Here is a 72,089-nt window from a genome sequence, read left to right on the forward strand (position 1 = left end):
CCCTGCGAGGAGAATCTTATTCCTGTTAATAAATTCCCCTCAACAGTTGGTCTGTCTGTTCCGTGGTGACATACTCAACCCTGCACTCTATTACATAAGCAAGGGTCAGAATCAATAAATGGAAATGTAAAGAACTATTCGGAGTGTCTGAGTGTGGGATCACTTGTCTCCTGGGTTTCACCATGGTAGGTGGAAGTAGGATCAGGCTGAGGGTTATGTGATCCAAACTCTTGACTGATGTGACTGGACCATGTGGAAGACAGGATGGTTGCTGGGAAACATACTGCAAGCAGTGTCGGACTGGGTTGACAAGGGCCCACCAATAACATTGACTTTGGGGGGGCCCACTTTTCACCTGCATGCAAATATTATACTACCTTCGTTCACAAATTTACCTATATCTCTACATAATAATAAACTGGGTAGCGTGGTTACTAAATGATGAGATGCTGCTTTTTTCTGTACAGAGTGAATCAAGTGAATTATGCCAAGTATTGCCCATACAGTGGGGTTGGGGGTTCAGATCTACACAGGGGCCCACCGGGGGATTCCCCTGTTACCCTGTGGGCCAGTCCGAGCCTGCAGTCTGCAAGCATTATCTGCCATCCAACTGACCACCTGTTTGCAGAGTTAACTGTATCGGTGTGCTGCACACGCTGATGCAGTTAAAAGTAGAGCTGCTCCAGTGGGCTCCTCAGAGACCAGGGCCCGGGACAACCGCACCCTCTGACCCTCCCTCTGGTAGCTACGCTACTGGCCTGCTGTAATCTACGCTCTCCCTCCTAGATCAACTCTCCCTGAACTGCTTCCAGAGGAGAGTGTGCTGAACAGCCGCAAACATGGGAGTGGAGACTCAAGCATGGCACCTGGGCACCCATGATACTCGATCGAGTAACATTCATACCCAAGAACCCTGATGCTTGATCGAGTATTGAGCAGTGGCGAGCACGCTCACTCATCACTAATATTAACCAATTCCTCACCTTGCTAGTCACGTTGGTTCTCCACCCCCACCTCTCCTAATGTCAACAACTATTGCATCCCCATGCTACTTTGGTTCCCAGGTTCCCAGACTTGGAGAACAGTTGAAACTGCACATTTAATGAGATGAATCAGAATTATGAACAGAATTATAAACATTTAGTTAACTGAGATAAAAAAAAGTTGTAAAATAAAGAAAACATTATTTGAAGAAAAACAGCGTTCCATACTATCTTTAAAATATTTTGTTATTCATCATATAATTATAATACCTTTGCTCCTGAGCATTTCCTTTCACTTTAAACCCCTTTGTCACTTGTGACACAGCCTGTTTCGTAGCAACCATTCTGGAGAGGTGCAGGAGGAGGGCGCAGGCTGTCAGGGAGAAGTAAAAGAGCTGCTACTTTCACACAGCTGATCACTTAGTGCCCCAAGGAGGACCAAGCACCAAGACGCAAGGCTAAACGCTGAGGAGAATAAATAAGGTGACGTGCTCTTCTGTTTTCCTTGCTTCTCTATTGCAATGATTTTTATTATCTTCACCTTTTTTGTATGAACTCATAGATCTGAACCAAAATAATTGTATATACGTTCCATGTTTAATAAATGTATTACACTTCTGTTTTTCTGTGCTTAATACAAGTAAGGTGCAATTGCTTTCCTTTTTTAAAAGAGTTTTCCATGAAAACAATAGGATAGGTGATAACTAGTGATGAGCGAATATACTCGGTACTCGAGATTTCCCGAGCACGCTCGGGGGTCCTCTGAGTATTTTTTAGTGCTCGGAGATTTAGTTTTTATTGCTGCAGCTGAATGATTTACATCTCTTAGCCAGCTTGATTACATGTGGGGATTTCCTAGCAACTAGGCAACCCCCACATGTACTTATGCTGGCTAACAGATGTAAATCATTCAGCTGCGGCACAGAAAACTAAATCTCCGAGCACTAAAAAATACTCGGAGGACCCCCGAGCGTGCTCGGGAAATCTCGAGTACCAAGTATACTCGCTCATCACTAGTGGTAACTTATTGATTGGTGGAGGTCTAACCACATGAATCAGCAGAATGGGGCACTTTTAGCCGTACTAGAATAGATTGGCAATGTTTATAATCGACTTCACTCCATGAATTCCCTATGGGGCTGCCAAGTGCTGCGCTTGACTTTTTCTGGTAGCCTCATCCAACCTGCCATTGTATTTCGTAATGGGAATAAAAGTGTCTAAATGGGGAGGAAAAATTACCCATCCTGCCAATCGGTGGAGATTCCCGCAGTCGGACCCCCCAACCAGTACCGTAAGTTATGTATTCTGCAGAAAGTTTGATAGTATAGTGCAGCAATGGAAATATCTTTATGCTGAGATCTATAGCAGCTGGTGACAGCAGCATACAGTAATTATCTTGATACCCCAAGTTTCCACGAATGCACCGACCTTTCCTTTCTACCAGACAATAGAAGTCACTGTGCTCTGACGTAGATATGCATGACTAAGCGAGACACTTCTTTTTAAATTCCAGTAACATTTATAAGGGTAAAAGGCACCGCTCTTGAGTGTTATCGAAGGAGGTACCTGCGTATTCTAGTTATGGCTCAAAGCAGTTTACCTAACAGAACTTATACTGGAAAGTCAACACACAGGTCTTATTAGAGAGAAGGGCCATTCATTGCTAGGAGTACACTGTTTATAGACATCAAACAACAATTGTTATAAGTAGTCTGCTAGGTACTGTACAGTGCCAAAGCGCCAGGTTTTACCAGAAAGAACTAGCTGCACAATTCTCTACTACATGTTATGGAAGTTTACCAGCCTTGGCTGAACATGAAAATCACACTGGCTTAAAGAGGAATTCTCAAGTTCGGACGTTATTCCCTATATACTAGATACTTCCAAATTGCTAAAGATCTGACTGATGGGACCCCCCACGGATCCTAAGAATGATGTGAATGGAGCAGTGATCAATTATGCACACTGACGCTAAATCCATTCTTAGTGGGACTGCCAGAGATAGCCGAGCACTGGGTTCAGCTGGTCTTCGGCAGTGCCATAAGAATGAATGGAGTGACAATGTGCATGATCAACCACTGCCATTCACACAGGGCTTTTAAAAGTCTTTGTTCTTGGGATTGGTGTCCCAGCAGTTAGACCCCAATCATGGGAGAGTCATCCCCTATTCCTCAGGACAACAGACTTGAGAATACCTCTTTAAGTATTTTAGCCTTACAAGACTATTGCAAGAAATCCTGTCACTTCTATAGTCAAACATTTTCAAACTTTGGGCAGGGCTAGAATATGACAACTACAGTATTGTCATGTGTAGTCTGAGATAGTTTGTCATCACTGTCGTCATTGGGGTTTACAATCTAAATTCCCTATCAGTATGTCTTGAGTGTGTGGGAGAAAACCAGAGAACCCAGGAGGAAACCCATGTAAGAATAGGAAAAACATACAAGCTCCTTGCAGATGCAGTCCTTGGTGAGATATGAATCCAGGTCACAGAGCTTCAAAGCAACATTGCTAATCACTGAGCCACAAAGCTGCATGGTGGCTGTTCAGCATCCAGTAGAGGAAGCAGTTCCTATTCAGATTTCCCTTTTAACCCCTTTACCCCCAAGGGTGGTTTGCATGTTAATGACCGGGCCAATTTTTACAATTCTGACCACTGTCCCTTTATGAGGTTATAACTCTGGAACGCTTCAACTGATCCCAATGATTCTGACATTGTTTTCTCATGACATATTGTACTTCATGAGAGTGGTAAAATTTCTTTTATATTATCTGCGTTTATTTGTGAAAAAAACAGAAATTTGGCGAAAAGTTTGAAGATTTCGCAATTTTCCAACTTTGAATTTTTTTTGCCCTTAAATCACAGAGTTATGTCATACAAAATACTTTACATCAGCAAAATTTTGGAGCCACATTTTTTTTTGTTAGGGAGTTAAAAGGGTTAAAACTTGACCAGCAATTTCTAATTGTTACAACACCATTTTTTTTTAGGGACCACATCTCATTTGAAGTCATTTTGAGGGGTCTATATGATAGAAAATACCCAAGTGTGACACCATTCTAAAAACTGCACCCCTCAAGGTGCTCAAAACCACATTCAAGAAGTTTATTAACCCTTCAAGTATTTCACAGGAATTTTTGGAATGTTTAAAAAGAATGAACATTTAACTTTTTTTCACAAACATTTTTACTTTAGCTCCAATTTGTTTTATTTTACCAAGGGCAACAGGAAAAATTGGACCCTAAAAGTTGTTGCACAATTTGTTCTGAGTATGCTGATACCTCATATGTGGGGGTAAACCACTGTTTGGGCACATTGCAGAGATCAGAAGGGAAGGAGCGCCATTTGACTTTTCAATGCAAAATTCACTGGAATTGAGATAGGACGCCATGTCGCTTTTGGAGAGCCCCTGATGTGCCTAACCATTGAAACCCCCCACAAGAGACACCATTTTGGAAAGTAGACCCCCTAAGGAACTTATCTAGATGTGTGGTGAGCACTGTGACCCACCAAGTGCTTCACAGAAGTTTATAATGTAGAGCTGTAAAAATAAAAAAATCATATTTTTTCACAAAAATTATTTTTTAGCCCCCAGTTTTGTATTTTCCCAAGGGTAACAGGAGCAATTGGACCCCAAAAGTTGTTGTCCAATTTGTCCTGAGTACGCTGATACCCGATATGTGGGGGAAACTACCGTTTGGGCGCATGCAGAGCTCGGAAGGGAAGGAGCGCTGTTTGGAATGCAGACTTAGATGGAATGGTCTGCAGGCGTCACATTGTGTTTGCAGAGCCCCTGATGTACCTAAACAGTAGAAACCCCCACAAGAGACACCATTTTGGAAAGTAGACCCCCTAAGGAACTTATCTAGATGTGTTGTGAGCACTTTGACCCACCAAGTTTATAATGTAGAGCTGTAAAAATAAAAAATCATATTTTTTCACAAAAATTATATTTTTGTCCCCAATTTTTTATTTTCCCAAGGGTAACAGAAGAAATTGGACCCCAAAAGTTGTTGTGGAATTTGTCCTGAGTAGGCTGATACCCCATATGTGGTGGTAAACCACTGTTTGGGTGCATGGCAGAGCTCAGAAGGGAAGGAGAACCGCTTGACTTTTCAATGCAAAATTGAGTGGAATTGAGATATGCTACCATGTCGCTTTTGGAGAGCCCCTGATGTGCCTAAACATTGAAACCCCCACATGTGACACCATTTTGGAAAATAGACCCCCTAAGGAACTTATCTAGATGTGTGGTGAGCACTTTGAACCCCCAAGTGTTTCACTACAGTTTATAACGCAGAGACGTGAAAATAAAAATTATTATTTTTTCCATAAAAATTGTTTTTTAGCCCCCAGTTTTGCATTTTCCCAAGGGTAACAGGAGCAATTGGACCCAAAAAGTTGTTGTCCAATTTGTCCTGAGTACGCTGATACCCCATATGTGGGGGAAACCACCGTTTGGGCGCATTGCAGAGCTCGGAAGGGAAGGAGCGCTGTTTGGAATGCAGACTTAGATGGTATGGTCTGCAGGCGTCACATTGTGTTTGCAGAGCCCCTGATGTACCTAAATAGTAAAAAAAAAACACAAGTGACCCCATATTGGAAACTAGACCCCCAAGGAACTTATCTAGATGTGTTGTGAGAACTTTGAACCGCCACGTGTTTCACTACAGTTTATAACGCAGAACCGTGAAAATAAAAAATCACTTTTTTTCCCACAAAAAAGATTTTTTAGCCCCCAAAATTTTTATTTTCCCAAGGGTAGCCAGACAAATTGAACCCAAAAAGTTGTTGTCCAATTTATCCTGAGTATGCTGATACCCCATATGTTGGGGTAAACCCGCTTTGGCGCACGGGAGAGCTCGGAAGGGAAGGAGCACTGTTTTACTTTTTCAAAACAGAATTGGCTGGAATTGAGATCGGACGCCATGTCACGATTGGAGAGCCTCTGATGTGCCTAAACAGTGGAAACCCCCCAATTCTAACTGAAACCCTAACCCAAACACACCCCTAACCCTAATCCCAACCATAACCCTAACCACACCCCTAACCCAAACATGCCCCTAACTCTAATCACAACCACACCCCTAATCCAACACACCCCTAACCCTACTCCCAACCCTAACCACACCCCTAACTCCAACACACCCCTAATACCAACCATAACCCTAACCATACCCCTACCCTTGACACACCCCTAACCCTAATCCCAACCCTAATCCCAACCGTAAATGTAATCCAAACCCTAACTTTAGCCTCAACCCTAACCCTAATGGGAAAATGGAAATAAATAATTTTTTTAAATCTACTATATAATTGTCTAAGGGTCACTTCCGTCTTTCTGTATGTCTTTCTGTCCATCTTTCTGTCTGTCTGTCTGTCACGGAAATCCCAAGACGCTGATTGGTCGCGGTCAAACGGCCACGACCAATCAGCGATGGGCACAGTGCGGCTGCGAAATGGCTGCTCCCTACTCCCCTGCTGTCAGTGCCCGCTCCATACTCCCCTCCAGTCAGCACTCACACAGGGTTAATGGCAGCGTTAATGGACCGTGTTATGCCGCGGTGTAACGCCCTCCGTTAATGCTGCTATTAACCCTGTGTGACAGGGATATGGTGCCCACATTGCTATATACTACGTGGGCTGTGTTAGATACTACGTGGGCTGTGTTATATACTAAATCTCTGTGCTATATACTATGTGGGCTGTGCTATATACTACGTGGCTGTGGTATATATTACGTGGCTGGGTAAAATACTACATTGCTGTGCTCTATACTACGTGGCCTGGGTTATATACTGCATGGGCAGTGTTATATAATACGTCTCTGTGCTATATACTACGTGGCTGTGCTATATACTACGTGGCTGTGCAATATATTATGTGGCTGGGCAATATACTACGTGGCTGGGCAATATACTACGTGGCTGGGCAATATACTACGTGGCTGGGCAATGTACTACATGTCTGTGCTATATACTACGTGTCTGTGCTATATACTACGTGTCTGTGCTATATACTACATGGCTGGGCAATATACTACGTGGCTGGGCCATATACTACGTGGCTGGTCAATATACTACGTGTCTGTGCTATTTACTACGTGGGCTGTGCTATATACTACGTGGCTGTGCTATATACTACGTGGGCTGTGTTATATACTACGTGGGCTGTGTTATGCGCTACGTGGGCTGTGCTATATTTTTCTGCTGTATCTGTGCATCACGAATCGTGTTAAAGAGGGGGGCCCACTGAGACTCTTACGCCAGGGGCCCTCAAAAAACTGGAGCCGGCCCTGGCTTCACTGATTGGTCACACCCGGCCGCGAACAATCAGCAACAGTCGCAGTCCACCCGCGAATTGGCGCGGAATTTGAACCACGCTTCGCTAATTGGTCGCAGACGGCCAGACGGCCGGCCGAATCCTTTAAATTGCATTATTCTGAAAACTTCATAAATAAACTACATACATATTCTAGAATACCTGATGCGTTAGAATCGGGCCACCATCTACTTTTATCATCTTTCCGTAACTAAGGTGATGAAGGGGGTTTGATTTACTTTTATAGCGGGTTTTTTAGCAGATTTTTATGATTGGCAGCTGTCACACACTAAAAGACGCTTTTTATTGCAAAAAATAGTTTTTGTGTCTCCACATTTTGAGAGCTATAATTTTTCCATATTTTGGTCCACGGAGTCATGTGAGGTCTTGTTTTTTGCGGAACGAGTTGACATTTTTATTGGTACCATTATCGGGCACATGACATTTTTTGATCGCTTTTTATTCCAATTTTTGTGAGTCAGAATGAACAAAAACCAGCAATTTGTAAATTTCTTCTGGGGGGGCGTTTACACTGTGTTCCAAATTATTATGCAAATAATATTTCCTCATATTTTCTCTAAATTACCTATCTGAACTGCAGTCATTGTTATTTTCCAGTCATCTACTATTCTAGTATAATTGCAATGTTTTGAAAAAAACTGCCTATGAAAACAGTATCTTTAAAAAAAAAAATAAACACTCAAAATGCATGTTCCAAATTATTATGCACAGCAGAGTTTTCAACCTTTTTTTTATTTTGAACAAAAAAATGGTCAATTCTGAAGTTATAAGCATTATCAGCTTATTACAAAATGAAATCAAACAGTTTTCAAGTGAAAACTTTATTCTAGGTGATGTTACATTTGCACGTAGGACCCCTTGTTCAAAAGAAGCTTCTAAACTCTCTGGTCCATTGAATTTGTCAGTTTTTGGATGGTTTCTGCTTCAATTGTTTTGCATGTGCACAGAATACCCTCCCAGAGCTGTTGCTTAGATGTGAACTGCCTCCCGCCATCATAGACACTCCTTTTGATGATGCTCCAGAGGTTCTCAATGGGGTTGAGGTCAGAGGAAGATGGTGGCCACACCATAAGTTTGTCCTCTTTTATGCCCATAGCAGCCAGAGATGCAGATGTGTTTTTTGCAGCATGAGATGGTGCATTATCATGCATGAAAATGATCTTGCTGCGGAAAGCACGGTTCTTCCTCTTGAACCATGGCAGGAAGTGTTGTTTTAGAAACTTCACATAGATTATGGAGTTCATCTTTACCCCTTCAGGGATCATAAAGGGGCCGACAATCTCTCTCCCCATGATAACAGCCCAAAACATTACTCCACCTCCTCCTTGTTGGCGCCTTAGCCGTGTTTTCATGGGGTGTCCATCCTCCACTCCATCCATCTGGACCATCGAGCGTTGCATGGCACTCATCGGTGAACAAAACAGTTTGGAAGTCAGTCTTCATGTATCGTTTGGCCCACTGGAGCCGTTTCTGCTTGTTGCAGCGGATAGAGGTGGTTGACAGGATGGCTTACGCACAGCTGCAAACCTCTGAAGGACCCTGCATCTTGTTGTTCTGGGGTCCTCAATTTTTCCTTATCAGCACGCACACGTGTGTGCTGGGAATCAGCTACATACTTCTTGATTGTGCGATGATCACGATGAAGTGTCTTGGCAATGTTGATTGTAGTCATGCCTTGACCTAAATACTCCACAATTTGTTGCTTCTCAGCAGCCGACACATCCTTTTTCTTTCCCATTTTGGCAAAAAATGTAGGCTGCTTAATAATGTGGAACAGCCTTCTTAAGTAGTCTTGCCTTTATTTGGACACACCTGCCAAACTAATTTGCACAGGTATCGGCTATTGCTTTCAGTGATATAAAGAGCCCTGACACACAATCACCATCAATGAGTTTAAATGACAAACAAAAAATTCTAACCTTATCACTCCTAAACTCTATGTGCATAATAATTTGGAACACAGTGTATACCATTCCATGTTTGAAAAAATTGATAAAGCAGTTTTATTCTTTTGGTCAGTTCGATCACAGTGATACCCCATTTATATCATTTTTTTATGTTTTGGCGCCTTTATATGATAAAATCTATTTTATATAAAAAATAATTATTTTTGCATCACTTTATTCTGAGGACTATAACTTTTTTATTTATTTGCTGTTGATGCTGTGTGGCACCTTGTTTTTTGTGGGACAAGATGACGTTTTCAGCGGTCCCATGGTTATTTATATCCGTCTTTTTGATCGTGTGTTATTCCACTTTTTGTTTAGCGGTATGATAATAAAGCGTTGTTTTTTGCCTTGTCTTTTTTTTTTTTTTTCTTTACGGTGATCACTGAAGGGGTTAACTCGTGGGAAAGTTTTATAGGTCGGGTCGTTACGGACGCGGCGATACTAAATATGTGTACTTTTATTGTTTTTTTTTATTTAGATAAAGAAATGTATTTATTGGAACAATTTTTTTCATTACTTATGAATTTGTTTTTTTTTTACACATGTAAATATATATATTTTTTTACTTTTTTACTTTGTCCCAGGGTGGGACATCACTATATATTGTCAGATCGCTGATCTGACACTTTGCAAAGCACTGAGTCAGATCAGCGATCTGACAGGCAGTGCTCCAAGCTTGCCGACGCCTGCTCTGAGCAGGTGATTGCAAGCCACCTCCCTGCAGGACCCAGAAGGAGCCCCGTGGCCATTTTGGATCCGGGGCCTGCAGGGAGGAGGAGGTAGGAGACCCTCTGAACAACACGATCATATCGCGTTCTTCTGAGAGTCTCAGGGAAGCACGCAGGAAGCCCCCTCCCTGCGCGATGCTTCCCTCTGCTGCCAGAACGCTGTGATCATGTTTGATCGCAGTGTTCCGGGGGTTAATGTGCCGGGAGCAGTCTGTGACCACGCCTGGCACATAGTGCCGGATGTCAGCTGTAATAATCAGCTGACACCCTGCGGCGATCGGCCGCGCTCCCCCCATGAACGCCGCCGATCGCCTATGACGCACTATTCTGTCATGGGAAGTAGGGCCCGGGTCACATGGACGGAATAGTACGTCTAATGGCAGAAAGGGGTTAAACATCGTGCTCAAAATTCATGCACTCATTACAGCTTATCATGTGAAGACAATAAGTCACTAAAATGGCTCACTTTAGTAAGACTTTGAGGAATGTATAACATTGCTGAGAGCACTGACACTCGGATCCCGCTTGTGAGTACTCGGTACCGGGTCCGGTCGTACTTAAAGGGGATGTCACGGTGGCTGCGACCTGCTCCGTGGCCCTGGGCGCCCAATTAAAAGTGGAAAGGTCTTTTAAGGGTTTAATAAAGTTTGTGTTCGTGACGCCACCTGTGGTTCTTGGTCAGAGGGGACCGACGCTGCTTAAAGGGGTCCTGCGGGGCGATGTTACTGCAGCAAAGGTGATGATGACGCTTCCCACAGGTGAAGCGGGTCCTCAGGGCTCCAGGTGTGCTGGGCAGAGATGGTGTATGCCGGCAAATAAATGGAGGACACAAAGTTGTAACGTCTTTACCTGGTTTACTGGTTGTAAGCAGCCGCAGTCCAGGGTACCAGCAACAGGTGGTGACATGGTCCGGCCGTCCTGGAGGCAAAGATGGATCCCACTCCCAGGTGAGGTCCGTAAGCCTTCCTACTCGTGCTCATATGCAAGGTCCTTGCTGCCTGTGGCTTCCGTACAAAGTCCACTCTCTCCTGTCCTGAGACAGTTACCCGTATGGTTGGCAGTGTGAGCCTTTTTATAGGGTCTCTATCATGACCTGGGCTCTTAGTGTACTGCTGCACCTTCAGGTGTGGATGCGGACAAATTACCTAAAGTCTTATCCCCTCCAGTTCTGCCGTGCGACCTGGAGTACAACACAGCCTCGGGCTCCCGGTGCACGGTTCCTGCGCTTCGGCTCAGAGGGTGCCCGGTCACAGTTCCGTTCTAAGCTCTTTCCTGCTCCTGTGCTTCTTTACTCTGATGGTCACTACAATCCAACCCTTCAGGTTATCTTCCTTTCCTGGAGCTGCAGCTCACACATGGCTGCATGGCCCCACTGTCTGCTCTCACTCCTCTCTCTCTTCCACTGTCTCTCTAGACTGAACTAACTCCTCCTCCAGGCCAGAATACTTAAAGCTGGGGAAGCTCCCCTGAATCCAGGTTCAGAGCTCCCCCTTCTGGCCTGGATTCAGAATGTGTTGTATGTAGGTGCGTTACATGGTAAAGGAAATTCTCCTTGCCTACAAGCATGATATCGCCCTCCCCAAAAGGAAGGCAACATCACTGTAACAACCGGTTACCTGGGGTGTTACACGTGCAGCAGAGCTGGAGCCGAGTGTTAGCATATCGCATCCAATGCTCTTGCATCGGATGCTATTTGCAAGCGTGAGTCCAGCCTGATGGTGAGAGTTCTGTAAAGCTGTTCAGCTGGGAGCTTTCTCTAAACATTTACTAAGGATGGACCTACCAACTTAGTTGGGGAATTAGCTATATATTCAGGGATCCAGTACATTAAAGGTTTTGTCCACTTTTGTGGTAATGTGACGCCGGCATCCCTGTTATGACCTGGTGGTTAAGAGGCCACACTGATATGACCTGGTGGCTAAAACGCAACATGGGATGAGCTCTGAGGAGGTGGTATCTCTACTGACCGCAGTCCCTAATCCTAACAACAAAACTAGTAATAGCCATGGGATGTTCCTGACTCTCCCTAGACACCTCTTCACAGCCTAAGAACTAACTACCCCTAAAGTAGGAAATAGAAAGCTATCTTGCCTCAGAGAAAACCCCAAAAGGAAAGACAGCCCCCCACAAATATTGACTGTGAGTGGAGAGGGAAATGACGTACACAGAAATGAAATCAGATTTCAGCAAAGGAGGCCAATACTAAACTTGATAGACAGAGAGAAAAGGATACTGTGCGGTCAGTATAAAAAACTACAAAATCCACGCAGAGTTTACAAAAATGAACTCCACACCGACTCACGGTGAGGAGGGGCAAATCTGCAACCCCAGAGCTTCCAGCTATCCTGAATATGACATAGTGACAAGCTGGACAAAAAGAGACATATTTGCAGAGCAATAGAGTCCAAAACAAATGGACAAACAAGAACTAGCAAAAACTTATCTTTTGCTGACAAGGACAGGCCATGTGAGAAATCCAAGGAGAGAACCAAATCCAACAAAGAACATTGACAGCTGGCATGAACTAAAGCCCAGAGCAGGTTTAAATAACAAACCCAGGCAAGGCGATCAGTGAAGTCAGCTGCTACAGCTACCTAAAGGAGCAGCAGTTCCACTCGAAACCACCAGAGGGAGCCCAAGGGCAGAACTCACAAAAATACCATTAGCAACCACAGGAGGGAGCTCCAGAACGGAATTCACAACAGTACCCCCCCCCCCCTTGAGGAGGGGTCACCGAACCCTCACCAGAGCTCCCAGGCCGATCAGGACGAGCCAAATGGAAAGCACGAACCAAATCGGCAGCATGAACATCGGAGGCAACAACCCAAGAATTATCCTCCTGGCCATAACCCTTCCACTTGACCAGATATTGAAGCTTCCGCCTCGAAAAACGAGAATCCAAAATCTTCTCCACCACATATTCCAATTCCCCCTCAACCAACACCGGAGCAGGAGGATCAACGGAGGGAAGCATAGGTACCACATATCTCCACAACAAGGATCTATGGAACACATTATGAATGGAAAAAGAAGCTGGAAGGGCCAATCGAAAAGACACCGGATTGATAATTTCAGAAAGGCCCAATAAAGCGAGGTTTGAACTTAGGGGAAGAAACCTTCATAGGAACATGACGAGAAGACAACCAGACCAAATCCCCATCACGAAGCCCGGGACCACATGAGTCCAAATTTGCTGCAACCTGTCCACCACAGAATCCACACCAGGACAGTCAGAAGGCTCAAGCTGCCCCGAAGAAAAACGAGGATGAAAACCAAAGTTACAAAAGAAAGGCGAAACCAAGGTAGCCGAACTAGCCCGATTATTAAGGGCAAACTCGGCCAACGGCAAAAAGGTCACCCAATCATCCTGATCAGCAGACACGAAGCATCTCAAATAGGTTTCCAAGGTCTGATTGGTTCGCTCAGTTTGGCCATTTGTCTGAGGATGGAATGCTGAAGAAAAAGACAAATCAATACCCATTCTAGCACAAAAGGACCGCCAAAACCTAGAAACGAACTGGGAACCTCTGTCAGACACAATATTCTCCAGAATACCATGCAAACGAACCACATGCTGAAAAAATAATGGAACCAAATCAGAGGAGGAACGCAACTTAGGCAACGGTACCAAATGGACCATCTTAGAAAACCGGTCACAAACCACCCAGATGACAGACATCTTCTGAGAAACAGGAAGATCAGAAATAAAATCCATGGAAATATGCGTCCAGGGCCTCTCAGGAATAGGCAAAGGCAAAAGCAACCCACTGGCACGGGAACAGCAAGGCTTAGCCCGAGCACAGGTCCCACAGGACTGCAGAAACTAACGCACATCCCGCGACAAGGAAGGCCACCAAAAGGACCTAGCCACCAAATCTCTGGCACCGAAAATCCCAGGGTGACCAGCCAACACTGAACAATGAACCTCAGAAATTACCCTGCTAGTCCATCTATCAGGAACAAACAATTTCCCCACTGGACAGCGGTCAGGTTTATCAGCCTGAAACTCCTGAAGTACCCGCCGCAAATCAGGGGAGATGGCAGAAAGAATCACCCCCTCCTTGAGGATCCCAGCCGGCTCAAGAACTCCTGGAGAATCAGGCAAAAAACTCCTAGAAAGGGCATCAGCCTTCACATTCTTAGATCCCGGAATATATGAGACCACAAAATCAAAACGGGAGAAAAACAGAGACCACCGAGCCTGTCTAGGATTCAACCGCTTAGCAGACTTGAGGTAAATGAGATTCTTATGATCAGTCAAGACCACCACGCGATGCTTGGCTCCCTCAAGCCAATGTCGCCACTCCTCAAATGCCCACTTCATAGCCAACAACTCCCGATTGCCGACATCATAATTACGCTCAGCAGGCAAAAACTTTCTGGAGAAGAAAGCACATGGTTTCATCAAAGAGCCATCAGAATTTCTCTGAGACAAAACGGCCCCTGCCCCAATCTCAGCAGCATCAACGTCAACCTGAAAAGGGAGAGAAACATCTGGCTGACGCAACACAGGGGCAGAAGTAAAACGATGTTTAAGCTCCTGAAAGGCCTCAACAGCCGCAGAGGACCAATTCATCACATCAGCTCCTTTCTTGGTCAAATCGGTCAGAGCCTTCACCACACTAGAAAAATTAGCAATAAAGCGGCAATAAAAATTAGCAAAGCCCAAAAATTTCTGAAGGCTCTTTACCGATGTGGGTTGAGTCCAATCATGAATGGCCTGAACTTTAACAGGGTCCATTTCAATAGCCGAGGGAGAAAAAATGAAACCCAAAAAAGAAACCTTCTGAACTCCAAAGAGGCACTTAGACCCCTTCACAAACAACGCATTAGCACGAAGGACCTGAAATACCATCCTAACCTGCTTCACATGAGACTCCCAATCATCGGAAAAAAACAAAATATCATCCAAATACACAATCATGAATTTATCCAGATAATTCCGGAAGATATCATGCATAAAGGACTGAAATACCGATGGAGCATTAGAGAGCCCGAATGGCATCACAAGATATTCAAAATGGCCTTCGGGCGTATTAAATGCTGTTTTCCATTCATCACCTTGTTTAATACGCACGAGATTATATGCCCCTCGAAGGTCGATTTTAGTAAACCAACTGGCACCCTTAATCCGAGCAAACAAATCAGAAAGTAAAGGTAAAGGGTACTGGAATTTGACCGTGATCTTATTGAGAAGGCCATAATCTATACAGGGTCTCAAGGAGCCATCCTTCTTGGCAACAAAAAAAAAATCCCGCTCCCAACGGTGACGAAGACGGGCGAATATGCCCCTTCTCCAAGGACTCTTTTACATAACTCCGCATAGCGGCATGCTCTGGCACAGACAGATTGAAAAGTCGGCCCTTAGGGAACTTACAGCCAGGAATCAAATAGGGCTCTGCAAAGGCTCCAAGGAAAAACCACAGCGCTTGGCAAATTCTAAGTCCATTAAGTTCAGGGCAGCGCCAGAATCCACAAATGCCATAACAGAAAAAGACGACAATGAGCAAATCAGGGTAACAGACAAGAGAAATTTAGGCTGTACAGTACTAATGGTAACAGACCTAGGGACCCTCTTAGTACGGTTAGGGCAATCAGAAATAGCATGAGCAGAATCACCACAGTAAAAACACAGGCCATTCTGACGTCTGAATTTCTGCCTTTCTGCTCTAGTCAAAATCCTATCACATTGCATAGGCTCAGGACTCTGCTTAGAGGACACTGCCATATGGTGCACCACCTTGCACTCGCGCAGACGCCGATCAATCTGAATGGCCAAAGACATTGACTCATTCAGACCAGCAGGCGTGGGAAACCCCACCATAACATCTTTAAGGGCTTCAGAAAGACCGTTTCTGAAAATCGCTGCCAGGGCATACTCATTCCATTTTGTGAGCACAGACCACTTTCTAAATTTCTGGCAGTATACTTCTGCTGCTTCCTGACCCTGACACAGAGCCAGCAAAGTTTTTCTGATTGATCCAAAGAATTAGGCTCATCATAGAGCAATCCGAGCGCTTGAAAAAATGCGTCAATATTGAGCAATGCAGGATTTCCTGACTCAAGGGAGAATGCCCAGTCCTGTGGGTCGCCACGCAGCAAAGAAATAACAATCTTCACCTGCTGAATGGGGTCACCAGAGGAACGGGGTCTGAGAGCAAAAAACAATCTGCAATTATTTTTAAAGTTCAAAAATTTAGATCTATCCCCAGAAAACAAATCAGGAATAGGAATTCTAGGCTCTAATACTGGAGTCTGGACAACATAATCTTGGATACTCTGTACCCTTGCAGCGAGTTGATCCACACGCAAGGACAGACCCTGAACCTCCATATCAGCACCAAAATCCTAAACCACCCAGAGATTAAGGGGAAAAAAAAGACAAAACAAGCTACAAAGGAAAAAAAAATGACTCAGAGCTTTCTTTTCCCTCTTTTGAGATGCATTTAACACATTGTGGGCCAGCTGTACTGTTATGACCTGGTGGTTAAAACGCAACATGGGACGAGCTCTGAGGAGGTGGTATCTCTACTGACCGCAGTCCCTAATCCTAACAACAACACTAGTGTTGTGTATCCGCTTTTTGGGCTCCCCTGGTGGTTGCTGGTGGTACTGGTGACTTGTTTGCACTTTGCTTCTTCTGTTCACCTGCTTCCATCAGTGTTTGGGAGTTTCCTATTTAGCCTTGCTCTCCAGTCATTTCCTTGCCGGTCATCTTTGTAACCAGAGCCTTCGGTTGCATGTTCCTGCTACTAGTCTGCTGATCAGCTAAGTGGACTTTGTCCTTTTGTTTTGTACCTTTTGTCCAGTTTGCAGTTTTTGTAATTCTCTGTAGCTGGAAGCTCTTGCGGGCTGAAATTGCCACTCCTGTGTCATGAGTTGACACAGGAGTCTTAAAGTAATTTCAGGATGGTTTTTGAAAGGGTTTTCAGTTGACCGTGAAGTCCTCTTTTGTATCCTTCTGCTATCTAGTAAGTGGACCTCTCTTTGCTAAATCTACTTTCATACTGTGTATGTCTTTTCCTCTTAATTCACCGTTATTACATGTGGGGGGCTGCTATCATCTTTTGGGGTATTTCCCTAGAGGTAAGCCAGGTCTGTTTCTTCCTCTACCAGGCGTAGTTAGTCCTCCGGCTGGCGCGTGGCATATAGGAAGCCGTAGGTATGCTCCCTGGCTACTGTTAGTTGTGTGGTAGATTTAGCTCACGGTCAACTCGAGTTTCCATCACCCAAGAGCTCGTTCGTTACTTATATGTTTCTTACGTTCCCTTGCCATTGGGAACCATGACAGTATGACCGGCCATGTGTTAAACTTATTGGCAGAAGAAAGGAGAGAAAAAAGAAGTCTGTAAATGTTTTTTTTTTTTTTTTTTTCCTTTTTCCTCTATGCTTGCTCCATAGTTGGATCTGTTGTATTTCAGCTTTAATTACAGCCTTTGCCTTTCTCTCCTTATAATCCTTGAATGGCTCTGAGCTCACCTGTTTAAAGATGGATCCTCAGAGTTTGGCTGCAGGTTTAAATAATCTTGCTACGAAGGTTCAAAATTTACAAGATTTTGTTATACATGCTCCTATTTCTGAACCTAAAATCCCTACACCAGAGGTGTTTTCCGGAGATAGATCTCGGTGTTTGAATTTCAAATATAATTGTAAATTATTCCTTTCTCTCAGACCTCACTCCTCAGGAGATCCTGTCCAGCAGGTTAAGATTGTAATCTCTTTGCTGCGAGGTGACCCTCAAAATTGGGCATTTTCATTGGCACCAGGGGATCCTGCGTTGCTCAATGTGGATGCGTTTTTCCTGGCGTTAGGGTTGCTTTATGAGGAACCTAATTTGGAGATTCAAGCTGAAAAAGCTTTGATAGCCCTATCTCAAGGGCAAGATGAAGCGGAGATATACTGCCAAAAATTTCGTAGGTGGTCTGTGCTTACTCAGTGGAATGAGTGCGCCTTAGTGGAAAATTTCAGAGAGGGCCTTTCTGATGCCGTTAAAGATGTTATGGTCGGGTTCCCTGCGCCTACAGGTCTGAATGAGTCCATGACAATGGCAATTCAGATTGATCGGCGTTTGCGGGAGCGCAAACCCGTGCACCATTTGGCGGTATCTTCTGAAGAGACGCCAGAGAAAATGCAATGTGACAGAGTTATGTCCAGAAGCGAGCGGCAGAATTATAGGCGTAAAAATGGGTTATGCTTCTATTGTGGTGATTCTGCTCATGTTATATCGGCATGCTCTAAGCGTACTAGGAAGGTTGACAAGTCCATTTCAATTGGCACTTTACAGTCCAAATTTATTTTGTCTGTAACCTTGATTTGTTCATTATCAGTTATTACCGTGGATGCCTATGTGGACTCTGGCGCCGCTCTGAGTCTTATGGACTGGTCCTTTGCCAGGCGCTGTGGGTTTGATTTAGAGCCTCTGGAAGTCCCTATACCTCTGAAGGGTATTGATTCTACACCTTTGGCTTGTAATAAACCACAGTTCTGGACGCAAGTGACTATGCGTATGACTCCAGACCATCAGGAGGTGATTCGCTTCCTTGTGTTGTACAATTTACATGATGTTTTGGTGCTTGGATTACCATGGTTACAGTCACATAACCCAGTCCTTGACTGGAAGGCTATGTCTGTGTTAAGCTGGGGATGTCGGGGGGCTCATGGGGACACTCCTATGGTGTCCATTTCGTCATCTATTCCATCTGAGATTCCGGCATTTTTGTCTGATTATCGTGATATTTTTGAAGAGCCTAAGATTGGTTCACTCCCTCCTCACAGGGATTGTGATTGCGCCATAGATCTGATTCCTGGCAGTAAATTTCCAAAGGGTCGTTTGTTTAACCTATCCGTACCTGAACATGCTGCTATGCGCGAGTATATTAAGGAGTCCCTGGAAAAGGGACATATTCGTCCTTCTTCATCACCTTTAGGAGCCGGTTTTTTCTTTGTCTCTAAAAAGGATGGCTCTCTGAGGCCTTGTATTGATTATCGTCTCCTGAATAAAATTACAGTCAAATATCAGTATCCGTTGCCTTTGCTGACTGATTTGTTTGCTCGCATAAGGGGGGCTAAGTGGTTCTCTGAGATTGATCTTCGTGGGGCGTATAATTTGGTGCGAATTAAGCAGGGGGATGAGTGGAAGACCGCATTTAATACGCCTGAGGGCCATTTTGAGTATTTGGTAATGCCTTTCGGCCTTTCTAATGCACCTTCTGTCTTTCAGTCCTTAATGCATGATATTTTCCGTGAATATTTGGATAAATTTATGATTGTGTACTTGGATGATATTTTGATTTTTTCTGATGACTGGGAGTCTCATGTTCAGCAGGTCAGGAGGGTTTTTCAGGTTTTGCGGGAGAATTCTTTGTGTGTAAAGGGTTCAAAGTGTGTTTTTGGGGTTCAAAAAATTTCATTTTTGGGGTATATTTTTTCCCCTTCTTCTATTGAGATGGACCCTGTCAAGGTTCAGGCTATTTACGACTGGATGCAGCCTACTTCTCTGAAGAGTCTCCAGAAATTCTTGGGCTTTGCTAATTTTTATCGTCGATTTATAGCTGGTTTTTCTGGCGTTGCTAAACCTCTGACGGATTTGACTAAAAAGGGTGCTGATGTTGCCAATTGGTCCCCTGCTGCCGTGGAGGCTTTTCGGGAGCTTAAGCGCCGCTTTTTGTCTGCCCCTGTGTTGCGCCAGCCTGATGTTTCTCTTCCCTTTCAGGTTGAGGTCGATGCTTCCGAGATCGGAGCGGGGGCGGTTTTGTCGCAGAAAAGTTCCGACTGCTCAGTGATGAGACCTTGTGCGTTCTTTTCGCGAAAATTTTCGGCCGCCGAGCGAAACTATGATGTTGGTAATCGGGAGCTTTTGGCCATGAAGTGGGCATTTGAGGAGTGGCGTCATTGGCTTGAGGGTGCCAGACATCAGGTGGTAGTTTTGACTGATCACAAGAATTTAATTTATTTGGAGTCTGCCAGGCGCCTGAATCCTAGACAGGCACGTTGGTCGTTGTTCTTTTCCCGGTTTAATTTTGTGGTCTCGTACTTACCGGGTTCTAGGAATGTGAAAGCAGATGCTCTTTCTAGGAGTTTTGAGCCTGACTCTCCTGGGAATTCTGAACCTGCTGGTGTCCTTAAGGATGGAGTGGTTTTGTCTGCTGTCTCTCCAGATTTGCGACGTGCTTTGCAAGAATTTCAGGCGGATAGACCTGATCGTTGTCCGTCTGGTAGACTGTTTGTTCCTGACGAGTGGACCACTAGAGTCATCTCGGAAGTTCATTCTTCTACTCTGGCAGGTCATCCGGGAATTTTTGGCACCAGAGATTTGGTGGCTAGATCCTTCTGGTGGCCTTCCCTGTCTCGAGATGTGCGTGTTTTTGTGCAGTCTTGCGATGTGTGTGCTCGGGCCAAGCCTTGTTGTTCTAGGGCTAGTGGGTTGTTGTTGCCCTTGCCTATTCCGAAGAGGCCTTGGACGCACATCTCTATGGACTTTATCTCGGATCTCCCTGTTTCTCAGAAGATGTCTGTCATCTGGGTGGTGTGTGACCATTTTTCTAAAATGGTTCATTTGGTGCCATTGCCTAAGTTGCCTTCCTCATCTGAGTTGGTCCCTCTGTTTTTTCAAAATGTGGTTCGCTTGCATGGTATTCCGGAAAACATCGTTTCTGACAGGGGTACCCAGTTCGTGTCTAGATTTTGGCGGGCAGTCTGTGCCAGGTTGGGCATTGATTTGTCCTTTTCGTCTGCATTCCATCCTCAGACCAATGGCCAGACGGAGCGAACTAATCAAACTTTGGAGACTTATTTGAGGTGTTTTGTGTCTGCGGATCAGGATGATTGGGTTGCCTTTCTGCCATTGGCGGAGTTTGCTCTTAATAATCGGGCTAGTTCTGCCACTTTGGTTTCTCCTTTCTTTTGCAATTCAGGGTTTCATCCGCGTTTTTCATCTGGTCAGGTTGAATCTTCGGATTGTCCTGGAGTGGATGCGGTGGTGGATCGGTTGCATCGGATTTGGGGACAAGTGGTGGATAATTTGGAATTGTCCCAGGAGAGGACTCAGCAGTTTGCTAACCGTCGTCGTCGTGTTGGTCCCCACCTTCGCATTGGGGACTTGGTGTGGTTGTCTTCCCGTTTTGTCCCTATGAGGGTTTCTTCTCCCAAATTTAAGCCTCGGTTCATCGGTCCTTATAGGATTTTGGAGATTCTTAACCCTGTTTCCTTTCGTTTGGACCTCCCGGCATCTTTCGCTATCCATAATGTGTTCCATCGGTCGTTGTTGCGGAGATATGAGGTACCGGTGGTTCCTTCTACTGAACCTCCTGCTCCTGTGCTGGTGGAGGGTGAATTGGAGTACGTCGTAGAGAAGATCTTGGACTCCCGTATTTCCAGATGGAGACTTCAATATCTGGTTAAATGGAAAGGCTATGGTCAGGAAGATAATTCTTGGGTAACTGCCTCTGATGTTCATGCCTCGGATTTGGTTCGTGCCTTTCATAGGGCTCATCCAGATCGCCCTGGCGGTTCTTGTGAGGGTTCGGTGCCCCCTCCTTAAGGGGAGGGTACTGTTGTGTATCCGCTTTTTGGGCTCCCCTGGTGGTTGCTGGTGGTACTGGTGACTTGTTTGCACTTTGCTTCTTCTGTTCACCTGCTTCCATCAGTGTTTGGGAGTTTCCTATTTAGCCTTGCTCTCCAGTCATTTCCTTGCCGGTCATCATTGTAACCAGAGCCTTCAGTTGCATGTTCCTGCTACTAGTCTGCTGATCAGCTAAGTGGACTTTGTCCTTTTGTTTTGTACCTTTTGTCCAGTTTGCAGTTTTTGTAATTCTCTGTAGCTGGAAGCTCTTGCAGGCTGAAATTGCCACTCCTGTGTCATGAGTTGACACAGGAGTCTTAAAGTAATTTCAGGATGGTTTTTGAAAGGGTTTTCAGTTGACCGTGAAGTCCTCTTTTGTATCCTTCTGCTATCTAGTAAGTGGACCTCTCTTTGCTAAATCTACTTTCATACTGTGTATGTCTTTTCCTCTTAATTCACCGTTATTACATGTGGGGGGCTGCTATCATCTTTTGGGGTATTTCCCTAGAGGTAAGCCAGGTCTGTTTCTTCCTCTACCAGGCGTAGTTAGTCCTCCGGCTGGCGCGTGGCATATAGGAAGCCGTAGGTATGCTCCCTGGCTACTGTTAGTTGTGTGGTAGATTTAGCTCACGGTCAACTCGAGTTTCCATCACCCGAGAGCTCGTTCGTTACTTATATGTTTCTTACGTTCCCTTGCCATTGGGAACCATGACACACTAATAATAGCCGTGGGATGTTCCTGACTCTCCCTAGACACCTCTTCACAGCCTAAGAACTAACTACCCCTAAAGTAGGAAATAGAAAGCTATCTTGCCTCAGAGAAAACCCCAAAAGGAAAAACAGCCCCCCACAAATATTGACTGTGAGTGGAGAGGGAAATGACGTACACAGAAATGAAATCAGATTTCAGCAAAGGAGGCCAATACTAAACTTGATAGACAGAGAGAAAAGGATACTGTGCGGTCAGTATAAAAAACTACAAAATCCACGCAGAGTTTACAAAAATGAACTCCACACCGACTCACGGTGTGGAGGGGCAAATCTGCAACCCCAGAGCTTCCAGCTATCCTGAATATGACATAGTGACAAGCTGGACAAAAAGAGACATATTTGCAGAGCAATAGAGTCCAAAACAAATGGACAAACAAGAACTAGCAAAAACTTATCTTTTGCTGACAAGGACAGGCCATGTGAGAAATCCAAGGAGAGAACCAAATCCAACAAAGAACATTGACAGCTGGCATGAACTAAAGCCCAGAGCAGGTTTAAATAACAAACCCAGGCAAGGCGATCAGTGAAGTCAGCTGCTACAGCTACCTAAAGGAGCAGCAGTTTCACTCGAAACCACCAGAGGGAGCCCAAGGGCAGAACTCACAAAAATACCATTAGCAACCACAGGAGCGAGCTCCAGAACGGAATTCACAACACATCCCCGCACGTGTCTGCTCCTCCCTCCCTGCAGAGACGCCGACTTACTGCCCTGGCTGTCCTGTCATCTCTACTGCTCTGGCTCTCTCGTCTCAGCTCTAGTGCATGCTCACACTCCCGGTCTCTTCAAGAGACAGCATGCTTAATCCTATGTGTCCCCAGCCAATAGCTGGGAGACACTTAGTATTTAAAGCACCTGTAGGGAGGTGCCTGAGTAACAATTGTAGTTTGTCAGTCTACAAGCTGCTAGCTAGTGATCAGGTCCCTGTACCAGTCCAGTTAAACTTGTATCAGTACCGGTTTTACTTTCCTGTTCCCCTCCTGTCTGAGATGATACCTGAAATCGCTCCAGTTCTACCTCAGCCTGAAACCACTCTGGCAGTAAGTGATCCTGAAACCGCTTTGGCCGTACGTGATCCTGAAACCACTTCGTCAGTACCTGAATCCTGAAACTGCTCCTGCGGTACCTGTGTCTTTAACTGCAACCTTGGTACTTGAACCTTAATCGCTCCAATGGTACCTGTGTATGCCATGAAGGTAGGGAGGGGGAAATTGGAGTCAGCTCACCGAATTCCAGGCACCTAGGGGAGGATGAGAGCATATACGGAGCAGCCCTGGTCCTGGGCGGTTCTTGGAGCAGAAACAGTGAAAGGAGATCTCCAGTGTTGATATAAATTATAAAACTTCACATTTATTGATTGCTGTTTTAGACTGGTTTCGCATTTGCGGTTGTGTCCGCAGCGTTTTGGATGCATACATCCGCATGCATTGTGTATTCCTATCTTTAACATTAGGGATGCAGATGCCTGCGATAAGTTGCGTTTTGCAGCGTTTGATGAAGCATGCGTTGTTTCGTTGTCTGCGGCTTGACGTGCTAAACGCTACATGTTGTAATTTCAGAGGCATCAATTTGCCGCCTCGAAACGTATGCGGTTGTTAGCGGAAGGAATGCGTCGAAAAAATGCATTACAGTCTATGTGAACGCATGCGTTCGCAAGCACATGCGTTTGTTTGCGTTTGTGAACGCATGAGTTTTACCACAGGAAAACCTGTCTAGACACTGATTAGCCACCCCCCACATACAAACCGATAAAAGGAGGGAGTGGGCATTTGCAGGTCACTACTCAGCAGACTGGGAAGAAGAGCAGACAGACTCTAGAAAGAACCTGGGAGGAATCTACACTCTGAACAATGTGAGTATCAAAGCCAATGTCCTTTTTTTTTTTTTCTGTCTCTATACGTCCTAATAATTTCTGTATTTTTTTTTTTTTGCTGCATGCATCAGAATGTCTTCTTCTTCTGACGAGGAGCAATGTCTTGGGCCTGCACAAGGTGGAAATGAAAGTGAAGTGAGTACTCACCTCTTCAGATTGGTAAGTATTGTCTGTCACATCTACACATGTGACAAATTTTTCTTTTTTAGAACAGTTCTTGAGACCGAGCAGGAGCAGCGTGGACACAGTCGTGTGGCAAGGCGGCGTGTAAGTATACCTGACTGATTGTACTCTGCTTATTTTATCCTGACTTTACTATTCTTCACTGTTCATTTCTTTACTTTGCTCTATCTTTGCTCTACCTTTTTCTTCTTGACTCCTTTTTTTTTCTTGACTTTGAGTATTCTTGCCTGTTTTCTGTCTCTGTTGTTTTCTTTCTTTTTCTTATGTTAATGTCTCAAACATGAAAGTATTTATTTATTTTCTAGGTTCCAGAATGGGATGAGGACCTCATTGACAATGACATCCTCATCTCCCTGGTCCATGAGAGAGTCCCGTTGTGGGAGACCCGGGTTCCGCAGCACTCGAACAACGAGACGCTCCGGCGGCTATGGAATGAGGTGGCCCAAGCGATGTGGGATGGCTGGGACAACACCCCGACTCGGGTCCGCAATGCATTGCATAAGTATTGCAATGCGGTGTGATACAGCAGTGACCTTGGCTGGGATCACACAACTGTGTGTGATGAGAGAAACTCCTGAGAGTTTCTCTCACCACACACAGTTGTGTGATCACGGTCAGAAGTGCATTGTCTAACCATTATTTTTATTTTTCAACAGTGCTCAAAGTCAAAACACGTTGGCGTTCGATGAAGGATCGCTTCAACAAGGACCTTCGTCAAGAGATCCGGGTTCCTAGTGGTTCTGGAGCAAGGATCCAAAAATATAAATATCTCCGCATCCTGGCATTTTTGAGACCGGTCCTTGCCCAGAGAACATAAGTATTTTTTGTGGTGTATTGGGTTGTGTTGTATTGCCTAATCTGTATTTTTCTATTCCACAGCAGTTGGCGCTTTTACTATTGTAAATGTTTGTTACTAATGTTGCTTTTTTTTTTTTTCACTGCACATGGAGCAGCACTCTTGACCCTTGTTTTGAAGCGGTCAAACTGCCACGGACCAGTCTCAGCCATCCAGCAGCGCTGCAGCAAGTGGCCCTGCAACACAGACTGGAGACCAGAGAACTGATCCATCAGGTGTTCCCCTGTCCCAGTCCTCTGCCTCTTTTTTTTGGGCTCTTCCCGGCAGCATCAGAGGGCCTCGGACAGGTCATTCATGCCCGAGTTTTTGCACTTGAGCTCGGTCTTTCATGATGGACTCAAGGCGATGGGTGACTGACTGGATAGTGCCATAAACCATATGAATACACTTATCCAGGATGTCACCAGAAGCCTTGACCAAGTGAAATCCGAACTCCAGAGGCCAGCACATCATTTTTTCAATCAAATAGAGAAGGGCATGTTGAAACAACTTACTCCTGATCTCCAGCTTAGTGTCATGCAGGCCTGCAATGCTGCTTACGTGCAGGCTATGTAACAGAGTCGGTATTTTCAGCAGCTAGTGGTGGCATTTCCACCTGTGCCAACGCTGTCACGCTTGTCCTCAATGCCGAGCTCTGCTGCTTACCACTGCACAGCCACCACCATTCCAAGCACTGCCGGACACCACTACAGCGCCACCACCATGCCAAGTGCTGTTGGACAGCCCACCGCCACCACCATGCCAACTGCTGCTCCTGCTTGGACACCTCCACTGCCACCACCATGCAGCAGCAGCAGCACCGGGACCCTGGAATGGCTTTCCACACCACCACCACCGTGCAGTTGCAGCCGGACCCTGGCACAGCCTTCCCCACCACCACCATGCAGCAGCAGGACCCTGGCATGGCCTTCCGCACCACCACCATGCAGCAGCAGCCAGACCCTGGCATGGCTTTTCCCACCACCATACAGCAGCAGGACCCTAACATGGCCTTCCGCACCACCGCCATGCAGCTGCCGAACCCTGGCATGGCCTTCCCCACCACCACAACCATGCAGCAGCAGCGGCACACGGACCCTGACAGGTCGGCCACCATGACAAGGCTGCAAGAAATGAGCCCACCGAGGCTCCCCAGACCACAGCGCCAATCCCAAAAAGGGAAAGGGAAAAAGAAAAAGCAGCGGACTATTGCTATCCCTCCCCCCTCACCTTCAAATGTGTCTGTGATGTCAGGTTTGTCTCGCCTTTCCAGTGTGTCTCTGCCTTCCCATTGCCTCTAGCACCATCCCTGGACTCCCTGACCCCACTAGTTTAATCTTCTCCTGCAAACCCTGCGTCATCGACAGTTAGCCAGGCCTCACAGCTACACACTCCCCAGTTCCGTCACTCTACCCCAAGCAGGCGCAGTTAATTTGTTTGGGTTTTTTTTGTTTATAAATAAATGTTAATGTTTTTTGTCTCCAATACTGTTTGGTTATTTGTGTATTTCGCCACCAGCAACACACACCGTGCGCCGAATAAACACACTGCGCCATACACTTTGTTTTTTTGCTACCTCATAGCTCCAGTAGTTATTAAGTACAACACTGCAGCTTTGTGTGTTTGGTATGGAGCTATGAGTTGTCAAAAAATAATTTTACTTGTATTTCTCCATAATCTCTTCAGTCTGCTTAATCTGTGTCACAGACTGAAGAGAAAATGGCGGTAATACAAAGCAGAACTATACTCAACAGGTCATGTGTCAAAAAACTCATTATTTATTACACCTGACCTGGTGAGTAGAGAACTGCCTTGTATAACCTCCATTTTCTCTTCAGTCTACGTTATCTATTTCACACAAACTGAAGAGATGATGAAGGTCATTCAAGGCATATCTATACTCACCTGGACAGGTGTCAGAAATAGTGAATTCATGAGGCTGGGTTTTGTGCTCATGAAGTCATTATTTCTCACACATGACTTGGTGAGTATAGATCTGCTTTGTATTATACCTCCATCGTCTCTTCAGTTTGTGTTCAATAGATACTGCAGAACAGAACCAGGATGTAATGATGTCAACTACCTTACCACTAGCAACCTAAGTGGTTTTTAGAGGAAATACATAGGAGACTCGGTACAGATATCAAAACACGTTGTTAACAAAAAATATTAGTAACATTTTTATTATTATTATTATTATTATTATTATTTGTTTATATAGCACCATTAATTCCATGGTGCTGTACATGAGAAAGGGGTTACATACAGGGTTATAGATATCATTTACAGCAAACAGGTTTACAGTGACACACTGGTACAGAGGGGAGAGGACCCTGTCCTTGCAGACTTACAGTCTATGGGATAGTGGGGAAGAGACAGAAGGTAGGGGTGAGGCGACGGCGGCTCTGGCGGTGGTGAGGTGGCGGCTCGGTTATTGTAGGCTGTAGGCTTTCCTGAAGAGATGGGTTTTCAGGTTCCGTCTGAAGGATCCGAGGGTGGTTGATAATCGGACGTGTTGAGGCATGGAATTCGAGAGGATGGGGGATATTCGGGAGAAATCTTGGAGGCGATTGTGTGAGGAATGAATAAGTGTGGAGGAGAGTTGGAGGTCTTCGGATGAACGAAGATTACGTGAGGGAAGATATTGGGAGATTAGTTCAGAGATATAGGGAGGGGACAGGTTGTGGATGGCTTTGTAGATCAGTGTTAGTAGTTTGAACTGGATTCGTTGGGGGATTGGGAGCCAGTGGAGGGATTTGCAGAGGGGAGAAGCAGGGGAGTAGCGAGGAGAGAGGTGGATTAGGCAGGCAGCAGAGTTGAGGACAGACTGGAGTGGTGCAAGAGAGTTAGTGGGGAGGCCACAGAGGAGGTTGTTGCAGTAATCGAGGCGGGAGATGATGAGAGCATGTACAAGAGTTTTGGTAGATTGTGGGCTGAGGAAGGAACGGATTCTGGCAATATTTTTGAGTTGGAGGCGACAGGAGGTGGCAAGAGCTTGGACGCGAGGTTTGAAGGACAGGGCAGAGTCAAGAGTTACCCCGAGGCAGCGGATTTCAGGATCGGGAGAGAGCGTGATGCCATTTACCATACTAGATAGATCGGGTAGGGGGGATACGTGAGGTGGGGGAAAGATGATGAATTCGGTTTTGTCTACATTGAGTTTTAGGAAGCGAGAGGTGAAGAAGGAGGATATGGCTGACAGACACTTCGGGATTCTGGACAGCAGGGAGGTGACATCTGGGCCAGAGAGGTAGATCTGAGTGTCGTCTGCATACAGGTGGTACTGGAAGCCATGGGACTTTATGAGTTGTCCTAGGCCAAGAAAAAAGTAGGGGTCCTAGGACAGAGCCTTGAGGGACTCCAACAGAGAGAGGGCGGGATGAGGAGGTAGTGTGGGAGTGGGAAACGCTAAATGTGCGGTTGGATAGGTATGAGGCAATCCAGGACAGGGCGAGGTCTTTGATGCCAAGGGAAGAAAGAATCTGTAGCAGTAGGCAGTGATCGACTGTGTCGAATGCAGAGGACAGGTCAAGAAGGAGGAGGATGGAGAACTGTCTATTAGCTTTGGCTGTGACTAAGTCATTAGTAATTTTTGTCAGGGCAGTTTCGGTGGAGTGGTGGGGGCGGAAGCTAGATTGGAGGTTGTCAAGGAGAGAGTTAGATGAGAGGTGGGAGGAAAGTTGACCATGGACATGCTGCTCAAGGAGTTTTGAAGCAAACGGGAGCAGTGATATGGGGAGATAGCTGGGCATAGCAGTTGGGTCAAGGTTAGCTTTTTTGAGGATGGGTGTGATGGTGGCATGTTTGAAGGCAGAGGGGAAGGTACCAGAAGAGAGCGATAGGTTGAAGAGATGGGTTAGGGCTGGAATAAGCGTGTTAGTGAGGTTGGGGAGCAGGTGGGAAGGTGTGGGGTCAAGTGCACAGGTGGTGAGGTGTGATTTGGAAAAGAGGCGAGTAAGCTCTCCTTCAGTGATGTTGGAGAGGGAGGTTATTAGGGAAGGGCAGAGGTCTGGTATATGGAGTGGTTGGGGTGGTGGACAAGTAAAGGTTTGCCTTGTTTGGTCGATCTTGTTTTTGAAGTAGGTGGCAAAGTCCTCGGAAGAGATGAAGGGAGTTGGAGGTGGCAGTGGTGGGCGGAGGAGAGAGTTAAATGTGCTGAACAGTTGTTTTGGGTTGTAGGATAGTGAAGATACAAGGTTAGTGAAATAGGTCTGTTTAGCAGAGGTGAGGGCTGATTTGAAGTCAAATGTAGCTTGTTTGAAGGTAGTGAAGTCGTCTGGCAGGCGCGTTTTCTTCCAATGCCACTCCGCAACCCTGGATGCTTGTCAAAGTTTTTTTGTGACATTTAAAACATAACTGGTACAGACCCAAACCCAACAGCACATTTTACACAATATTATCTTGCCATGCCACACGTCCAATGTCAGAAACAAAATAGGCAGCAAATTGGTTCTGCATGTGGCCAACTTCAACAGTTGACCACAGCGGGTTATGCTGGTAATCTGGCACTGGGTTTGCAACTGGTTCATCCAGTTCAATGTTGGGTCGCTCCTTAGCCATTATGTAATTGTGAAGAACCACACAGGCTTTGACCACCTCATCGACTGTCTCAATTTTTAGAGTAATGGCTGTCCCAAGAATGCACCATTTTGAGAAAAGAATCCCAAAGGTACACTCCACTGTTCTTCGGGCTCTGGTCAGCCTGTAGTTATAAATCCTTTTAGTGTGGTTCAGGTTCCGACTGGAATATGGCTTGAGTAGGTTTCACACATCTGAAAAGCCTCATCCCCAACCATAACAAATGGCATCGGTGGGCCTTGAGTTTTGGGGAGAGGTTGTGGCAGGGAAAAATTAAAATTTTTGCCATACACACGTTGGCCCATATCCGAGTTCTTGAAAGTCTGGGAGTCATTGCCACGGCTAAAAGCTCCAATGTCCATGATGATAAAGCGACAGTCCGCATCTGCTATTGCCATGAGCACTACAGAAAAATATTTTTTGTAGTTGAAGTACTCAGATCCAGTTCTGGCGGGTTTGATAATGCATATGTGCTTTCCATCCAAGGCTCCCAAACAGTTGGGGAAATCACACACACTCCTGAATTTTTCGGCAATTTCCATCCACATGTCCACGGTGGGTAGGGGGATACATTTATCCCAGAGAACGTTCCACAAAGCCCGGCAGGTGTCCGCAACTATTTCAGACAAGGTGGAAATTCCAAGCCGGTACTGAAAGTGGAGCGATGATAAGCTCTCTCCGGTAGCCAGGAATCTGAAATAAAAAAAAAATTACAAACAATTATATTTATGGTAGTGTTTAGCTAAAGGCATAAAGGAAAATACAAATAATACATGGCAGACCAACAAAAATTATGACTGGCATTTGTTTAGAATTATTACGTACCTCAATGTGACCAGGAGACATTCCTCTGCAGGAATCGCTCTATGGAGCTGGGTGTCCTGTCTCCGGATGGCTCCTTGGACACGACCAGGCAAATCCCGAAAAGACTCTTGAGACATCCTGGTATATTCTGGTAATTTGTCCGGGTTGACATTAAGCTCGCCATATAGCGTGTGGTAGGCTCCACGGCTCTCCCATAGTTCAATAATGGGGTGTCTCCAAAAACGCCTACGATGTGTCTTTCTCTGTCTTTCTCTATTTCTTTGTTGCTCCCAAGCAAACGCACAGGCAAGAAACAGCTTGATACTTAAATCCAGGTTGGAATAAAAGCTCTCCATGTGAAGATCCATCATGACACAGGATTCAGTAGCAAACTGAAGAGTCCAAGGGTCTATATATAGATATCCCATAATACACGCCCACTGTAGTCCCATTGGATTTTTCTCCTTTTAAATTTTCCACCATGCGCACAGAAAACGCAAACGCATGGAAAATGCATGAAAAAGCATGCAAACGCAGCATTTTTTTACCGCATGCGTTACTTTATGCGTCTACAAAAACGCTGTGTTTGCATGCGGTTTATCGTGCATTTCAGGTTGCGGATTAAACGCTGCGGATTCTACCGCAATTGTGAAACTAGCCTTAAAAAGACATATTGGGTACACCAGTAAGAATCCAGACCATGACTAAGACTATCTAGTTGAAACACGTCAGTTTCTGTACCATGTGGGATTCCTATTGGTGTACCCAATATGTCTTTTTTAAAAAGCATTCAACAAATGTGAAGTTTTATAATTTATATCAACGCTGGAGATCTTTCCCAGTTCCAGTATCTGTCCTGTCTGAACCAGCAGCTATATCTGTACCATCTGTTTACAGTCCTGCCTTGGACTTCTAGTCCATTGCTGCTGTCGTGACCCTTGGGGTCAGCTACCCGGGTACCTGGATCAGTCCTGGAGTAGCACCATGTGTCCACCTGGGCTAAGTTCTAACCCCACCATCAGGGGCACTAGATAAAACTCATTTGGTTGCTTAGTCACTCCCCCAGGCTCTCCCTGGTCCGTGGCGCAGTGGGTTCACGATCCACAAGATCTTTGTCATGACACAGCTGTCGGGAGACCCAGGACCAGGGGCTCCTTCCCTGTCTTTAACACTAGAGCGGCCCTAGCTCGCCCTGCTCCCCAGGATACTTCAGATGGCAAAGATGCTGGGGCCTCCACCCTTGCCTTATCTCCTGAGTTATTTCTCCGTCTGTTCTCTTCCCTCACCCAGGGAAGAGGAGCGGTACTGTGCACCGTAGTACACCAACCCGACAAACAAAGAAATACAAACAAGAGTTAACTGAAATCTCTAGGCATACAAAATATTCACTCGCATATAACAGAGGAATGCACCAGGGTGTGAAGGTAGGGGAACAAACGAAAACAGAGAAAGATATGAATTACCACACATACAAACCAAGCAACAGTCACTAATAACTCCTCCAGCTCTCCTTCCCATACAAACTCCTCTGCCTCCATTAGCCATGCAGCGATAAAGCTAGCTCTGACAAGGATTTATATTAGAGCACAGATTATATGGAGAAAAGAAGTGGCTAACCGAGCAGAGCTGTGAGCACAGGGATTTCCAATATGGCCGATTAACCGGTTCTGCCAGAAGGAATAAACACATTTAAAATGAAGGAGAAGTGCTTCTCCTCAGCGCCGGAGTAGGAGCAATCAGACGCTGCGGTCTTCTGGGTCCACACTGTCGCGGTAACCCCGTGACAATTTTGTTCGCAAAATATGGTGAATGAGTTTTTGGGCTCCTTTGTGCATCAGTGCCCAAATGCCATTACTACCTATGCACCTCTTATAGCTACATATCACTTGGTTCCAATTTCTCATAATATTAATGTTTCACTTTACAGATAAGTTAATGGTGAAGCTTGAATGTCACCATGGCAGAGGGAGATGATGATGAGAACAAATCGCAAGCTCTAGTATTTCGTCTTCATGTTAACACTCCACGAGTTGTACAGGAGGTGTTACTGGAGCGTGGTTGGGAGGAATTTGATGAAGAGAAACAAAGTGAATCAGAGTGGAACCTGTACTGGAGAACGTCAGCATTCCGAATATCCGAACATGATAATATAAAGCCTTGGCAACGACTTAATCATCATCCCAGGACAGCACAGATAACAAAAAAAGACTGTTTGGCCAGACATTTAAAACGAATGAGAGGAATATATGGATCATCCTACTTTGAGTTTAGCCCTGTTGTATTTATTTTGCCAAATGACTACACAAAGTTTTTAGCTGAATATACCAAAGGAAGATATGAAAAAAAATCAAACTATTGGATCTGTAAACCAACTGACATGTCAAGAGGTAGGGGAATATTTATTTTTCAAGACATCAAGGATTTGGCTTATGACTGCACTGTGATTGTTCAGAAATATATCACAAACCCACTACTAATATCTGGCTATAAATTTGACCTACGTATTTATGTATGTGTTACATGTTTCTGTCCACTGACTATATACATCTACCAAGAAGGACTAGTCAGATTCGCAACAGAGAAGTTCAATCTGCGTTCCCTTGATAATATTTTTGCTCATCTGACTAACACCAGTATTAACAAATACAGCACTTCCTACTCAGCGGACAAGGAGAGGGTTGGAAGTGGATGCAAATGGACGTTTAGTCAGTTTCGATCCTATCTCCGCAATTTAGAGATTGATGATGTTTTACTGTGGCAGAGAATATATAACATAGTAACCATGACCATGTTATCCATTTCTCCATCCATACCTCAGTATCCTAACTGCTTTGAGCTTTTTGGTTTTGATATTCTCATTGATGATACATTAAAGCCTTGGCTTTTAGAGGTGAACTATAGCCCTGCATTGTCTGTAGACTGTGCAAATGATGTAACTGTGAAAAAAAGTCTCATCAATGACATCATTGATCTTCTCAACTACAAACCGTCCGATTTAAGCAGAGACAACAGCAGAAAAGTCAGTACCAAGTCTCAGTTTTTACAGCCTTCTACAAAACATATACCACATGGCTATGACAACATTACACAGAACTCTGCCGAATTGAAAAAAAGCAGTTTGATGACTATTAGTAACTCTAAAGAAAACCTTATTCACTTTGAAGGCCCTAGAAGTGTTTCTTGTCAAAATTATGGCCTACACAATAATAGCGATGAAACATTAGTCCAAAAGGGACTCAAAAGGATATGTTGTAACTTCAGCTTGATGGAAAACTCATCAAATGAAGATATTGTGATCAGAGGAGCTGTGTCAAGTGGGAAGACAACAATGTGTCCTCGAATGACATTAACGTCTAGACTACGAGAAAAAATGAATATGCCTAAAAGACTGGGAGCTTCTAAACTGCCATTAGTCCTGAGCAGTTCAAGAGCCAAAGTATGTGGAAGCAATATGGTGAAGACTTTCCGATGCAAACAACATGCCACCTGCTCGTGTAGGTGATTTTCTTCTCATCTTCCCTTTCAGCCAATCTTCGTTCCTCGCATCAAAAACCGGAGCAAATGTTAAAATTATAATTCAAGAAATGTTAAAAATGATGCAAAAATTATCAGAAAATATTAAGCTGACCTGAATTTTAACACATTTTCTTATAGTTCAAAGTTTATGGGCTGCTATACAGAATCTCTTCCACTCCAGCATCATGACCAATGTAATACATTGACAGCTCTTTAATATGTAGCCTCTCTTACAGAACAGCCCTGTATTTTGACTCTCAGGCTTTACACATCAGTATTTTTGATCAGTATTTCATCAGTATTTGTATACCAAAAGCAGGAGCGTCTCCAAAACAAAGAACAGGTGTCAATCAATCAAATATAGAACTGTTTGGGGGACAAAAGTGGACACACATAAAGAAGCATCACCTGATAAGGATGGTGAAAGGTGGCAGTATGAGCTCACCTGGTGATGTGTGAAGGCACAACAGCTGTAGACGCGTGTGACTGTTGTTGCGGCCCCATGACTGGGGGAGAAAAACTTCACTCAGATGAATAATTGCGATATTGTCTTCCTCTACTAATCTATCAGTAATAGTTTTCTTTTTAAGCTCCATTCCTGGTTTTGATATACAAACACTGACCAAATACTGACATGTAAATAAGCCGTAAGAGTGGTAGTCAACCCCATGTCTGACGTCCACATACTCTAAAAGGCAGAAGATGTCTTTATGACAAAATTCTTTACTGAGTGTATCTCCTTGCTTATCACTATGCTGATGTCACGTCTGCAGGTGGTACAAGGCAACCAAATCACTGTTCTCCCCCAGGTTTTTGATTGATATTCTTTTAGCGGGAATAGAGGAGTGGAGGAACTGATCTGTGGACTGGAGGAGCGAGAGGGAGCCTAGGAAACAGATACTCCAAACCATAGCTGTGATATGAAAAAAAGAAACAAAAAGGGAGTCATAAGATTAAAGGGGTTATCCGGGATTTTTTATTTTTTTACTATGGATCTAAGAACTAACAGGCAGCCTGTTCTGCAAGCTGCCGATCTCTGCCGGCTCAGACTGCTCCTGCCGGCAATTCTGCTGCTTCTGCTGACATCACGTACATACAGCAGCTTATCTTCTGATCTACTCTGTTGATGTAAATATAGAAAAAGGACCAGCATATCTAAGCTAGTGTGAATGGATGCCAACCAAAGAAACCAAGTTGGTTGGTACCTATACAAGCTGTTGAGGTGGCATGATTACCGATGTCATGCTGATTGACATCCGGCTCCCTGCTGCCTAACTGTGGAAAGTAGGTTGTCGATCATCATGACGTAAGCAGTCACACACCCGTCAATAGGGCAGCCCAGAAGTTTAGAGCAGCTATGTTGACATCACATTGATCAGCAGAATCACTGGCAAAAGCGGTCCGTGACCACTCTGAGCTGGCGCTAGGTAGAACAGGTAGGTACTTAATAACTAACTGTCTGTTAGTTGTTGGCCTATAGTAAAAAAAATAGTTAAGGATAACCCCTTCAAGACATACTTTAGTTTTGCCAGTACCATTTTAATGAGTGGATGTTATTTCCTTTGCTTTGACTTAATTCTACAATTATTTTACTTTTTCTCAAGTTAAAATAAAAAGAAAGATTCATGGCTAAAGCGGTTTACTCATATACAATGGGCACAAAAAGTATTCATACCCCTTTAAATTTTTCACTCTTTGTTTCATTGCAGCCATTTGGTAAATTCAAAAAAGTTATTTTTTTTCTCATTAATGTGCACTCTGTACCCCATCTTATGAGGTCTTATATAGACTGGTGTGTGCCTTTACAAATCAAGTCCTATCAGTTTAATTTACCAGCTGGACTCCAATGAAGGAGTAGAACCATCTCAAGGAGGATCACAAGGAAATGAACAGCATGTGACTTAAATATGAGAGTCTGAGCAAAGCGTCTGAATATTTATGACCATGTGATATTTCAGGTTTTCTTTTTTAATAAAGATGCAACAATTTCTACATTTCTGTTTTTTTCAGTCAAGATGGGGTGCAGAGTGTACATTAATGAGAAAAAAAATTAACTTTTTTGCATTTACCAAATAGCTGCAATGAAACAAAGAGTGAAAAATTTAAAGAGGTCTGAATTCTTCCCGTACCCACTGTAAATACAATAAACAATTTTATAAATGCATAACAAAAAATCTAATTCTTATTCATAGCTGAACATAAGTGAAAATGACATACCCTCACCAAAACGTATGAGAAGAAAAAAATCACTATAAAAAAATAAACAAACTAATGCACTTCACTCACTTAAAGAGGTTGTCTCATCTTCGTAAATGCTTAAAACTGCAAAAATGCTTCACTGGTGGCCATAGTCTTAAAGAGTGCAGAATAAGGCATGCATATGGATTTACAAGCTTTTTCTATTTTTTTCTTTTTTTTTTAATGCTTGGATCTGCAAAACTTGCAGGCTAAACATTAGTTTGCAGTATGGGGCAGATTAGGAGAGCAGCTGAATTACAACAACCCTTTACTTTCTAGTGATTAATTGCCACTGGGATAGAGATATTATAAAAGAGAACAAAATACAGGAGACAGACAGACAAATTACTTTAGAAAGACATTGCTTGAGAAAGGCTCACAGTTTGAAGAGCCGAAATGTTGCACATACTGAACATGGAGGAATAAATTTTACTTCATTACTCATATCTGAATGTTGCTATTTTGCTGTGCCTAATCCAAGAAATAAAGATGTCCCATTGTGGCAGAACAAGGCGATTTTGATGATGAAGGGTCCTTTGTGCTCTAAAAGCTTATAAATATTTTCTGAATAGACAATAAAGGTGTCACTCCTAGAATATGTTTGTTTTTTTTACATAAAAGTACTTGCATGGATTATCCTTGTTGACACAAAACCACAATAATAATTTTTATTGCATATATCATAAATGCTACCGCTCTCTTGTGATTGGAAGAAATTCCTCTCAGACACATGGATTTCTTAAGAAAAATAAATTTCACTGCTCTAGTTGAGGGAGCTTTTAGGTCCCCCAGAGAGGAGATCTTCTCTGACCTATAGGCTAGAGATATTGTAGACTTGATCCACCTAGCTATAGTGGGCTTGGAAGGTTTCTTCTTCCATTCCGTTGGTATCCTATCTCCAATCCCATGTGGCCTCTATATACAGTGGGTACTGTGGTGTGACTGGTGGTCGCGTGGTTAATGGGAGGTATGTGTCACAGGGATGGATGCTCCCTGCGATGCAACCTGGAGTATTTTGTCTTTAGTGCACGTGAGCACTAAAGATGTCGTTTAGCGCACCTGGGTCCAGGTTGCGGGTAGCTATGAGAGATGGGAGGGTCTGGCTACCCACATCCCTCACCTCTGAGTAGGGGCGCTAACTGTACCCTTTTCCTTGCAGGAGTTTGAGGACCTGCAGTGATGTCATGATCACGTGACAGTGCATATGATGTTACCTCACCTGTGGGTGTGGTTACAGGCTACCTAAAGGAGGTGTGTTTAGCACATGGTAGTGAGTGTTTGGGAGTCTGTCAGTGTGGACAGATTTCCATGTGTCCAGGCTGGACACTACAGAGTGGTCTGTGTAAAGATAGGGAGAAGCCTTTCTGCGACCGTGGCTTCAGATAGAGCCTGGGTGCTGGACATTGCACAGCCTATGTGCCCTCAGGCCTGAGAAGAGTAAAGCTCTTCTATGGACATTAATGCTGTGTCGGCCTGATGTACAGACTGTTTACCTTTTTGTTGCTGCCTTGATGGTTTATGGAGCAAATAAACCCACATGGACATTGAAGAGAATGTGCCTCCTGTTTCCTCCTACGCATCTGAGTGAGTACATTCCTTACAGTACAGAAAGTATTCAGACCCCTTTACATTTTTCACTCTGTTTCATTGCAGCCATTTGGTAAATTCAAAAAAGTTCATTTTTTTCTCATTAATGTACACTCAACACCCCATCTTGACTGAAAAAATAGAAATGTAGTAATTTTTGCAAATTTATTAAAAAAGAAAAACTGAAATATCACATGGTCATAAGTATTCAGACCTTTTGCTCAGACACTCATATTTGTCACATGCTGTCCATTTCCTTGTGATCCTCCTTGAGATGGTTCTACTCCTTCATTGGAGTCCAGCTGTGTTTAATTAAACTGATAGTACTTGATTTGGAGAGGCACACACCTGTCTATATAAGACCTCACAGTGCATGTCAGACCAAATGGGAATCTTGAGGTCAAAGGAACTGGCCAAGGAGCTCAGAGACAGAATTGTGGCAATGTACAGATCTGGCCAAGGTTACAACAGAATTTTTGCAGTACTCAAGGTTCCTAAGAGCACCCACTGTAACTAATGACAGTCTGTCTTACATCCAAGGAACGGAAGAGGTACTCTTTTCAGTTCTTAGGGTGTGGAAAAAAGAAGGGTAAGACTAGTTCCTGATTTATGGCCTGGGTAGAGACTACTTTGGGAAAAAAAGGTGGAATGAATCTAAGGATTATTCGATCGTCCAGGATCTGAAGATAGGGATCCTGTAGAGAGTTCTGGAGCCGAGAGCCCCCCATCGGATGGAAGGGGCTCATGAGCCAAGAGCTCCTCCTGCTCCATTAGTTTGTGGCTAAGGAACCCACCATTTGGGGTGGCGGCCGCAACCTCTTGACAGGGGGAAGGAAAGGATGAATCAGACAATCCCCCTGAGCCTGATCAGGTAATTATACTTATGAAGCTTTCTTCTTCCGACGTCTCCTCTCATGTCTGTGCTTACAGGGTCAGGAAAAACACTGAGTGAGGTGGGTGGGAGAGGCCTTTTAACCTCTCATGTGTTTCCTGTCTCTAAAAGGATGAGAAGGATCACCTCCATGGTGCTGTAAGGAGAGACGTCTTGGAAATTTTTTTTTCCTTGTGAGAAAGTGGAATAAATCTGGTCAAGGACACGTTGAATGGAAATCCTCTTTATGGGAGTGAAATTCTTTGTGTGCCAACCATATTACTAAAATGATAGCAATCATGTAATTTAATTCACCTCCAAGTTGTAACAATGCTAATGTGACAATTGCAGTAATTTCTGTAACATATCTGCTATGTCACAACATAGCATTTCAGGCCTTAATCATTAATTCAATACTCAAATTATAGATAGATCATATAAAACGTAACTTTTAACCCCTTAGTGACAGCCAATTTTGTCCTTAATGACCACGCCAATTTTTACAATTCTGACCACTGTCACTTTATGAAGTTATAGCTCTGGAATGCGTCAACGGATCCCACTGTTTCTGAGATTGTTTTTTCGTGACATATTGTACTTCATGTTAGTGGAAAAATTTCTTTGATATGACTTGCATTTATTTATTTATAAAAATGGAAATTTGGCAAACATTTTGATAATTTTGCAAGTTTCAAACATTTTATTTTAGTGCCCTTAATTCAGAGAGTCAAATCGCACAAAAATAGTTAATAAATAACATTTCCCACATGTCTTCTTTACATCAGCACAATTTTGGAAACATAATTTTTTTTGTTAGGAAGTTATAAGGGTTAAAAGTTGACCTTCGATTTCTCATTTTTCCAACAAAATTTACAAAACAATTTTTTTAGGGACCACCTTACATTGGAAGTGAGTTTGAGGGGTCAATATGACAGAAAATACCCCAAGGTGACATCATTCTAAAAACTGTACCCCTCAAAACCACATTCAAGAAATTTAAAAAGCCCTTCAAGTTCTTCACGAGAACTAAAGCAATGTAGAAGGAAAAAAAAATAACATTTTTTATATTTGAACCAAACTTTTTTATTTTCACAAGGGTATCAGGAGAAAAAGGACCACAAAATTTGTTGGGCAATTTCTCCTGAGTACGCTGATACCCTGTATGTTGGGGAATGCCACTGTTTGGGCATATGGCATGGCTTAGAAGGGAGAGAACGCAAAATTGGCTGGAATCAAAGGCAGCGCCATGTCGCATTTGGAAACCCCTGATGTACCTAAACAGTGGAAACCCCTCAATTCTAACTCCAACCCTAACACAGCCCTATCCCTGACCCTAATCCCAACCCAAACCCCAACAACCCAACCGTAACACCAACACAACCATAACCCGTACAGAACCATATCCCAAACACAACCATATCCCCAACACAACCCTATCCCCATCACAACCCTAACCCTCAACCCCAAAACCATAACCGTAACCCCAACACCACAACCTAACCCCAACAGTAACCCCACCACAACCCTAGCCCCACCACATCCCTAGCCCCAACCCTAACCCTAGCTCTAACCCCAACCCTAACCCTAGCCCCAACCCTAACCCTAGCCCTAACCCTACCCCAACACTAACCCTAGCTCTAACCCCAACCCCAACCCTAAACCTAACTGCAAAGAATAAAAAAAATACATGACCTGCGATCACGTGACCTCCGGCTTGCACCGCTGTCTCTCCAGGCACTGCACAGAGAATCTCCACTCCACTAGCGGGGAATGCTGAAACTTTGCTTGGTCTTCACAGCAGATCATTTCATCATCACCTGTAGCTGTCAGCCTACTATTCCGTGGTTATTCCATCTCTCCCCACACACACACCGAGGTTATGCAGGGGTGCATAACCTCTTAAGGTTAGTGACTCCACAGCTCTGCTCAATAATCTCATAGCCCCACTGGTTCTGCTCATGCGTGTCTGTGGCGCCCAAGGGTCCTGGTCGTCACAGTGGCATTGCTTTCCTCATGGGGAGAGTGATGTCACGCTTGGAAGCGATGAAGGATAACTCTCACCAGGTAACACAAACATGCAACATGTTCACACCCCAGGCCACAAGAGGGAGCTTTTGATCCTATTTCTAGGTGATTCCCCTGCATATAGATATATATTGTGGTTTGGAGGGAAAGTTAGTGAAATAGTGCCGGAGAGCAGACTGGAGAAGTCTGAGGCAGGAAGAACGTATGAGGAGCCGTGCAGCCACGAGAAAGTGCTGCAGCTCCTGGACAGAGATAATACCGAAAGCCGAACAGATTATAGTGAGCATGTGGGAGAGTGAAGCACAGGAGAAGGAACACCAGTGGAGCAGAGCAGTGAATTAGCTACCTCCCTAGCAGGTGCAGATTACCAGTAGCCGGAACACCAAGGTTGTGAGGGACTCTAAGACTGACAGCAGAATGTGGCAGGACAGCTGGATTACATATCACCTGTCCCCCCTAACACCCAGGAGGCACAGTGACACATAGAGCCCGGTCATAATAGAGATCCTGTAAAAAGGCTCGAGTCACCTGCCATACAGGTTTATGTCCCACCTTTATGGAGGACAGAGAGAACTGTGAGGACTTAATCAGAAGCCATAGGCAGTAAGGGACTACAACACCACTGCACTATGAGGAAGGCTTTTAACTCCACCTGGTAAAGGGGACTGTGAATTCACTTCCAAGCCGGCCGGACCCTGCCTGTCCTGTGATCTGGTACCCTGGACTGTGGCTGCCTGAAGTCTTCAGTAAACTAGGTAAAGAGACTGCAAACCTGTGTCTTCGTTCTTCACTGCCCCGCTCACCAACTTCCATCTACACACCGGGAGCCCTGGGGATATACTTCACCTGTGGGAAGTTATACCATCTAGCTGCCATAACATCACCCCAGAGGACCCCTTAAAGCAGCGTCGGTCCTCACTGACCGAATACCACAGGTGGCATCACGAACATAAACTTTATTCAATTCCCCTTTTACATGGGCGCCCAGGGCCACGGACCGGGTCGCCGCTGTGACATCCCCCTGTGAATACCAGGTACCGGGTACCCCACAGCCCTGGCGGGCGACTCACATCCCTATCTTTTCTCTTTTTGCATACCAGCAGAGGTTGGCACCCTCAATCCTGTGGAGTGGCGCCTCCACTCAACGACAACTATCCCTCCCTCTCCCTGAACGCCCCTGTCAAGATAAAAGGTGCACAGAAACATAGTAGAAAAGTACCATCTATATATATAATTGTCTAAGGGTTTTTCTGTCTGTCTCTCTGTCTGTCTGTCTGTCCTGGAAATCCCGCATCTCTGATTGGCCCAATCAGCGACGGGCACAGCATGGCGACGATGATGTCATAAAGGTTGCCTCGACCAATCAGCGACGGGCACAGTCTGCCGCGAATTCGCCTCGACCAATCAGCGACGGGCACAGTATCGACGTAGATGTCATAATGGTTGCCATGGCGACGATGATGTCAAAAAGGTTGCTTCGACCAATCAGCGACGGGCACAGTCTGCCGCGAATTCTGGAATCATCATTGTCCATATACTACGGGGACATGCATATTCTAGAATACCCGATGCATTAGAATCGGGCCACAGTCTAGTATGTTAATAATCAGGTAAATGTGGTACCCTGTTTCTGATATACCATATGGCACATGTTATATATCAGAGAGGGAGGTTATTGAAGCCAAAAAGAACAGACACACAATATATTTTTGTATGAGAAAATAGAGGGTACAGGAAGATACTTGCATTGCACATATTTCCAGATCCTATATACAGTATATTGATGCAGATATGAATGGTACTTTTGTATATGCATCATAAGGGTTCCTTATTTGATTAATTATTTTATTCATTCTCGACTGGACTATTGTAACTTTCTACTAATCTATCTCCCTCTTACTAAAATCTCCTCTCTCCAATCTGTATTGAATCCTGCAGCCAGGGTCATATTCCCAAACAACTGTTACACTGATGCCTCTACCCTGTGCCAGTCATTGCACTGGTTACCCATCCACTCCAGGGTTCAATATAAACTTATCACTCTCACCCACAAAGCGCTCCACGGTTCAGCACCACCCTACATCTCCTCCCTTGTCTCAGTATATCACTCTCTGTGCCCTCTGTTCTGCTAATGACCTAAGATTAACATCCTCAATAATCCGAACCTCCCACTCCCGTCTCCAAGACTTCTCACACGTCATTAACTCCTCCCATCGTCGCCCCCATGACTTGATCGCGGGTCACCAATGAGTTGTCATGACAGCCAGGGGTCAGCTAATGACCCCCATGCCTGTCATTATGGAACTTCTTTGAAACCCTGCCTTTGACAAGGTTTCAAAAGAGACCATGATTTCTTTACAAACAGCGATGCTGTGGCATCGCTGTATATAGAACAAAAACAGTAAAAAATAAAAAAAAGAAAGTTTTGAAAAAAAATAAAAAATAAAATAAAAGTTCAAATCAACCCCTTCTCCACATACAAAATAAAAGTGTTTAAAAAATAAAAAAATACACATATTTGGTATTGCCGCAATTCAGAAAAGTCTGATCTATCAAAATATAAAAACAATTAACCCAATCGGTAAACACCATAGACAGAAAAAATTCAAGAATGCCAAAATTACGTTTTTGTGGTTGAGGCAAGTCCACAAAAAATTTTGTAACGAGCGATCTAAAAACCACATCTATCCCAAAATGGTACAAATAAAAACAATGTCTCGCCCCACAAAACATATGCTATCACACAGCTCCAGTGGATGAAAAATAAAAACGTTACGGGTCTCGGAAAATAGCAACACAATCCCGAATTTTTTATTTTTTTTTACAGACTTCAGATTTCTTTTTCACCACTAAAATAACAAAAAAACTGTACATGTTTGGTATCGCCATAATCGTATTGATGAGGAGAATCGTATTGCATGGTCATTTTTATGACAAAATGTACACCGTACAAACAATTCCCAAAAAGCAATGTAAGAATTGTGGGTTTTTTTTCAAAATGTTATTGCACTTGGATTTTTTTTCCTATTCTTGAGTACACTATGTGGTAAAATGAATAATGTCAACTCATCCCACAAAAGCAAGGCCTCATATGTCTATGTGGACATAAAAATAAAAGAGTTATGGCTCTGGGAAGAAGGGGAGGGAAAAACAGAAACACAAAAACAGAAATTGGCTGCGGCGTGAAGGGGATAAAAGAGTTGCAGGAATTTCTAGTAAGTACTGGGCCTGCATTGCATGTCACAACAATCTCCCATATTTTTCATATGTCTGGTCTTTGAGGTGGGACGGCAAGACAGAAACCTTTTCTTATAAAAAATGTTTTCCAATTCTGGCTATATTTTGCCAAAACTTACATTCTGTGTTGAGGTTTGATGAGATAATTGGTGAACTTTTTGACTTTAATTCTAAAAGGTATGTGTGGGGCAAAGCTAACACTGCACATCACCAAAAGAACATCATACACAGTGAAGCATGGTGGAGGAAGAATTGTGCCTTTGCACTATTCTTCAGCAGCTGGAACTGGAGCTTTTCTCAAGGTGGAGAAAATTATGAACAGTTCCAAATATCAGAAAATTCTGCATCAAAACTTTAAGGCTAATGCTAAAAAGTTGAAGATGAAGTGACATTTCATTTATTTAGCACAACAATGACACTAAGCATACCTCCAAATCAGAAAAAGAATGGAATCGCCAAAAGAAGATCAAAGTTATGGAATGGCCCAGCCAGACCCCAGACCTGAATCCAATTGAAAATCTGTGGGTGGAGCTGAAGTGGGCACTGTACACAGGAGCTGTTCTCTCAATCTGACAGATTTGGAGTGCTAATGCTGATAGAATCCAACCCAAAAAGACCAAATCCTGTTAAAAATTTAAAGGGTGCTTCACAAGGTATGTGTTTAAGGGTGTGCATATTTATACAACCACTTTATTTTACCTCTTTAGTTTTATTTTTCAACAAAAAAAAATTCCGTTTATTTTTCAATTTACTGTAATTGTACATATTATGGGTGACATTAAAGATGGAAAAAGTTCTGAAATGATTCTTCTTGGTATGATTCTTTTACATGACCCAATCCTGGCATTTTACAGTTGTATGTAGACTTTGTGTTTCTTCTGTATATACAGTATATAAATCTGAGCTTCCTCCTGAGCTTCCTCATAACAACTGTCTGTTATTGATATGCAAAATTAATAAGAATTGGTAGCACAACAAAAGCTACACAATGAGGGCTTTATTTTCTCCTAGGGCATGCACTCTTTTCTTTGTGTAGTCAGCTCCTTATACTTAGACCCTCCTGAATTATAAATAATGAGGCACTACTTCTCAGAAATTACCTTTGATGCATAATTTAAATTTGTGACATTGATGGTGGTAGAAATGGTACATATATATTATTTCAAAGTCCATGACAGTTTCAATGTTGACTGCACATGAAATCTCAAATACCTGTAACAAAAAGAATAGTAAGAAAGTTATTTGTTTCCAGTTGTCATGGCAATAAAAGGGTTGGTAAATACGAAAAGATGCATACAGGTATTGAAGATGGAGAGAAGCCTGGCAACCCTGGGGAGAGTATTTTACATTCACCTTCCTATTGTGTGAAGCTAACAGAAGACTTCTTCATGAGGATGCCTATCACTTAAAGGGGTTGTCTGGCCCCAGGCTTCAAGTTTGTGGTCACTTTATGTGACTGCAGACTTGTGAATATTCACATTGAGCGCTGGGATATGGCCACAAGTATGTGATTTGTATACAAGCAGTCATATGCTGACTAGACGTGTGCAATCTCTCTCACTGTAAGTGCATTGAGCGAGGCCAGACACAGTGTAGTCGGAACATGGCCGTAAGCATTCAAATCGCATACTCTTCCGGCATAGGAGAATCCTCACAGTGCATGCAATGTGAGAATTTACAAGTCTACTGTCACAAAAAGTCACATAAAGTAACTGCAGACTTGTAGCCTAAGACCGTACAACACCTTTAACCATATCTGTTCCTCAGCAACTCTGCCCACAATACTGAATAATCTCTGCCCAGCACTGTAATCTCCCCTACCTGACCAATAGTCATATTGTCATGGTGGTAACTCACATGCCTCCTGTTCTGAATTCCGTCTGGGCTCCCTCTGGTGGCCTTTAGCGTTACTGCGGGTCTGTAGCAGGGCTCAGCTGCCTCATTTCCTGCTATGCTGGTTCCTATTTAACTCCACCTGGACCTTTACTTGTTGCCTGCTGGCGTTGTATTCAGTACTGGTTCTGATCTCTCTGGACTTCCTTGTGACCTGTCTCCATCCGGAGAAGCTAAGTCTTGCTAGTTCTTGTTTGCTCATATTTCTCTTGAAAATGTTTCTCAATATATGATGAGTTCAGTCCAGCTTGCTTATATGTGATTTTTCGCTTGCTGGAAGTTCTGGGGTGCAGAGTGCGCCCCTCACATCGTGAGTCGGTGTGGGGGTTCTTGTATTTTCTGCGTGGATAGATTTTGATAGTTTTTGTACTGACCGCACAGATCCCTTGCTATCTTCAGTCTATTTAGTGTTAGCGGGCCTCATTTGCTTAAACCTGTTTTTCATTACTACGTTTGTATTTTCCCCTTAACTCACCGTTATTATTTGTGGGGGGCTGTCTAAAACTTTGGGGTTATTTCTCTGAGGCAAGTGAGGCTTTGCTTTCTCTCTAGGGGTAGTTAGTTCCTCAGGCTGTGAAGAGGCGTCTAGGTTTTTAGGTAACGCTCCACGGCTGCCTTTAGTGTGTTTGGATAGGATCAGGGTTGCGGTCAGTATAGTTTCCACATCCCCAGAGCTCGTCCTAATCTTCAGGTTTATTTATCAGGTCAGTTTTGTGATCCTACCACCGGATCATAACAGTACACCAGGCCCCAAAAGTGTTAATGCATCGCAAAAGAGGGATAAGAGAAATCCTGAGTTCATTTTTTTTTCCTCTGCAGTGGTCTAGCCTCTCTCCTCCCCTTAATCTCTGGGTGGTTCAGAATTCAGCTGCAGCTATGGACATTCAGAGTCTGTCTTCTAGTGTGGATCATCTCACTGCTAGGGTAAAAAGCATTCAGGACTTTGTAGTTCACAGTCCTATGTCTGAACCTAAAATACCAATTCCTGAGCTGTTCTCCAGAGACAGATCTAGGTTTTTGAACTTTAAAAATAATTGCAAATTATTCCATTCTCTGAGACCTCGTTCCTCTGGGGATTCTGTTCAGCAAGTTAAAATTGTTATCTCTTTGTTACGTGGTCACCCTCAAGATTGGGCATTCTCTCTGGCGCCAGGAGATCCTGCATTGCTAAATGTGGATGCGTTTTTTCTGGCGCTTGGATTGCTTTATGAGGAACCAAATCTTGTAGACCAAGCAGAAAAGGTTTTGCTGGCTCTCTCCCAGGGTCAGGATGATGCTGAGGTTTACTGTCAGAAGTTTAGAAATTGGTCTGTGCTCACTCAATGGAATGAGTGTGCCCTGGCAGCGATTTTCAGAAAGGGTCTTTCTGAAGCCCTTAAGGATGTTATGGTGGGGTTCCCCACGCCTGCGGGTCTGAATGAGTCAATGTCTTTGGCCATTCAGATTGATCGGCGTTTGCGGGAGCGCAAACCTGTGCACCATCTGATGGTATTTTCTGAGAAGAAGCCTGAGTCTATGCAATGTGACAGGATTCTGACCAGAATTGAATGGCAAAATCACAGACGTCAGAATGGGTTGTGCTTTTACTGTGGTGATTCTGCTCATGTTATCTCAGATTGTTCTAAGCGCACAAAAAACTCAGCTAAGTCTGTCACCATTGGTACTGTACAGCCTAAATTCATTTTGTCTGTTACTTTAATTTGCTCTCTGTCATCCTACTCAGTTATGGCTTTTGTGGATTCAGGTGCCGCCCTGAATTTGATGGATTTGTCTTTTGCCAGGCGCTGTGGTTTTATCTTGGAGCCTTTGCAATTCCCTATTCCACTAAAGGGAATTGATGCCACGCCATTGGCCAAGAATAAACCTCAGTACTGGGCTCAAGTGACCATGTGCATGACTCCTGTACATCAGGAGGTGATTCGCTTTCTTGTGTTACATAATTTGCATGATGTTGTCGTGTTGGGTCTGCCATGGCTGCAGGCTCATAATCCAGTCCTGGATTGGAAAGCAATGTCTGTGTCAAGTTGGGGTTGCCAGGGAATTCATGGCGATGCTCCTTTGGTGTCAATTGCTTCTTCTACTCCTTCTGAAGTCCCTGAATTTTTGTCGTACTACCAGGATGTATTTGATGAGCCCAAGTCCAGTGCCCTACCTCCTCATAGGGATTGTGACTGCGCTATAAATTTGATTCCTGGTAGTAAGTTCCCTAAGGGACGACTTTTTAATTTGTCTGTACCAGAGCATGCCGCTATGCGGAGTTATATCAAGGAGTCTTTGGAGAAGGGGCATATTCGCCCGTCCTCATCCCCTTTGGGTGCGGGGTTCTTTTTTGTGGCCAAGAAGGATGGTTCTCTGAGACCCTGTATAGATTATCGCCTTCTAAATAACATCACGGTCAAATTTCAGTATCCTTTGCCACTGTTGTCCGATCTGTTTGCTCGGATTAGGGGGGCCAGTTGGTTCACCAAGATAGATCTTCGTGGAGCGTATAATCTTGTGCGTATAAAGCAGGGCGATGAATGGAAAACAGCATTTAATACGCCCGAAGGCCATTTTGAGTACTTGGTGATGCCTTTTGGGCTTTCTAATGCCCCTTCTGTGTTCCAGTCCTTCATGCACGACATCTTCCGAGAGTATCTGGATAGATTTATGATTGTGTACCTGGATGATATTTTGGTCTTTTCTGATGATTGGGAATCTCATGTGAAGCAGGTCAGGATGGTATTTCAGGTCCTGCGAGCCAATGCCTTGTTTGTGAAGGGCTCTAAATGTCTCTTTGGAGTCCAGAAGCTTTCCTTTTTGGGCTTTATTTTTTCTCCTTCTACCATTGAGATGGACCCAGTCAAGGTCCAGGCTATCTATGACTGGACTCAAATTACATCGGTAAAGAGTCTTCAGAAGTTCTTGGGTTTTGCTAATTTTTACCGTCGCTTCATCACTAATTTTTCCAGTGTGGTTAAGCCTTTGACGGATTTGACCAAGAAGGGTTCTGATGTGACGAATTGGTCTCCTACGGTCGTGGAGGCCTTTCAGGAGCTGAAACGTCGGTTTTCTTCGGCTCCTGTCTTGCGTCAGCCGGATGTCTCTCTTCCCTTCCAGGTCGAAGTTGATGCTTCGGAGATTGGAGCAGGGGCTGTCTTGTCACAGAGAAGCTCTGATGGCTCTGTGATGAGGCCATGTGCTTTATTTTCAAGAAAGTTTTCGCCTGCCGAGCGGAATTATGATGTTGGTAATCGGGAGTTGTTGGCAATGAAGTGGGCATTTGAGGAGTGGCGACATTGGCTTGAGGGAGCCAAACATCGTGTGGTGGTCTTGACGGATCACAAGAATTTGACTTATCTTGAGTCTGCTAAACGGTTAAATCCTAGACAGGCTCGATGGTCGCTGTTTTTCTCCCGTTTCAATTTTGTGGTTTCATACCTTCCGGGTTCGAAGAACGTGAAGGCTGATGCCCTTTCTAGGAGCTTTGTGCCTGACTCTCCGGGAGTTTCTGAACCGGCTGGTATCCTCAGAGAAGGGGTGATTTTGTCTGCCATCTCCCCTGATTTGCGACGGGTGCTGCAGGAATTTCAGGCCAATAGACCTGACCGTTGTCCACCGGAGAGACTGTTTGTCCCGGATAGATGGACCAGTAGAGTCATTTCCGAGGTTCATTCTTCGGCGTTGGCGGGTCATCCGGGGATTTTTGGTACCAGGGATTTGGTGGCTAGGTCCTTCTGGTGGCCTTCCTTGTCGCGGGATGTGCGTTCCTTTGTGCAGTCCTGTGGGATTTGTGCTCGGGCCAAGCCTTGCTGTTCTCGTGCCAGTGGATTGCTTTTGCCCTTGCCTGTCCCGAAGAGGCCCTGGACGCATATTTCCATGGATTTTATTTTGGATCTTCCAGTCTCTCAGAGGATGTCTGTTATCTGGGTGGTTTGTGATCGTTTTTCTAAAATGGTCCATTTGGTGCCCTTGCCTAAGCTGCCTTCCTCCTCTGATTTGGTTCCACTGTTTTTTCAGAATGTGGTTCGTTTGCATGGTATTCCTGAGAACATTGTGTCTGACAGAGGATCCCAGTTTGTGTCCAGATTTTGGCGGTCCTTTTGTGCTAAGATGGGCATTGAATTATCTTTTTCATCGGCCTTCCATCCTCAGACGAATGGCCAAACCGAACGAACTAATCAGACCTTGGAGACTTATCTGAGATGTTTTGTTTCTGCTGATCAGGATGATTGGGTGACTTTTTTGCCATTGGCTGAGTTCGCCCTCAATAATCGGGCTAGTTCTGCTACTTTGGTTTCGCCTTTTTTTTGCAATTCTGGTTTTCATCCTCGTTTTTCCTCAGGTCAGGTTGAGCCTTCTGACTGTCCTGGGGTGGATTCTGTGGTGGATAGGTTGCAGCAGATTTGGAACCACGTGGTGGACAATTTGACGTTGTCACAAGAGAAAACTCAGCGCTTTGCTAACCGCCGTCGCTGTGTGGGTCCCCAACTTTGGGTGGGGGATTTGGTATGGTTGTCTTCTTGTTATGTTCCGATGAAGGTTTTCTCTCCTAAGTTCAAGCCTCGTTTCATCGGTCCTTATAAGATTTTGGAAATCCTCAACCCTGTGTCATTTCGTTTGGACCTCCCAGCATCGTTTGCCATTCACAATGTGTTCCATAGGTCATTATTGCGGAGATATGTGGTGCCTGTGGTTCCTTCTGTTGATCCTCCTGCTCCGGTCTTGGTCGAGGGAGAATTGGAGTATGTGGTGGAGAAGATCTTGGATTCTCATATTTCGAGACGGAAGCTTCAGTACTTGGTTAAGTGGAAGGGCTATGGTCAGGAGGATAATTCCTGGGTTGTCGCCTCTGATGTCCATGCGGCCGATTTGGTTCGTGCCTTTCATTCGGCTCGTCCTGATCGGCCTGGGGGCTCTGGTGAGGGTTCGGTGACCCCTCCTCAAGGGGGGGTGTTGTGAATTCCGTTCTCGGGCTCCCTCCTGTGGTCATGAGTGGTACTGTGTGAGTTTGTTCTTGGGCTCCCTCTGGTGGCCTTTAGCGATATGGCTGGGCTCAGCTGCTTCATTTCCTTCTATGTTGGGCCTATTTAACTCACCTGGACCTTCATTTGTTGCCTTCTGTTGGTGTATTCAGTCCTGATTCTCAGCTCTCCTGAATATTCCTTGTGACCAGTTTCCTGCTGGAGAAGCTAAGTTTGCTTGTTCATTTTGCTCATTATTTCCTTGAAAACGTTTCTCAGTATATGATGAGTTCAGTCCAGCTTGCTTTTATGTGATTTTTTGCTTGCTGGTTAGTTCTGGGGTGCAGAGTGCGCCCCTCACATCGTGAGTCGGTGTGGGGGTTCTTGTATTCTCTGCGTGGTTTATTTTTGATAGTTTTTGTACTGACCGCACAGACTCCTATCTATTTTCTGTTTATCTAGTGTTAGCGGGCCTCATTTGCTAAACCTGTTTCATTTCTACGTTTGTATTTTCCCCTTAACTCACCGTTATTATTTGTGGGGGGCTGTCTATAACTTTGGGGTTATTTCTCTGAGGCAAGTGAGGTCTTTGCTTTCTCTCTAGGGGCAGTCAGTTTCTCAGGCTGTGAAGAGGCGTCTAGGTTTTTAGGTAACGCTCCACGGCTGCCTTTAGTGTGTTGGATAGGATCAGGATTGCGGTCAGTATAGCTTCCACATCCCCAGAACTTGTCCTAACATTCTGGTTATATGTATCAGGTCAGTTTTGAGATCCTACCACCGGATCATAACAGTACAGCAGGCCAAAAAGTGTTAATGCAGCAGAAGAGGGAGAAGAGAAATCCTGAAGTCATTTTTTTTTTCTTCTCTGCACTGTGTTTAGCCTCTCTCCTCCCCTTAATCTCTGGGTGGTTCTGAACTCAGCTGCAGATATGGACATTCAGAGTCTGTCTTCTAGTGTGGATCATCTCACTGCAAGGGTACAGGGCATTCAGGATTATGTAGTCCGCAGTCCTATGTCAGAGCCTAAAATACCAATTCCTGAGCTGTTCTCCGGAGATAGATCTAGGTTTTTGAACTTTAAGAATAATTGTAAGTTATTCCTTTCTCTGAGACCTCGCTCCTCTGGTGATTCTGTTCAGCAAGTTAAAATTGTTATTTCTTTGTTACGTGGCGACCCTCAAGATTGGGCATTCTCTCTGGCGCCAGGAGATCCTGCATTGCTAAATGTGGATGCGTTTTTTCTGGCGCTTGGAGTGCTTTATGAGGAACCTAATCTGGTAGACCAAGCAGAGAAGGTTTTGCTGGCTCTCTCTCAGGGTCAAGATGAAGCAGAGGTTTACTGTCAGAAGTTTAGGAAGTGGTCTGTGCTCACTCAATGGAATGAGTGCGCCCTGGCGGCGATTTTCAGAAAGGGTCTTTCTGAAGCCCTTAAGGATGTTATGGTGGGGTTCCCCACGCCTGCGGGTCTGAATGAGTCTATGTCTTTGGCCATTCAGATTGATCGGCGTTTGTGGGAGCGCAAACCTGTGCACCATCTGGCGATATTTTCTGAGCCGAAACCTGAGCCTATGCAATGCGACAGGACTCTGACCAGAGTTGAACGGCAAAACCTCAGACGTCAGAAGGGGTTGTGCTTTTACTGTGGTGATTCTACTCATGTTATCTCAGAGTGTTCTAGGCGCACAAAAAGGTTCGCCAAGTCTGTCACCATTGGTACTGTACAACCTAAATTCATTTTGTCTGTTACTTTGATTTGCTCTCTGTCATTCTACTCAGTTATGGCCTTTGTGGATTCAGGTGCCGCCCTGAATTTGATGGATTTGTCATTTGCCAGGCGCTGTGGTTTTATCTTGGAGCCTTTACAATTCCCTATCCCACTAAAGGGAATTGATGCTACGCCATTGGCCAAGAATAAACCTCAGTACTCGACCCAAGTGACCATGTGCATGGCTCCTGCACATCAGGAGGTGATTCGCTTTCTTGTGCTACATAATTTGCATGATGTTGTAGTGTTGGGTCTGCCATGGCTGCAGGCTCATAATCCAGTCCTGGATTGGAAAGCAATGTCTGTGTCAAGTTGGGGTTGCCAGGGAATTCATGGCGATGCTCCTTTGGTGTCAATTGCTTCTTCTACTCCTTCTGAAGTCCCTGAATTTTTGTCAGACTACCAGGATGTATTTGATGAGCCCAAATCCAGTGCCCTACCTCCTCATAGGGATTGTGATTGTGCTATAAATCTGATTCCTGGTAGTAAGTTCCCTAAGGGATGACTTTTTAATTTGTCTGTACCAGAACATGCCGCTATGCAGAGTTATATAAAGGAGTCCTTGGAGAAGGGGCATATTCACCCGTCCTCGTCCCCTTTGGGTGCGGGGTTCTTTTTTGTGGCCAAGAAGGATGCTTCTCTGAGACCCTGTATTGATTATCGCCTTCTAAATAACATCACGGTCAAATTTCAGTACCCCTTGCCACTATTGTCCGATCTGTTTGCCCGGATTAGGGGGGCCAGTTGGTTCACCAAGATAGATCTTCGAGGAGCGTACAATCTTGTGCGCATAAAGCAGGGCGATGAATGGAAAACAGCATTTAATACGCCTGAAGGCCATTTTGAGTACTTGGTGATGCCTTTTGGGCTTTCTAATGCCCCCTCTGTGTTTCAGTCCTTCATGCATGACATCTTCCGAGAGTATCTGGATAGATTTATGATTGTGTACCTGGATGATATTTTGGTCTTTTCTGATGATTGGGAGTCTCATGTGAAGCAGGTCAGGATGGTATTTCAGGTCCTGCGTGCCAATGCCTTGCTTGTGAAGGGCTCTAAATGTCTCTTCGGAGTCCAGAAGGTTTCCTTTTTGGGCTTTATTTTTTCTCCTTCTACTATTGAGATGGATCCAGTCAAGGTCCAGGCAATTTATGACTGGACTCAACCTACATCTGTGAAGAGTCTTCAGAAGTTCTTGGGTTTTGCTAATTTTTACCGTCGCTTCATCACTAATTTTTCTAGTGTGGTTAAGCCTTTGACTGATTTGACCAAGAAGGGTTCTGATGTGACAAATTTGTCTCCTGCGGCCGTGGAGGCCTTTGAGGAGCTGAAACGTCGATTTTCTTCAGCTCCTGTCTTGCGCCAGCCCGATGTCTCTCTTCCCTTTCAGGTCGAGGTTGATGCTTCTGAGATTGGAGCAGGGGCTGTCATGTCGCAGAGAAGCTCTGATGGCTCTGTGATGAGACCATGTGCTTTCTTTTCAAGAAAGTTTTCGCCTCCCGAGCGGAATTATGATGTTGGTAATCGTGAGTTGTTGGCAATGAAGTGGGCATTTGAGGAGTGGCGACATTGGCATGAGGGGGCCAAGCATCGTGTGGTGGTCTTGATGGATCACAAGAATTTGACTTATCTCGAGTCTGCCAAACGGTTGAATCCGAGACAGGCTCGATGGTCGCTGTTTTTCTCTCGTTTCAATTTCGTGGTTTCATATCTTCCGGGTTCGAAAAACGTGAAGGCTGATGCCCTTTCTAGGAGTTTTGTACCTGACTCCCCGGATGTTTCTGAACCGACTGGTGTCCTCAAAGAGGGGGTGATTTTGTCTGCCATCTCTCCTGATCTGCGACGGGTGTTGCAGGAGTTTCAGGCCAATAGACCTGACCATTGTCCACCGGAGAGACTGTTTGTCCCGGACAGATGGACCAGTAGAGTTATTTCGGAGGTTCATTCTTCGGTGTTGGCGGGTCATCCTGGGATTTTTGGTACCAGGGATTTGGTGGCGAGGTCCTTTTGGTGGCCTTCCTTGTCGCGGGATGTGCGTTCCTTTGTGCAGTCCTGTGGGATTTGTGCTCGGGCCAAGCCTTGCTGTTCTCGTGCCAGTGGATTGCTTTTGCCTTTGCCTGTCCCGAAGAGGCCTTGGACGCATATTTCCATGGATTTTATTTCGGATTTTCCTGTCTCTCAGAGGATGTCTGTCATCTGGGTGGTTTGTGATCGTTTTTCTAAAATGGTCCATTTGGTACCTTTGCCTAAGCAGCCTTTCTCCTCCGATTTGGTGCCACTGTTTTTTCAGAATGTGGTTCGTTTACATGGTATTCCGGAGAACCTTGTGTCTGACAGAGGATCCCAGTTTGTGTCCAGATTTTGGCGGTCCTTTTGTGCTAAGATGGGCATTGAATTGTCTTTTTCGTCGGCCTTCCATCCTCAGACGAATTGCCAAACCGAACGAACTAATCAGACCTTGGAAACTTATTTGAGATGTTTTGTTTCTGCTGATCAGGATGATTGGGTGACTTTTTTGCCATTGGCTGAGTTCGCCCTCAATAATCGGGCTAGTTCTGCTACTTTGGTTTCACCTTTCTTTTGCAATTCTGGTTTTCATCCTCGTTTTTCCTCGGGTCAGGTTGAGCCCTCTGACTGTCCTGGGGTGGATTCTGTGGTGGATAGGTTGCAGCAGATTTGGAACCATGTGGTGGACAATTTGAAGTTGTCCCAAGAGAAGGCTCAGCGCTTTGCTAACCGCCGTCGCTGTGTGGGTCCCCGACTTCGTGTGGGGGATTTGGTGTGGTTGTCTTCTCGTTATGTCCCGATGAAGGTTTCCTCTCCTAAGTTCAAGCCTCATTTCATCGGTCCTTATAAGATTTTGGAAATCCTCAACCCTGTGTCATTTTGTTTGGACCTCCCAACATCGTTTGCCATTCATAATGTGTTCCATAGGTCATTGTTGCGGAGATATGTGGTGCCTGTGGTCCCTTCTGTTGATCCTCCTGCTTCTGTCTTGGTCGAGGGGGAGTTGGAGTATGTGGTGGAGAAGATCTTGGATTCTCGTATTTCGAGACAGAAGCTTCAGTACTTAGTTAAATGGAAGGGCTATGGTCAGGAGGATAATTCCTGGGTTGTCGCCTCCGATGTCCATGCGGCCGATTTGGTTCGTGCCTTTCATTCGGCTCGTCCTGATCGGCCTGGGAGCTCTGGCGAGGGTTCGGTGACCCCTCCTCAAGGGGGGGTACTGTTGTGAATTCCTTTCTCGGGCTCCCTCCTGTGGTCATGAGTGGTACATTCTGGTTATATGTATCAGGTCAGTTTTGAGATCCTACCACCGGATCATAACAGGGGGGGTACTGTTGTGAATTCCGTCTGGGCTCCCTCTGGTGGCCTTTAGCGTTACTGCGGGTCTGTAGCAGGGCTCAGCTGCCTCATTTCCTGCTATGCTGGTTCCTATTTAACTCCACCTGGACCTTTACTTGTTGCCTGCTGGCGTTGTATTCAGTACTGGTTCTGATCTCTCTGGACTTCCTTGTGACCTGTCTCCATCCGGAGAAGCTAAGTCTTGCTAGTTCTTGTTTGCTCATATTTCTCTTGAAAATGTTTCTCAATATATGATGAGTTCAGTCCAGCTTGCTTATATGTGATTTTTCGCTTGCTGGAAGTTCTGGGGTGCAGAGTGCGCCCCTCACATCGTAAGTTGGTGTGGGGATTCTTGTATTTTCTGCGTGGATAGTTTTTGATAGTTTTTGTACTGACCGCACAGATCCCTTGCTATCTTCAGTCTATTTAGTGTTAGCGGGCCTCATTTGCTTAAACCTGTTTTTCATTACTACGTTTGTATTTTCCCCTTAACTCACCGTTATTATTTGTGGGGGGCTGTCTAAAACTTTGGGGTTATTTCTCTGAGGCAAGTGAGGCTTTGCTTTCTCTCTAGGGGTAGTTAGTTCCTCAGGCTGTGAAGAGGAGTCTAGGTTTTTAGGTAACGCTCCACGGCTGCCTTTAGTGTGTTTGGATAGGATCAGGGTTGCGGTCAGTATAGTTTCCACATCCCCAGAGCTCGTCCTAATCTTCAGGTTTATTTATCAGGTCAGTTTTGTGATCCTACCACCGGATCATAACAGCCTCCACAGTCTTGCCCTACTCAACATAGTCACCGTGCGCTTCTCCTTGTGTCAGGCCATCTCACTGAGTTTGTCACTTGAAGCACTCCTCAGCACTGCTGCATCTGCATGTTGTTTCTATTTGAATTTAGTGGTATGTGGCCAGTTGCCACAGAGGTACTGTACCTCAGCCAGAGGGGTGGTACTCCGCTCTTGGGTAAGAAGGGGGCACTACCCGAGACTCACACACTAGCATCCAACAGTACACCACTCCAGGCCAGGGGATCTCGGCAGACCCTATTGAGGGAGGGCCCCATCTCAGGCTGGAGGGAGAACGAGGTAGAAGGTGTGGGTGGAGAGAGTGTCAGTTGTGAGGAGTCATTATGGAAACAAAAGGGAGCAGTTAGTAGTCAGTTAGGGAGTTGATGAGGATAACTGAATGAGAGCAGAAGTGGAGAGAGAATCTCCGGAGAGAGGTAGAAGGGGTCCTAGGGGCCAGGGAAGTGAGGAATCCACCCTGGGCACCCGAATCCACGCCGACCATAGTCGAGTGGAAGGACCTGGTCACAGTGGGGGAACCGGCCCCCAGTTTAGTAGAGGAACTGCAAGACTCAGCCAGCAATCAGGGTGTGGTAACTGTAGGTGCCACAGCCACATTCACACATATTCGCTGAAAAGAGATCCACATAGGATCAAGGGGACCAGGAGGACATTGCCAGACAGGATCCAAGGCTGCTAGCTTGGGACACTGTGTGTGAGGCGCAGCGCAGGAGGGTGAAGCCAGCGCAGAGATGGCAAGGAAAGAAAATAAGAAAGGGAGTCATGGGAAAGTGAACCCCAAATTACCTGAGAGCTGGCTGGACCACAGACCCTGAGCACCTGGCTGGGGATTGCATCTCAGAACTGTTAGTAAAGTGTGGAAACTGCACCCTGCTGTGTCCTCAGGATTATTTACTGCATCACCTGTCCTGCACTACAACATTCAACATCATTGACTTAACACTTTCACTGCCCTGGGGCCTAGCTCTACCCGTGCAGAGCTGTAACATCTCAGCTGCGTCACCAGTGTCGGCAATTTCCCTTATTTCCGAACATCACGGGTGGCGTCACGAAAAAATCTCCTAGAAACTTTATTTAACCTTTAATTCACTTTTATTTGATGCCCAGGGCCGAGTCCCCTTCGGCCCTAGTGGGTGCTCCACTAGCAACTGTTTATGCCTATCTCTGTATTCTGTCTCACGATATCAACCTGCCTGTTCACCTGCTCAGTGTGACTTTTCCATACTTGACCCCGGCTTCGTATTGTTAACGCGTGCCAGCCTCAGACTACCTGAATGCACTTCTGTCTCATCCTACTGTACCTCATACTCACACCTCTGACCCTCCGGTCAGCTGCTACAGTCCCAGGGACTGCACTTGAGTGGTACCTGGTGTCTATTGGCAAGGCAGCCTATCCTCACACTCAAAGGCCTTAGTGAAGACCCTATAGACACTTAGTCATGTCCCTCCAGGGTAAGCCCAACACATCCACACCCACCAGCGGTACTGTTCTGCCCATCTGAGTATAGGGCAATATGTTTGTACTTGTGTGCTGGTTTGTTGGTTATAGCACCATCTAGTGGTGGCTGAATTTATAACCTGTGTCTTTAACAGCAGACAGAGTGTTGCATTGTGGGATTAAAGCAAGGTATCTTGGGTAGAAGAAACTCCATTTTCTTCTGTGTTACTTCCTGGGACACACATGTTTATTTGTCCTCCTTTAACTGCTCCAACTTGAGTTTGATATCGTGGTAAAGCATATCTGGTAAGATTAATATCTATTATTGCAATGCAGTATTGTACAGAAATATGATTAACTGTATAGCAGCCAGTACAAAGGAGACGAGATTATTAGAGATCTGTGTATTTCCTGTTCAAGTTTGCATCACACTGTTTACTTTCCTGTTAATTGTAAAGTGTCAGTTGTGTGATTATTTGCCCAATACTTACCTATGTTGATTGTATTCTTATAGTTTTACCAAGTTCTATACCTGTTCACCAATAAACAAGTTAGACTACAGAGAATGGTCTGCTTATTTGGAAGACAGAAGTGGTTTATGCTGTATGTTAGATTGCACACCGTATCAACGTGTATGAAGACAGAACAGTAAAACAGACGCTAGATGCCTGCGATAGCAAATACGACTTACGGACCCGCTTGTACTCACACCGCACTGCCTGCGGATGTCGAGTCCCTTTATACTAATATCAAACATACCGATGGGTTGGCCGCAGTAAAATTCTTTTTGGGCGGCTCTTCTTTGCCCGTTGGGATTCAGGGCCTCCTGCTGGAACTATTGGAGTTCACCCTCACCCACAATTTTTTTGTGTTTAAGGGGTCCTTCTACCTTCAGCTCCAGGGGACCGCCATGGGGGCGGCGTTCACGCCGTCTTATGCCGGTCTTTTCCTGGGGTTGTGGGACAGGGACCTCTTCCTGTCAGACAGACTGGGGTCTATGGAGCGTGTCCCTTTTTGGACAGGCTACATAGACGATATCTTCTTTGTCTGGCAGGGCACTCTGATCGACCTTGCGCAACTTATTGAGATACTGAATAGCAACGACCTTAATATTCACCTCACATTTTCATCCAGTGCGGTATCCTTGGACTTCCTTGATGTTACTATTAGGAAGGACCCCTCTGGTATGCTACAGACAGACATTTTCAGAAAGGAAACATCCACAAACACATTGCTGCATGCATCATCTGGCCATCCACGACATATGATCCGTTCAGTGCCAACCGGTCAGTTCCTCCGGATTCGTAGAATCTGCTCATCTGATGCGGTTTTTGAACAAAGAGCAGAGGATCTGAAGGAACACTTTCGATCTCGTGGTTATAGCCAGAGGATGATCAAGCGTGCCTATCATAGGGCTAAACATGCCTCTCGCCACGATCTTCTCTATAATAATAGATAATCGGATAGATTGGGCGATAAGCAGTTACTGAGATTCATCACCACCTTTAATTCTCAGTCTGATCGGGTTCGATCCATCCTCCAGAACGCTTGGCGGATTCTGAAAGTGGATCTGGTTATCTCTAAATTTATCCCTGCCAATCCCTCTATTGCTTTTCGATGGGTCAAAAATTTGAGGGACCATCTCGTCTCCAGCCACTATTCTAATTATCATAAACCCCACATTCCTGGACAGATTTGTGAGAAGGGTGGGGTGTACTCCGTGTGGCTCCTGCGTAGCCTGCCCCAATATCGATCGTTGTGACACCTTTACTAACTCTGATGGGACCAAGAGCTACAAATCAGACAGCATATCAACTGCACTACGCGATATGTTCTATACTATGCGACGTGTCCATGCGGTCTGATTTATGTAGGACTCACTACAAGGCAGCTTAAAGTCCGCATCAGAGAAAATGTTCTGGGGATATTGGTGGCGGTCGGCCACACGGAGCCATCCACCCTTAAAACTATACCCAGACATTTCAAGGAAATGCATAACTGTGATGGTGCCCTATTGAGGGTACGGGGTATTGACGCCATCAGGATTAATATCCGTGGTGGCGATCTATCTAGGCGTCTGGGTAAACTGGAGACTAGATGGATTTGGCAACTTAACACTGTACATCCATTCGGCTTAAATAAATGTCTCTCTTTTGCACCTTTCCTTTAGATTTCCGGCTGCTTTAATTACATTACGTGTCACCAATAACAAGGTTGCTTTTTTATTTGTTTTTAACTTTGGGTTTATGTTTTAGTGTCTACTACCTTCTTGCCATGATACCCGTATTGTATCTACAATGAAACGCTTGGTTCCGGGACGTTACACTACTTACTGCTTTTTGAAGACATCTATAATCGTTATGAACATACATGAGCTATTTTTGTTATGCATTTTAGTCTGTGGTATATGATGTTCCTTTGTTGCTTTTATATATTGGCTATCTACCTATGTGTATATATATACATCTTATTATATGCTGATGGTCTATTGTGTTTTCTATATATGTTTACATGATACTGCGGTATTTAGCTTTGAATGGTGTTTTATTTGTCTTCTATTGTATATTAAGAGCAACTTCCGTGATTCGCTTTATACTATATATTTATTTTTATTGTAATATCACAATTATGAGTTACATCTGTGCGTATATATTTAATATGATCGATCGCCTGTTACATCATTGTTTCATACCATTTGTATGTCGTTGTTACGTTATGGATTGTCAAAACGTCCTTAACTGTAATGGCCGCGGGTGCATTTACAGTCATGCGCAGTTGCAGTTTTTGCTCCCTTGCCACTTCCGGTCTGCGGTCCTGCACTGGTGGACATGGGCGGATCGGTGTTGACAGGGGTAGCTGCGCATTGGTCGGCTTTACATCCCGGTCACTATATAATGCTGGAGGGATTATTCTTGGTACGCCCCCTGAAGAAGGACGATACCGAAACGCGCTTTGGGGTGGGTTCAAGTCGGTGTGGTTCCCTGCATATACCGGTATGTTCATATTGCTGCGCTACATGGCTTGTTTTCCACTTAGATTAACTCTTACTGTACTACTGTTTGTATAGACCTTGGTATTTATCTAGCCCATTATTTACCATCTGGCAGCACATACCCTAGTCATATGTAGTGGCTACCGCCTGACTTTTTGCTTCCATGTGTTATTTTGTTAAGTACCCCCCATATTTATGCACATAATCTTTGTTGTTTTGTAATTATAATAAACTTTTCATGATTTGCATTTACTTTGGACAATGGCACTAGTTTTATTTAGTGGTTTCATTTTCAGTTAGGTTAGTGTGTCCCACACATTTCCATGTACAGGCTCTTTTATATGGATATTTTTCTTCTTATATTATGATTTCATTTCTATACTACTGCCTGTTCTGTTTGCCTTGTTTTCAATTGCCTGCGGATACTGTAGCGGCCGTCATACAGTCACAAGTACCAAGTGTGCAGCCCTCCAACAAGCACGACACATCTCAGACCACGCTGAAGTTTATTTTTACCCGCTCTGAAACTCCCTGCAGTCTGCAAACAGACACACAATGTCCACAAGCCTGACATCTTCACTCAGGATGAGGTCCCAAACAAGCCGCTCTAGCAAATCTTCATCAAAGAATTCTGCTGCTCTCACCCATGCAGAAGCTGAGGTGGCAAAAGTAAGATCCTCCTTCGCTGCGCAAGAGATGCAGTTAAAACTAAGACAAGCAGCTCAAGATGCAGAATGAGCACACCTGCAAGCAGATCAAGTAGCAGATCATGCATGCCTGCAAGCAGATCGAGAAGCGGATCAAGCATACCTACAAGCGACTTTAGAAAGACTTACTGCAGAAAAAGAGGCAGCAGCCGCGATAGCCAAGGCTGAGTTCTTAGAAGCCATGGAGTTTCCTAAATCTGAGAGAGGCAGCGATGTACTTGGACCAGATCTAGATCGACAGGATCCAGCACAACGCATTTCAGAATATGTCTACCAACATCCTAGAATAGACGACAACTTTGATCCATTACACCAATCAGCAGATGCAGATTACCAGAGGTCCTTCCTTGAACCACAGTGCTGGAAGCAAGAAAGTATGCTACAAAATGACGTTGACCACAACTACCGCCCTACAGAACAGAAGGTACAGCCTCCACCCAGACTGAAAGGGACACCTTTCGCATCAGAACAGTATTTTACAGACTATCCTAAGCCAGAAGCTCCTACCAAGTATGAGGATGCACCACACACACCGCATGACAACAGCACACCAGCTCATGTTGGCGCTGACCAAACCACTATGAACTTTGCAAAGTTCTTTGCTTGCAGGGAGCTGGTGACCAAGGGACATGTAAAATTCACCAATCCAGCTGAGAGCTGTAGAGCATGGTGAGCCTTTTTCCGGAACGCCATCAGAGACTTGGATCTTTCCAGTAGTGAGAGTTAGATCTAATGGTAAAATGGCTTGAGTCTGCCGAACACGCCAAAAGAATGGGTAACATTAACATAAAGTACCCACACACAGGCCTTCATATGGTGTGGGAAAGACTCGATGAATGTTATGGGTCAGTAGAAGCTATAGATAATGCTATGTATAAAAGAATTAATGTTTTTTCCAAAATAGTGAATAAGGGTTATCAAAAGCTCAGGGAACTGAGTGACTTGTTAATGGAGGTACAGGTTGCTTAGGAAGAAGGAGACCTGCCAGGATTGGCATTCCTGGACACTGCCAGAGGTGTCAACCCAATTGTTCAAAAACTCCCTTACAACCTACAAGAGAAGTGGGTCAGTCATGGGTCCCGTTACAAAAAGACTCATAAGGTATCATTTCCCTTTGAAGACTTTGTAGACTTTGTTGCTCAGCAGGCAAGAGTTAGAAATGACCCCAGTTTTGATTTCACTATGTCATGTGTTATGACCCCAATGGCGAGGGTCTCAGAGGAACGTGGAAGTCTGCAGAGTACAAAAATCCAGCTCATAGGGCAGTGGTAACTGGGTTGACCATATATCTACTCCTAACGCCAACACTAGAAGTAGCCGGGGATCATTCCTACGTTGATTCTAGATGACACGCGCCAGCCGGAGATTCTAGCTACCCCTAGTAGAGGAAAACAAAGACCTTTCTTGCCTCCAGAGAAGGGGACCCCAAAGCTGGATAGAAGCCCCCCACAAATAATGACGGTTAGGTAAGAGGAAATGACAAACACAGAAATGAACCAGGTATAGCACAGAGAGGCCCGCTTACTGATAGCAGAATAAAGAAAGGTAACTTATATGGTCAACAAAAACCCTATCAAAATCCACACTGGAAATTCAAGAACCCCCGAACCGTCTAACGGTCCGGGGGGAGAACACCAGCCCCCTAGAGCTTCCAGCAAAGGTCAGGATATAGATTAGGAACAAGCTGGACAAAAATACAAAACCAAAACAAATAGCAAAAAGCCAAAAGGCAGACTTAGCTGATATAACTGGAATCAGGATCAGTAGACAAGAGCACAGCAGACTAGCTCTGATAACTACGTTGCCAGGCATAGAACTGAAGGTCCAGGGAGCTTAAATAGCAACACCCCTAACTAACGACCCAGGTGCGGATAAAAGGAATGACAGAAAAACCAGAGTCAAAAAACTAGTAACCACTAGAGGGAGCAAAAAGCAAAATCACAACAGTACCCCCCCCTTAGTGAGGGGTCACCGAACCCTCACCACGACCACCAGGGCGATCAGGATGAGCGGCATGAAAGGCACGAACTAAATCGGCCGCATGAACATCAGAGGCGACCACCCAGGAATTATCCTCCTGACCATAGCCCTTCCACTTGACCAGGTACTGAAGCCTCCGCCTGGAGAGGCGAGAATCCAAGATCTTCTCCACCACGTACTCCAACTCGCCCTCAACCAACACCGGAGCAGGAGGCTCAACAGAAGGAACTACAGGCACAATGTACCGCCGCAACAAGGACCTATGAAATACATTGTGAATAGCAAACGACACAGGAAGATCCAGACGAAAAGATACAGGATTAAGGATTTCCAATATCTTGTAAGGCCCAATAAAACGAGGTTTAAATTTGGGAGAGGAGACCTTCATCGGAACAAAGCGGGAAGAAAGCCATACCAAATCCCCAACGCGTAGTCGGGGACCCACACCGCGGCGGCGGTTGGCAAAGCGCTGAGCCTTCTCCTGTGACAACTTCAAGTTGTCCACCACATGATTCCAGATCTGCTGCAACCTATCCACCACAGAATCCACCCCAGGACAGTCAGAAGGCTCCACATGACCCGAAGAAAAGCGAGGATGGAAACCAGAGTTGCAGAAAAAAGGCGAAACCAAGGTGGCGGAACTAGCCCGATTATTAAGGGCAAACTCAGCCAACGGCAAGAATGTCACCCAATCGTCCTGATCAGCAGAGACAAAACACCTCAAATAAGCCTCCAAAGTCTGATTGGTTCGCTCCGTCTGTCCATTAGTCTGAGGATGGAAAGCAGACGAAAACGACAAATCAATGCCCATCCTACTACAAAAGGATCGCCAGAACCTGGAAACGAACTGGGATCCTCTGTCTGACACAATATTCTCAGGGATGCCGTGCAAACGAACCACGTTCTGGAAAAACACAGGAACCAGATCGGAAGAGGAAGGCAGCTTAGGCAAAGGAACCAAATGGACCATCTTGGAGAAGCGATCACATATCACCCAGATAACGGACATGCCCTGAGATAGCGGAAGATCAGAAATGAAATCCATGGAGATATGTGTCCAAGGTCTCTTCGGGACAGGCAAGGGCAAGAGCAAACCGCTGGCACGAGAACAGCAAGGCTTAGCTCGAGCACAAGTCCCACAGGACTGCACAAATGACCGCACATCCCTTGACAAGGAAGGCCACCAAAAGGACCTGGCCACCAGATCTCTGGTGCCAAAAATTCCCGGGTGACCTGCCAACACCGAGGAATGAACCTCGGAAATGACTCTGCTGGTCCACTTATCCGGGACAAACAGTCTGTCAGGTGGACAAGACTCAGGCCTATCAGCCTGAAATCTCTGCAACACACGTCGCAGATCCGGAGAAATAGCTGACAAGATAACTCCATCTTTAAGAATACCAACAGGATCAGCGACTCCAGGAGCATCATGCACAAAGCTCCTAGAAAGAGCATCGGCCTTCACATTCTTTGAACCTGGTAAATACGAGACAACAAAATCAAAGCGGGAGAAAAACAATGACCAGCGGGCCTGTCTCGGATTAAGGCGTTTAGCAGACTCGAGATACATCAGATTTTTGTGATCAGTCAAGACCACCACACGATGCTTAGCACCCTCGAGCCAATGACGCCACTCCTCAAATGCCCATTTCATGGCCAACAACTCCCGATTGCCCACATCATAATTTCGCTCGGCAGGCGAAAACTTCCTAGAGAAAAAGGCACAAGGTTTCATAACAGAGCAACCAGGGCCTCTCTGCGACAAAACGGCCCCTGCCCCAATCTCCGAAGCATCCACCTCAACCTGAAAGGGAAGTGAGACGTCAGGCTGGCACAAAACAGGCGCCGAAGTAAACCGGCGTTTCAACTCCTGGAAAGCCTCCACGGCAGCAGGAGCCCAGTTAGCTACATCGGAGCCCTTCTTGGTCATATCCGTCAAAGGTTTCACAATGCTAGAAAAATTAGCGATAAAACGACGGTAGAAGTTAGCGAAACCCAAGAACTTCTGAAGACTCTTAACTGACGAGGGCTGAGTCCAATCAAGAATAGCTCGGACCTTGACTGGGTCCATCTCCACAGCAGAAGGGGAAAAAATGAACCCCAAAAAGGGAACCTTCTGTACACCAAAGAGACACTTTGAGCCCTTGACAAACAAAGAATTTTCACGCAAAATTTTAAAGACCAACCTGACCTGCTCCACATGCGAATCCCAATTATCAGAAAAAACCAAAATATCATCCAGATAAACAATCAAAAATTTATCCAGATACTTCCGGAAAATGTCATGCATAAAGGACTGAAAAACTGAAGGCGCATTGGAGAGCCCAAAAGGCATCACCAAGTACTCAAAATGACCTTCGGGCGTATTGAATGCGGTTTTCCATTCATCACCTTGCTTAATGCGCACAAGGTTGTACGCACCACGAAGGTCTATCTTGGTGAACCACTTGGCACCCTTAATCCGGGCAAACAAGTCAGACAACAGCGGTAAAGGATACTGAAATTTGACAGTGATCTTATTTAAAAGCCGATAATCAATACAAGGTCTCAAAGATCCGTCCTTTTTTGCCACAAAAAAGAATCCCGCACCAAGAGGGGAAGAAGACGGACGAATATGTCCTTTCTCCAGAGACTCCTTGATATATGAACGCATAGCGGTATGTTCAGGTACCGACAGATTAAACAGTCTTCCCTTAGGAAATTTACTGCCTGGGATCAAATCTATAGCACAGTCACAGTCCCTATGAGGAGGCAGTGCACTGGACTCAGACTCACTGAAGACATCCTGATAATCAGACAAATACTCCGGAACTTCCGAAGGCGTAGAAGAAGCAATAGACACAGGCAGGGAATCCCCATGAATACCACGACAGCCCCAACTTGAGACTGACATAGCCTTCCAGTCCAGGACTGGATTATGGGTCTGTAACCATGGCAGCCCTAAAACAACCAAATCATGCATTTTATGTAAAACCAGGAAACGTATCACCTCGCGGTGTTCAGGAGTCATGCACATGGTAACCTGTGTCCAATACTGCGGTTTATTTGCTGCCAATGGTGTAGCATCAATACCCCTAAGAGGAATAGGATTTTCTAATGGTTCAAGAGTAAAACCACAGCGCTTAGCAAATGAGAGATCCATGAGACTCAGGGCAGCACCTGAATCTACAAACGCCATGACAGGATAAGATGACAGTGAGCAAATCAAAGTTACAGACAGAATAAATTTAGGTTGCAAATTACCAACGGTGACAGGACTAACAACCTTAGCTATACGTTTAGAGCATGCTGAGATAACATGTGTAGAATCACCACAGTAGTAGCACAAGCCATTCCGGCGTCTATGAATTTTCCGCTCATTTCTAGTCAGGATTCTATCACATTGCATTAAATCAGGTGTCTGTTCAGACAACACCATGAGGGAATTTGCGGTTTTTCTATCACATTGCACCGAATTAGGTGTCTGTTCAGACAACACCATGAGGGAATTTGCGGTTTTGCGCTCCCGCAACCGCCGGTCAACTTGAATAGCCAGTGCCATAGTATCATTCAGACCTGTGGGAATGGGAAAACCCACCATAACATTCTTAATGGCTTCAGAAAGGCCATTTCTAAAATTAGCGGCCAGTGCACACTCGTTCCAATGTGTCAGCACGGACCATTTCCGAAATTTTTGGCAATACACTTCAGCCTCGTCCTGCCCCTGAGACATAGCCAGCAAGGCCTTTTCTGCCTGAATCTCAAGATTGGGTTCCTCATAAAGTAAACCGAGCGCCAGAAAAAACGCATCAAGATCAGCCAATGCCGGATCTCCTGGCGCCAGCGAAAAAGCCCAATCCTGAGGGTCGCCCCGTAAGAACGAAATAACAATTTTTACTTGCTGAGCAGAATCTCCAGATGAACAGGGTCTCAGGGACAAAAACAATTTACAATTATTCACGAAATTCCTAAACTTAAACCTGTCTCCGGAAAACAGTTCAGGAATCGGTATTTTAGGTTCTGACCTAGGATTTCTGATAACATAGTCTTGTATGCCCTGCACACGAGTAGCCAGCTGGTCCACACTTGTAATCAAGGTCTGGACATTCATGTCTGCAGCAAGCATAGCCACTCTGAGGTAAAGGGGAAGAAGAAAAAAAAAACTCAGAATCTTCTTTCTTATAATCCCTCTTCTGCAATGCATTAAACATTTAATACTGGCCTGGCAAACTGTTATGACCCCAATGGCGAGGGTCTCAGAGGAACGTGGAAGTCTGCAGAGTACAAAAATCCAGCTCATAGGGCAGTGGTAACTGGGTTGACCATATATCTACTCCTAACGCCAACACTAGAAGTAGCCGGGGATCATTCCTACGTTGATTCTAGATGACACGCGCCAGCCGGAGAATCTAGCTACCCCTAGTAGAGGAAAACAAAGACCTTTCTTGCCTCCAGAGAAGGGGACCCCAAAGCTGGATAGAAGCCCCCCACAAATAATGACGGTTAGGTAAGAGGAAATGACAAACACAGAAATGAACCAGGTATAGCACAGAGAGGCCCGCTTACTGATAGCAGAATAAAGAAAGGTAACTTATATGGTCAACAAAAACCCTATCAAAATCCACACTGGAAATTCAAGAACCCCCGAACCGTCTAACGGTCCGGGGGGAGAACACCAGCCCCCTAGAGCTTCCAGCAAAGGTCAGGATATAGATTAGGAACAAGCTGGACAAAAATACAAAACCAAAACAAATAGCAAAAAGCCAAAAGGCAGACTTAGCTGATATAACTGGAACCAGGATCAGTAGACAAGAGCACAGCAGACTAGCTCTGATAACTACGTTGCCAGGCATAGAACTGAAGGTCCAGGGAGCTTAAATAGCAACACCCCTAACTAACGACCCAGGTGCGGATAAAAGGAATGACAGAAAAACCAGAGTCAAAAAACTAGTAACCACTAGAGGGAGCAAAAAGCAAAATCACAACAGTCATGTACCACTGTGTAATGATTATAAGGGATAACTCAGGAGACTCTTTGCATGGAACAAGACAACTACAGGACACAGTTTTATAAGTGGTAAAGTGTATATTATCACACGGTGATTCAAACAGGTAATCAAAATGTTCAGAGTCCTGACATTACTCCCTCCTTAGAAGCGGCCTCAGGACGATCCTGGACCTGGTTTCTCAGGGAATCTTTGATGAAAACGAGAGATCTTCTGTTGGGCATTGATGTTTTCCACAGGTTCCCAAGAGTCTTCCTCAGGGGAATATCCCTGCCATCTTATAAGATATTGAAGCCGATTCCTGCGAATCCTGGAATCAATAATTTCCTCCACCACAAATTGTTCTTGCCCATCAATCACCACAGGCTGCGGAGGTGGCACAACACATCCCTGGAAGGTATTAGGAGATACAGGCTTTAGTAAAGATACATGAAAAACTGGGTGTACCTTCATAGTCCTAGGCAGCTTCAGACGGCAGGCCACAGAGCTCACAATACCTTTGATCGTCAAAAGGGCCAATGAATTTCTGTCCAAGTTTTTGTGAAGGAACGTTTAACTTCAGATTCTTAGTTGATAACCACACGGAATCTCCTACCTTGAACATGGGTGCAGGTTTACGGAATCTATCACCCGATCTCTTATAACGTTCTTGAGCCGTGGTCAGGGATTCCTTCAGAACCTCCAGATTTTGCCTCATCTCAGTCAGCCTTTCCTCCACTGCCGGAACCGGAGAATTAATCGGAGACCTAGGTAAGATACATGGATGATAACCCAGATTGGCAAAGAAAGGAGTGAACTTAGTGGAGGCGCTCTGAGAATTGTATGAAAATTCGGCTAACGGCAGTAATTCCAACCAATCATCTTGGAGATGGCTAACATAGCATCTTAGATATTGTTCCAACGTCTGGTTGGTACGCTCAGTCTGACCATTTGTCTGGGGATGGTAAGCGGAAGAGAGACAGACATTAATAATGAGTGCAGAGCAAAACCCCTTCCAGAATCTTGAAGTGAACTGTACGCCACGGTCAGAGATGATCTCATCCAGGACCCCATGCAGCCGGAAGACATTCTGAATAACCAAGTTCACTGTATCCTTAGCTGAGGGGAGGCCGGTGCATGGAACAAAATGAGCAGCTTTAGTAAGGCGATCAACTACTACCATGATCGCATTCATGCCCCCCCGATGTAGGCAGCTCCACAATAAAGTCCATTGATATAGACCCCCAAGGTCGGGATGGAATAGGTAATGGTTGCAGGAGACCCGTAGGTGCCACACGAGGAGTCTTGTAACGAGCACATACCTCGCAAGAGAGAACATAGTCCTTAGTATCCTTCAGGCAAGTTGGCCACCAGAAAAATTGGCTTAGGAACTCTTGTGTCTTCTGTACCCCCCTGTGACCAGCCAACTTGGAGTCATGTACTAACTTGAGGATCTGCAGACGGACGACCTCAGGGACGTAGATACGTCGATCTCTGAACCACATGCCACCCTTAAAGACAAGATTAATATCAACAGGTGGGTTGGCCAGAAATATATCACCGTCATAGGCCTCCCTGCACTCCTTCCACAAGTCCTGATCATGGATAACTCCGATGAAATTGGCATCAGATAGAATGGTCTTGGACGGGGCTCCAGGTACGGAATCCGCAGCATGGATTCGGGATAAAGTATCAGCCTTCCCATTACGAGAACCTGGACGGTACGAGATAACAAAATTAAATTGATTTAAAAATAAATTCCAACGAGCCTGACGAGGAGAAAGACATCTAGCAGATCTGAGGAACTCTAAATTGCGATGGTCAGTAAGCACTACGATCTGTTGTGCAGCTCCTTGCAGATGATGCCTCCATTCCTTGAAAGCCGCAATAATAGCCAGCAATTCCTTGTCTCCCACATCGTAATTCTTCTCTGCTGAGGTTAGTCTACGGGAAAAGAAAGCACAAGGATATAGCAGACCCTTCTCTCCAGTTCTTTGGGAGAGAATAGCCCCCAAAGCATTATCAGAAGTGTCCACCTCCACAATGAAAGAAAGTGTTGGATCTGGGTGTATCAACAGCGGTGCTGAGGTGAAACAGATCTTAAGCCGATCAAAAGCTTCTTGAGCCTGTGATGACCACTTAAAGGGCTTTTCCTTCTTTGTCAAGGAAGTAATGGGACGGACAATATCAGAAAAATTTCGAATGAAGCGTCTGTAGAAATTTGCAAAACCAATAAAACGTTGCACCTCCTTAACGTTCTTGGGTACCGGCCAGTCAAGGATAGCCTGAATCTTACCAGATTCCATGTTCAGCCCCTGGGGAGAGATGATATAACCTAAGAATTGTATCTCAGAACGATGGAACTCGCATTTCTCCAGCTTGATATACAGATGGTTCTCTTTCAGACGTCTTAAAACAGCTTTGACATGTTCTTCATGTTCCTGTAGAGAGTCAGAAAAGATTAGAATATCGTCCAAATAGATCACCACAAACTGGTCCAACAAATCTCTGAAAATGTAATTAGCAAGGTGTTGAAACGTTGCAGGGGCATTACAAAGCCCGAAGGGCATCACGAGATATTCAAAGTGTCCATACCGGCATCGGAATGCTGTCTTCCACTCATCCCCTGGACGAATATGCACCAAATTATAAGCCCCACGAAGATCCAGTTTAGAGAACACCTTAGCATGGCGCACTCTTTCCAGTAATTCAGGAATCAGAGGCAAAGGGTAACGATTCTGTACGGTTACCTTATTGAGCTCTTGATAGTCCACACAGGGTCTCAGGGACCCATCCTTTTTCTTTACAAAAAATATAGGTGCCCCTGCTGGTGAAGAAGAAGGACGTATGAAGCCTTTGGCCAGATTTTCATCAATATACTCCTTTAAGGCTTGAAGCTCAGGTGCCGCCAAAGGATACATTACCAAAAGGAATAGCTGCCCCAGGAAGCAACTTAATGGGACAGTCATAATGCCTGTGTGGAGGAAGCTGATCTGCATTCTTCTTGTCACAGATGTCAGAGAACTCTTTATATGCTGAAGGTAAAGTAAATACCTGTACCGGTGGTTCCGTAGCTGAGGACTCGGGGACAGCTTCAGTTAATGCTGAGTTGCTCCTTGTTGGAAAGATAATCTCCTTGGTCTCCCAGTTGATATTTGGATTCTGAGAACGCAGCCAAGGGATGCT

At 44.9% G+C, this 72,089-nt stretch overlaps 1 protein-coding gene across 1 annotated transcript; it reads left to right on the plus strand.

Moving 5' to 3' along the window:
- The first annotated feature begins 1,362 nt into the window (after nucleotides 1-1,362).
- Nucleotides 1,363-35,753, plus strand: TTLL2 (tubulin tyrosine ligase like 2). The gene is given in 3 exon segments (XM_077281462.1): nucleotides 1,363-1,466; nucleotides 32,533-34,028; nucleotides 34,030-35,753. Coding segments are annotated over 2 exon segments (1,674 nt in total). The 5' UTR covers nucleotides 1,363-1,466; nucleotides 32,533-32,562; the 3' UTR covers nucleotides 34,238-35,753.
- Nucleotides 35,754-72,089: the final 36,336 nt, after the last annotated feature.

This window comes from Ranitomeya variabilis, chromosome 2, assembly GCF_051348905.1.
Source record: "Ranitomeya variabilis isolate aRanVar5 chromosome 2, aRanVar5.hap1, whole genome shotgun sequence".
Taxonomy (NCBI): Eukaryota; Metazoa; Chordata; class Amphibia; order Anura; family Dendrobatidae; genus Ranitomeya; species Ranitomeya variabilis.